At 28.0% G+C, this 58,707-nt stretch overlaps 1 protein-coding gene across 1 annotated transcript; it reads right to left on the minus strand.

The window, feature by feature from the left end:
• Positions 1 to 10,107: 10,107 nt before the first annotated feature.
• On the minus strand, positions 10,108 to 55,801 carry LOC111635056 (sodium/potassium-transporting ATPase subunit beta-like). The gene is made up of 6 exons (XM_023379907.1): positions 55,544 to 55,801; positions 36,196 to 36,336; positions 27,178 to 27,297; positions 12,367 to 12,530; positions 12,134 to 12,250; positions 10,108 to 11,925 (listed from the first exon to the last, which is right to left on the minus strand). Exons 1-6 carry the CDS (start codon positions 55,665 to 55,667, stop codon positions 11,686 to 11,688), a joined length of 906 nt encoding a protein of 301 aa, XP_023235675.1. The 5' UTR covers positions 55,668 to 55,801; the 3' UTR covers positions 10,108 to 11,685.
• Positions 55,802 to 58,707: the final 2,906 nt, after the last annotated feature.

A 58,707-nucleotide genomic window follows, 5' to 3' on the forward strand; every position in this document is an offset into this window, starting at 1 on the left:
GAAAAAAAAGAGTTAAGATAATGGAAATAGATAAAACACCAGATGAAGGAAGTAACTTGACACCCGAAAAATTATTTAAAATACAAATTTACAGTGTTCTTGACACTCTATTGTGTCAAATAGATTGGCGTTATGAAAAAATTAAAACCATCTGTGACAATTTTTGCTTTCGCTGTAGCTGGTCTTTACAATGCATGAGTTTGCTGATTTAAAAATTCGGCTGCAGATCTCGCTAATTTTTAAATATAGCAAAGATTTAAAAAGTACGAATTCACGAGTGAAATTGAAAGTTTTAATTTTGAAGTAACGACTTTTATACAAAATATAGGAACTGCATCACCGCTTAATATTCTACAGGCTCTTCATGATTTTGGTTTAATTGAGTCTTACCCAAATATCAATGTCGCTCTTCGAATATTTCAAACTCTTCCCGTTTCTATTGCTTCGTGCGAGAGGAGTTTTAGCAAGTTAAACTTAATAAAAAAATATTTAAGAACGATTATCCAATATTCCTATTATTTCAATCTAATACAACAACATCGTTAAAAATATTAATTATGATGGTGTAATTAATGAATTTGCTGAAATGAAAGCCAGAAAAATTCAATTAAAATAAATCTTATTAAAAATCCATTGTAATGTATTTGTTTTATTATTTTTCCAAAACCAAATAAATTAAGGGGCCTAAATGCAAATTCTTGCACAGGGCACAGGAATGGCGAGTTACGGCTCTGGATCTGGCATCTCCTCGTCCTTTGTCAACATCAGGCGCTGGGATACAAACCGTCATTCCTACAGATGCCTCAGAATGTTATCTTTCTGACAATATTCTCATTTTCTTTGCTTGTTTGCAGAATACTAGCATATCAACTTTCATCATCAACCACTTTTCAGATTGGATAAATTAACTTGAAAATAAAATATTTTGATATCTCAATTTTTAATATTTTTCAATTTTTATTTACAGTTTGAGTTAATTTTTTAAATGTGTCAATTTAGAAAGTGTCATATTGCTATGTATGATATATGCAAATTTTTAACATAATTTTCTCTTTTAGTATAAAGTATATCTGTTTAATAAACAGGTGCATTTGCATTTCTCTATTGTATTTCATTGCATATCTGTGACAATATTATTAGAAAAACTATAGCTTATCCTCTAATGGATTTAAGCAGGCACAGAAATTTAACTCAGATAAAGGTAAACTTTATTTTTTTCAAATAATTTATTAATTTTAGTACTACATGAAGTACGCAATTTTATTTGATTCAGTAATAATATACAGTATTTGGGACGTCATACACTTTGTATTTTTGACACATAAAATTTCTTTTTGTATTCACATTGTGTTTATATATTTTAGTAGTTTATAAGATATTCTGCACCATTAAAAGTAGAGTATGAGTGCAGAATTATTGATAACCTACTCTGACATCTTTCCTTGTTTATATGCACGTATATATATTTATACATGATTAAAATATCAAGTAACATGTTTTTTAGACTCTGTATCGTTGCTATTACTATCAATATCTAATAATACTGTTTGATCTCTTGCCAGCTTTCATTATATTTGTCAACCGCTAACTCATTATCTGCCTGTAATTACGAAAATTGACTTTTACATATTTATTAATCCGTATAATACAACTCAATAAAAACTTATAATTCTCGTAAAATATTTCTAAAATGTTAAAAGGATGAATATTTATAACAAGATTTAAAATTAGAAAAATTAACCAGATAGTTTACAAAAATTAGTTATGCAGTTCTATAAAATCTTTACAAGACTAATCGGTTACTCCGATTTCAAAAATTCTTTCACCAATATTTAGAAAGGAACCTCAGGGTGGACATAGGCTGTATATCATTCCGTTAAACATTCACATAAATTAAAATATATAATCTAGGTTAAGGCTTTTATGTCCAACAAATGGCGCTACGAGTACGACGCCCTAAGTTTGCTTTTCTGTGAGGCATTATGCTTTTCTGTGAAAATGAACTAAAGCGGATCATCTTCTATCTATCTATATAAATAAAAATGTAATGTTCGTTTGTTCCTACCGATTCCTTTGAAAATTTGACGCAACGCTGCATTCGAAATACGCACGTGTTTTTATATAATATACGTGTCGAAATTCAACCCCACTGAAGGGAGATGGTTAGGATTAAGGCTTACGGTAAAGAACTCTGCTTCTATTTATACTATTTTAGATGCGGGTTTTTGCGTTTTTGATTGCGTTTTAATAGGGTACGTCAAGAGAATGTACACTAAGAAGAAATTTTTCGAAAAATTTCCTCCCCCACGGGGGAAGCGTTATAAATTTATAATAGATACATTTTGAGCCACAACAACGCGTGGCGGGGTCTGCTAGTTATTTAAATATTTTTGAGTTAAGCCCTCTTCGTTCTTCTGAAACCTCCAGATCAATACAGAAAATGACAACTTTCTTCGTCATTAATGAAGATTTGAAATCAATAAATCTTGCCTGCGTTTCCGTTTATTGTAACAAGTTAAATACGCGTCTGATTTATCGTGGTAACCCACAGATATTGTATTTAAGTAGAGTCAATGTGGACGACAGCCATGTGGTAACAGCAGTTTTGATTAGTGGTGCCTTGACAATAATGTATCTTGGTTGCCGTCAGCCAAACCTAGATTAAGTTTATTCACTTCATGAATGTTGAAGTAATAATATTCATCTTTAATATTTTTATATGATATGAAAAAGTAGTAATGTTACGCTTTTCATCGAAATCTCAACTCACGAGGAACGATTCGTGCTTTGACCATAATACAGGGTCATCGAGAAAGAATCCCCGATTTTAAACTTGTGCGTACACGTACACACACGCACAAACGAACAGTTTAATATGTTACGAAACATTCATGAATTTCAAAATTATTACTTGAAAATAAAGCATCTGTATTCACTGCAAAACATACTGCACTTCAAATATTGTACATACTGTAGTCCAGGAGTGGCGAACCTGTGGCACGTAAGAAGAAATCATCTTGCACGTAACAGATGATAAATCGAAATATGTCTTTTTCAAATAATCCTGTTTCCAATCAGCTTTTTTACATTTATTCTAAGTAAAGCATATTCGTTTAATTTATTTAAATATCGTTATTTGAAGTTTAAAACTTAGCTTTAAAGATACTTTTGCACGCAGAAATATGCTCATTAAATGGCACGCGGGCTCAAAAAAGTTCGGCACTCCTGCTATAATCTATTCTCTTATTTTTGGTTTTATAGGATTATGTAGAATTCACACGAATAAATCTCTATTTTAATGATAGATAGTTGCTGATATATATCTTGAACGATCGTGTAATATTTTTGAATTTGATCCTTTTATCATTTAAATGTCATCTGTAATATTGATGTGGTTGCACTTGCTACATCATCATTTGAAAAATTTATTTTACTTTTCAGAACTATTTTGAACACAATTCATCACCAAAAGATCGATGACTATTCTTTCTGCTATACCTGAAATATTTTAATTTTATTCGTGTTAAGAAAAAAAATCTGCTGAACATTTGTCAGAAATTGTTTCTTGTAATTATTAATAACGGCGAGGCAGAAAACGTTTAATTGTAATTTTCTCCAATAAATTCTATAACGCTAAATTCATTTCTGTATGAACTTTATATAGCTCTAAAACTAACTTTATATATATATAAAGTTAGTTTGAAGAAATGAACAGGCTCAACTATATATATAGTTGAGCCTGTTCATTTCGAATTTCACGGGAACGAAAAAAAATTACGTTCCTACACAGTAAACAGTTTGCTTGTTAAGTTATGACAACGCAACACTTGGGCGATCTGCCTAGGGGAGATGCCTTCCGAGAGGTCTTTTTAAGGGAAACTGGTCCTATTTAGACGTTACAGACTTGGAGAAAACCCGGAAAACTCCACGTGGCCAGCCTGTCCGAGAGAGGGCGAACCCACGACCGAACTCCCAGTGTTCAGGGTACGAAGACTGCTTGGCCCCTTTTTTTTTTTTTTTTTTTTTTTTTACCGCTTGGTCACTGGTGGGCCTCACAGTAAACAGTAATAGTTTAATAGGTTTGATTGGTGGTACGGTATTTTATTAATACACTAGCGAGTACACATCTGCATAATCTATCTATCTATCTATATATATGTAACCCATTCAACGGATCTGTCCGCGTAACCGTTTGATAACGGACACTAGAGGCGCCCCTATCGTGTGTCATATTTCAAACATTCAAATTAACAATTTTAATTATTATTTAAATTAACAATATAAATTATTATTATTCATTTGGCCCATAAATTATTATTTGGTCAATATAACAATATAAATAATTCAGTATATTTGTAATAGGAATTTATTATTTCAGGGGCTTATATCTCGCGAAGGGTCGCGAATAGGGGCATGGTTCTTTTGACTTTATTGTTCGCACAGGGGCTACAGTTTGGGGGGTCGCCACCTCTTCATTTGGAGGGTAAATCTTACCATTGGGACTTTAACAGAGCTGTACCGCATATTGATAGGAACAATAAAGTCAAAGGAAGCCTCATGGAAATTTGTAAATAACGCCCACTAGGGGGCGTCCCAGGCTACTAGTGTATAAATAAAACATTTTTGATATGCTGTAATAGAAATAGTTTGATACTTGACTTTCTTCAACCAATAAGATATAAGCCAAGCCAAACTCATAGCCAATAAAAGAAAAGCAGCATTAATTGCAACTATGTACTGAAAATGCAAGAAATGTTTCTCAACTGCAATTTTGCTATCGAAATGTGGTCGCCGAACTTCGAATTTGTAATTGACACTTCAATCCATATTTATATACAAGGGCGTCGCCAGCCAATGGGCGGGGGGGCAAGATGATGTAAATTGATATCCTCTATCAATTTACATGTAGGTAAAATAAAAACGATTCAAAGTTTTTTACTATGTACCGGAGAAGAAATATCTTAATTAAAACATTTTTTTTAAACTTGCTGCACCCTCCTGTTTCCCCTTGTTTATATATATTAGGTTTTGGGAGAAAATTGAGTAAACATGAAAAAAATAATTTATTTTCGGCCAAAATTCAATATCTCGAAATTTATGCCGGAGAAAACATGTTTGAGATATAGCCTATATATCTAGTCGAACCTATGTAGAAAATATGTATTTTCAAGCAGTATTCTACAGAATAGAAATGCTCACTGATCTTATTCCAAATGCTAACGGTATCTCACGTCTAAAAAATTAGTTTTCTACAAATCCCAGCATACAATATTTTACCCAATCATATTCTAGTTAAAAATGTCATGAAGATGCTTACGTCAATATTCCCTGATTACTTGATTTTAAAGCTGGCTTTCTACCGCATAGAATCAAGATATTATCGAATTATTTTTTAAAAATGGCAATTGAATTTTGTATGATTCGAAAGTAAATTTGATACCAATATTAATGTAATGAACAATCGTAAAAATTAAGATTATATGCTTTTTTTCTGGATGTTTACAAAATAAGTACCGAAAATAAATCTCGATTCCATTTACAAGTTCCCAGCGGCAAAGCTACAGAACATTACTAATTTTAAAAATCCTTTCCGTCCTGCGGGCACTAAGACTCTTCTGCAAGTTTTTTTTAGTTCGGCCAGGCCCAAAATAGGGTCGGCCGGATGATGTGAAGGACGGGATCCGACATTTCCGGACAGACCACTCTCCGAAAGTCCTGGGTTTTCCGACCCAGTACCTTAGGCTTGTTCAAATTTGTGTGTATCTACAGGATATGCTGTGTCTCAGCCTTAACTTTATGGACCCATGAGGATCAAGGAGAAAAATAAGTGAGCTGTCTTAACGCCCAAAAGAATGTTTAATTGAAAAAAAAAATCCAACGTTAACTGTGTTTCGATTTCCACTGAAAAAAAAAATTAACTTCCATTTGAATTGACCACATCTGTCATCTAGAATTATCCACTATCCAATTAATTTACCACCATAAAATAAAATTATTATTCCCATTTTATGGAATACTGTATAGGGTTTCTTAACCATCACAGGGTCAGTCAAGCCCGCAAGACGACCAAATGGCGAGGGGGTACCGAGATATCCGGACCCACCCATGAAAACTATTGTTGCATCTGTTGAAAATCACGTTATCAGCGGGGATGAAGAAACTGAAGTGAATAAGCGCGAACCTTCCCTCCCTAGACCCCGATTCTAATCGGGGCCGAGGGAGGGGAGGATGAGTGAAGGTGGATGAATGCTGGTGCCCTCATCCACCTAGACCACGGCCATATTCTGGTCACTTATGGCGAGACTCCACTATAGTAAAAACGGCGTAAAACCCCTCGCCGTAAAAGCTTTTAATCACGTGACCCCGAGATTTTACCCTGAGCAGGTCATAAAACCAGCGTAAAAGCGAGTTGAGCAGTGTTCAACTTTCGACGCGAATACGACCGTAAAGCGGTACCTTCCACCAATCAGAAGCCAGTGAAATATAGGTCATTGTGACACGGTGCTAAAATGGCGGAAAATGAGCTTTTGTATACTCGTGGCTGCTCTAGAATAGACCTGGAAAGATTTATCGAAAACATCCGAAAGTATTCGTGTATCTACGACAAGAGGTAACCCGATTATAATAATGGATGTCAAAGGAAAATCTTTCAATTTAGAGGAGTATATAATAAAAAAGCTAAGCTTATAAGTGCTGTATATTATCTTAATAATACGATAATAAAAGTTAATATATGAAAGTAAAGATATTATTTTTACTACATTTGTAATTATAGTACAGAAAAAAACTCGTAGAATATAATCATTGTCTTTATATCGATATATCACATATACAATCGTCTTCCGTTTTTACCAATTCATGTGCGAAGAAGTATTTACTTTCAACACTTGGGGCATCACCGTCGCCGTAAAAACTTCGTTAGCTGGACCTCCACCGCAATCCAGACGCAAACAGGTCACGTGATTAAAAGCTTTTACGGCGAGAGGTCTTTTGACGACGTCACGATATTACTAGGTTGATTATATATGTTCAGGTTATATGCGCGGGCAACACGGTATAGAATTTTAACCAATGACATTGTAAAGTTTTCGAAAATGCAGAGTACATAATCATAGATCATGTGGCAAGGAAAGCACATAATTTTGACGAAGTTATGTTTTTTTGTTTTATAACGTTTTTTACAGATTGTAATGTCAATTTGTCTCTTAAATAAAAATTTTAATAACCTAAGTTAAAAAAGCATACGTACTTAGATTTTTTCGAAATATTACCATCTAATAATATCTTAAATAGTTAAATAATTAATCTTAGAAAATGTGATGTTAATGAAGATAATTAAAAAATGGAATCAGTGGAGTTTCCGAGTAGGCACTGAAAAAAAATCAAAGCATTTTCTCTCGAAATATTTTTTTCGAGATAGAGAACGTTCTCTAATACGTTTGTACAGCCCGAGTAGCATCCAAGTCGTCCATATTTGATATAACGAAATCGAGGCGAAAGACGAAAGAAAACTATCTACTCATCTCTGACAAACGAGAGAAAAAAATTGTCCAGAATCGCGTTTGGAGACGCGATGATCTCTCGAAGTAAACAAATGATTAGCCAATCAGCGACCGGCTTGTGAGAGACAATGACCAAAATACAGCCCCAGTTCTCCCAATCCAATCCCTCGCGGACATTATGAAATTAGATAATCATTATCAGTGGCGTAGCGTGGGTGTCAGCCGCCCAGGGCAAAGGAAAATTTCGCCGCCCCTTTTTTAAATTGAGATACCTAAATAACTAAAATTCAGTTTCGTCACAGAATAAGTAATGAAAAATTCCGTGCTAGTGTTGCCACCTTTTTAAAATCGCCGACCCGGACGGCAGGTGAGGTTTGTTCGAACAGAAGTTCCTGACGCATGCGTATGTCATTTTGCAATGTGAAGAATAACATGCAGTGCATGCCGGTTCAGTTAGCGATTACGGAGAATTGGGTAGGAGTAACGTAAGCAATCTAGATGACTTAGCTGTATTGGACATTGGAGGTGTATATGAATACGAATGATTCGTACAAAAAAAAAGGGTCAACAGGTTGTGTACGAAATCCCGGACTATCCGGATGACGACACTTTTCGTGCTCATTTCAATCGGTCCGGAATCGTAAATGCGACGAAAATATGTGATGAAATGGTTCAAGTTTTTACAAGATATTATTATTTATTGTGAAATTTTGCCACCCCACTACGCTACGCCACTGATCATTATTATAAAATGGAATTCAAATGCATTTCTTTTCAATTCAATTTAAAAATTAAAATAATTACAAAAAATAAAACTCTGTTCCAATCACTATGAAAAATGTTTGTGGACCGTTTTCGATCGCAATCCAACCCTAAGACCGTTTAAATAATAAAATAGTAGTTGTAAAATGGTTGTTAAAGTTTCATAATTTTAATTACAGTAATACCCCGACTTACGCGAACCCGGAGTTACGCGATTTTCAAACCTCGTCGATTCGTCTTTTGTTTGAGCGCCACGCAACCCTTGATTATTCACTCCCCCCACACTATTGTTCATCTTACATATTCGTATGTGTAGCGCGGAATCGACACATAGCTACAATTTATTGTGTTATTTATTTCTGTGTTTGTTATATCTACGGAGACTCGAGAGACACTACGAACAAACGAAGACTCGAGAGAGACACAAACGAAGTAGAATTAATTCTTCAGCATCAAACAAGAAAACAAAAACTTTATCTTTGGAATGTAAAGTTAACATTGGGTACGTTCGTAAAGTCGAACGAGTTAAACGAGAATGACGTCATCGTTATTCCTATTTCGTTAGACTTTTCGAACGATTCGTTACTAACGCGTTTAACTCGTTTGACTTTACGAACGTACCCATTATTAAAGACTTCGATACAAAAATGAAAATTTGTGAATTGGCAAAGAAGTTTGATCCACCGGAATTGTCGGTCAGAACAATTATAAAAGGCAAAGAAAAATTCTCGAAGCTGTAAAAAATGCTCAATCTTTAAATTCCAGCATCATTCGTAAACGTCACAGTATTATCGCTGAAATGGAAACAATGTTAAAATTATGGCTTAATAATCGAGTAAATGTGAAAAATTGTAAAATAATATAGGCCTAATTTGTTATACATATGTATTATCTAACACTTTAATAAACATTTTTTTCTAAATTATTGTTTTCTTTAGTCTCCGGCCCCAATTAAAAATTATTTGTATGTATTTATATGCGAAATTATACCCCGACTTACGCGCCCACCTATCGCGTAAGTTCGGGGTATTACTGTATTTCTTAAAGTGAAATCTCGTTGCGGACCAGTTTGAGCACCACCAGTCTAGACGACAGTGAGTCTTACTGCACAGTACTGTACATATTTCACAAAAATTGATTTAAACGACAATTGAATCGATTCGCCTACAAAAATTTTCGGAGGCAGACTGTCGTAATGTGCTACGTCTCATGATAAATTTTGTTTGTCATACAGCAATTGTGCTAATTAGAGGTGAAATTATTGAAATAGCTGTTACTATTCCAAATTTTTCCTTATTTTTAACCTGATTATTTAGATTTAGTTTTTTTAAAGTTATAGTTTCCATTATGAAATTTAAAATATATTTCAATGATAAAAACCAGATTCAGCAGAAAGCTATTTAAATAATTATTTTATTATAAATTCAATTTTGTTCTCATTCTCATAAAGTCCTAATTCAAATACCATTACCATGACAATGTACTGTACTCATTAAAGTACTTTTAAAAGAAACAATTCGATCTTTCTGTACCACTGTCTTACTTTCATGATTTTGATTTCAATTACACTGATTTATAAGGACACTTCCACATGTCAGAATTATATAAAATAATACTATTCTAACACTAATTGATTGAAATAATTTAATTTTCCAAATCTAACAGTCAAAATCCGTAGAAGCAAAGTCAGTAATCCTTTATGATTTAATTTGATTGTTATTACTAAAATGGAGTAATTACAAATATTTATAGTTTAAAATTCAAAAATTTGAAGAGAGTCATGAAAATTACAAAATTAATGTAATCACTTACCTAGTGATAGAAAATGCATCCTAACAACTCATACAGTACATTACTTTATTTATGGATTTGTCAAATTTCATAAAACATTTATTATAGGTAAAAATAATTTATAAACAATCAAAATTCACTTTTGTAACTGTGAAAATTAAATCTTAAAAGAAAGTAATCCATTCCATATTTTCTTTTTTATTCATACTCTCACTACAACCAACAATTGTCCAATATACTATTAAACAGTGCTTATTCCCCACATGGTGAGGACTAATGTCTTTTGGCCATGAAACAGCACTGTTATATAGCAAAGCTTTGTAATATAACATAGATCTGATGAATATTCTGATGATCTTTGAACACAAAGCTTTCCATCTAGCCCTAACTTTGTGCATAGTTTGTCCTCTAGACTATTGTTTGCCAGGCTTCTTAACAGTAGAAAGGGAAGAAAATCAAAATGGTATTTATGATAAATATATAGATCTGGCCAATTTCACCTTTTTGTAAAAGCTTGGAGATTGCAGACGTCTTGTGAAGTACTCTGCTGATTTTTATCCAAGTCCCTATAATCCGACTAATACTGTTGATTCATCTGGGGAAGCACAGTTGATTATATTTGCCTGAAAGGCATTAAAAACTAAAACTTTAACATCAAAGATTAACAGAAATTTATAATAACCACATCTTTACATTCTATTTTATCTAAAGTAAGGAATCTTTTTTTGTCTTATTTTTATATATATAATATATATTTTTATTTATATATATATATTTTTTTTATTTTATATATTTCTATATATATATATTACATGGCCCCTAAACGGATAGCCATCTCTTTACATTGGCAGGGACAATTTGGCTACAAACCTGCAGATAAAGTAACACTTTTGTATCTCTTCAGATCAGACTATAACTAATAGAAATTCTCATTTTTTCCATTAAAATCTATTATTTTGCTATTTCACAGAAATTTTACACAAAAACACTAATGGAACAACTTCTAAATATTTCAGAATATATCTGGATTTCAATTTTTGTGGCTTTAATAATAACTTTTTTGATAATACAGAACTGATTTCACAATACATTTAATCCTGAACACTATTTTTCTGGCAGATCATTATTTTGTGGAAGAATGCCCACCTGTAAAAATTGTGCTTAGAATTATCTGACCCTCTTTAAATATATTTGACTGGATTGTTTCTTGTGACTGAAGGTCAGATGATTATCGCACATCTGCTCTATCTGAGCAAATGATTAAATGCAGCACCTTTTTTGGTGATAAAATACCAGTACAGACTGGAACAATACTCCAGTTTATATCTGAGCAACAAAAATAATAATTCTTAAACATGCTAGTTTGATTTTAAGCTACTCTAAATAATCTGTACATTATATATTTGATCATTTTGATTTTAAATATATGTCCTGATTAAAAGACTTAACAGAAAACATTTATGGAAATTAGAAACATTATCCAAATTTGAAATATCTAAATATGGAAGACGACGAATTAAAGCTATTTTGTCTCCATATAAAAAATGACCATACGAGAACAAGAGAAAAAAGACAAAGGTGAAGCTGGCAAATCAACTAAGCAGATGAATGACACTGTTTATAATAAATTCTAATCCACCAATAATTCAAAATGTACACTTCCTAAACGATCTCCTCTATCATATTTGATGTTTTTAGCCCAAGCTTTACATTCAATATTCACTAAAACATTTTTTGCTATATCCTTGAAGCGAACAAAAACAAATGGAGAAAGATATTCCTTTTGATTCTTGAACGGGAAGAATTTTACTGAAATACCCTGTTGAGGTAGATACTCAACGTCACCAATGTTATCTTTGTCTGCTGCATTCTACATAAAAATAAAGTTTTATCAGTTACATGCTTTAAATTATTAAAAATTTTAAAAAATCTTAAATATTAAAAAGTTAAAAATTGCATTAATATTTATAATTTGGTATAATTTTCATAAACATGAAAATACTATAACAATGCTAATAAAATTAAAGATTATATTCAATTTAATTCATATAATGTATTTCATAATAGACATCTGTTACCTCTCCTACACAAGAAATCCATACATAATCTGGTGAATAAATCATTTTTATATCTTCAGGTATCCCAGATGGCAAGTCTGAAGCATTTTGATATGGCTCTGGAACCCAATTATAAATCTATAAAAAACATTCATTTATTAGCTGAAGGATTATTTAATTACAATTATATTTTATAATTAATAATTTATTGAAGATGGCTTTTAAGCTTTTTTTTAAGCTTTTACAAGACTAACCCTATTCAACTTAATAAGGACACATGGTGTACGAGCAGGATAGCCATAAGAACTGCTTTTGGAACACTTATCACTAATTTTGTCAATAGAGAAATAACAAGTTTTGTCATCTCCTGGTCCTTGGTCTATGCTGCAGCTGCTTACATTGCGCTGTGATTTATATGCTGTAAAATTTGGAAAATTTAGAATATATTTTAAATTTACATTCTTAGAACACCATTAAGTTAATATATTAAATACATTATTTCAAATTGTTTTTAGATTATTATTTACTCTTATATACAAATGTTTAAATATAAAAAAAAGTATTCGTTTTTAAAATTAATTGAAAAATTTACATTCAAATTTCATTGATTAACTTAAACCAGGGATGTCCAACCCACGGCCCGCATGCGGCTCAAGGCAAGTTCCAATGCGGCCCAATAAATGTGTAAACAAAACCGAAAAATAAAAAACTTTATTTATTTAATTCAAGGCATAAACTCAAAATAGAAGTTTCACAAAGTCATAAACCTTTATTCATATTTTATTTTTGAGTGGAAAGAAAATATTTTCAAATACTTGGAGACATGTGAATGAGGAAGGATTACTAAATAAAGATGGAGTTGTGACTCAAAGGATTATAGACCCAAATTTGGGGAAAGGAGAGAAAGGACAAAAGATAAAAAGTAGTGAGAAAGGTTAAATAGATCTTCTGTTATGTAAATATTAACCCTTAATTTTCCAACTTTCCTCACTTCTTTATCTTTTGTCCTTTCTCTCCCCCCCCATTTGGGTCTATAATCCTTTAAGTCACAACTCCAGCTGTATTTAGTATTCTTCCAGCATTGCAAGATTTGGCTACATTGTGCCAAATGTGGCTACATATTCTTTTTATAAATATATTAGTTGAATAAAAATGCACTTTAAAATGGTGTTTCCTTGCTTTTTATTAATTAGAGACTCAAATAAAACAAATATTTGTGTTTTTCAAATAAATTTTTGTTTGTCTCTTATAATAAATGAATTTATCTATTTCTAAGTCTCCATTTATCAGTACACCTTTATTCTCCCAGTTCATCGATTGAAAAAAACACTTTAATACATTTGTAAAAAAGTTTTGGGGAGATAGTATCACCTTTTAATATCGTTGGTATCTTGAAGCAAGCAAACTTTTGCGTTTGCCCCTTCATGCCCCTTGCCCCAAATGGAGACCATCTGACCCATCTTCAATTTGCTGACGACGTAACCATCATTATAGATAGCCCTTCAGAGCTCCAGGACATGAACTTCAGAGCTCCAGAACATTCAAGAACTTGCAAACAAAAGTAAAGAAGTTGGTTTAAAGATGAACTTGAACAAGATGAAAATTATGTACAACAGTTTCATATGTGAAAAAACACTACTAGTAGATAACATGGAATTGGAAAAGGTAGATGCTTACATTTACCTGGGACAAAGAATATCAATGGATGGCAACATCAAGGAGGAAATAAACAGATGTGTAAAACTTGGCTGGAATGCTTTTGGTAGGAATAGTATAGTCTTGAGAAATCAACAGATGCCCCTGTGCCTGAAACGCAAGGTTTCAGATCAGTGTGTCCTGCCAGTTCTCACTTATGGATCAGAAATTTGGACTCTTAGAAAATCAGAGATCCAAAGACTACAGACTACCCAAAAGGAACATGGAAAGGTGTATGCTTGGCATAACAAGGAGCGATCAGAAACATATAACATGAATCAGGAAAATGACAGGAGTTACTGATATCATCGCTAGAGTAAAATCCCTCAAGTGGCAGTGGACTGGACATATTGCAAGAAGAACTGACCATCGCTGCACCTCTGAAGTTCTTGATTCGATACCAAGAGATCGAAAATGACCAAGACAACGTCCTCACCCTCGGTGGGTTGATGAGATCAAGAGGCATCTTGGCACAACATGGAAGTGAAGTGCTGAAAACAAAAGATTGTGGAAGAGGCTTGGAGAGACCTTCATTTTGCAGTGGATTGATAATGGTTGATGATGATGATCTATTTCTACATAAAAATTGAAAGTGTCTGTAGAAGTAATTTTTTAAAATATCCATTTTCGTGATAAAGTTTTAATACTTATTATTATAATCTAGACATGTTAATCCTTAAATATACTTGTATACTGGGCCACAAGTATAGCCTATATTATATATACTTGTGGCCCAAAACGCCTTCGCTTCTTCCATTGCGGCCCAGAGAAACAAAAAGGTTGGATACACCTGACTTAAACCATTACTGACTAAGTGATGGCTGGATAGCCGAGAAGTTAAGATGGCAGTCTACCACTCTGGAGGGACTCAAGATAGAATCTAAGGGTTGAAAAACACTAATAATTTTTCAGGGGTCGTCAGTCCAGATATGTCAGACCTTGTCTCTCACTGCCTGGCCACCACATTGTGGGACTGCCAAATGCATAATAGGCTTGCTAAAAAATAGAGGCCCTCTTAGTACCCATAGGGTAGAAACAATTTAAATTTATTATACATAGATCATATGTAATTAGTAAAAAAGTTGAAACTCAATAAATTATGCAATGTATTACCGTGTTTCCCCGAAAATAAGACATCCGCAGAAAATAAGACCTAGCACAGATTTTGCTGAATTGCGAAATATAAGACCTCCCCCTGAAAGTAAGACCTAGCAAAGTTCTTTTTAGTTGTAACGGTCATCGACAAATGGTTGAAAGTGGCAGTTGGCTTTTTGAAAGTACAGCCACTGATTGGTCAGCAGACAATTACGCCACACGGCATGATTTGCATAAGACTATGGCTTGGGAATCACAGATTTGCATAACGTTACGGCTGGTGATAACTAATTGGTTGGCTGGGAATCACACTACATGACATTTGCATAGTGCTACGGTTTAGTAAGCACTAATTGGTCATCAAGTCCGATGTTGACACTATAAAAAAGGTGACAGCTCGACACACCAGATATACATCACTCTCGTCTAAGTGACTTGGGAATTTTTTTGTTCAATAATAAATGTGAATTTTTCTTCCTGGAAAAAATAAGACATTCCCTGAAAATAAGACCTAGCACATTTTTCACAGCAAAAATTAATATAAGACACTGTCTTATTTTTGGGGAAAGACGGTATTATGCATATTTTAAAGCGAAGCAAGATAGTCATTTGATAATGAAACTTGCCTTATGCTCATTATTGATATTTTATGATTAAATTACAATAATGCTACAATTAATGTTACAGTGAACACATTAATGTACTAATTTTTATTTAAAGTTCCTACAAGTTTCTATAACTAAATACTATAATGATCTATAAATAAAATAGATATTTTATTGTTAACAATCATCATTATTACATCTATATTTGCTGTAATAAATAGATATTCATGTCAATGGTCTTTGAAAACTTACTAATTTTATTCTTATCAATTAAAAATTAAACTAAAAAAACCACACAAGTTTCAACAAAACAAACAGTATATTTTAAGTAATATAATTTCTGCTATTTAAAATTTTATTCTGAATAAAAATGTAATACAATTTTAAAACAGTGGCCAGGTATGAAAAAAATATACTGGAAAATAATTTATCAAGTAAATAATTTTCTATATATAAATGCATTTTTAATTTAACACAAGTATGCTTAATTTGCATTAATTTGATTTTTATTTGCATTGAATGAAACAAACACCGTATTCAATTAAAACGCAGTAATTTAATGCTTTAACTGAAAGTATATTTGAAAATATCAAAAATTACCAGATTATAATTATAGTAGTTTTATTGGCAGTCAGTCATTTTTAATAATTAGATACAGTATCCTTCATACAACACAGCACTTCTACAACATAGTTTTGCTCTAACAGTTTGAAAATTGGAGATGTCCCCCTGTACTACATGTTTCTGGTTTCACTCTTAACATGGTTCAAGAATTTGGGAAAATCCCCCGTACAAAGATTCACAACTTTAAAGTGCAAACATCTTTATTTGATAAATTTTTTTTATTCAAGTAAGCATTCATGTTATCTAAAATTTGTCCATAGGTTTTAGAATATTAAAACTTTAAATTTGTTTTGTGTTGGGTTTAATGAAAACTGATGGAACAAGAAAGGAAAAAAAAGCACTAACTTTCCTATCAACCACAGGACATTATTGTTTTTTCAGACTAGCCTTTAAGACTGTCACTGTTGTTTTTATAGCTTAATTTTTGTTTTTACTAAAGTTTATTTAAACATTTTAAGGCAAGTGTTATTAAACTTTTTTTAACAGTAGGAAAGTAATCATTTATAAAAAAGACAAATGAAATATGATGGTATCTTGAACTGTTCCAACTCAAACAATTTGGTATTCAAACACAAATTCTAAAAAAAAAAAAAAATACGCAGTTCTTGATTGAACAAATGCAACCTGAACTAAGGATTAATGCAAAACATGGTTAGGTTCCAGAAGTTAGTAACAAAGCAAAATAGTACACTTTTGCTAAAAGGAATGTTTATTAAAACAATCAATAATTTATTTCCGATCAATAAGTAACTAACAACCACAATTAAAAGTACTGTATTACGCTTTAATATTAATTTTAAACAAGGGCGTTTTTCTTTTTACAAAGTATTATCGCTATCTGAGTGTTGCTAATATTTCTGATCAAGATCAACAAATATCTTTATTTTGTTTTATTTTAACCATAAAAATTTGTTTGACAAAATAAAAATGTTATTGATTAAAAGTGTGTATTTTAGCAGGTCCTTTTGATTGTAGATTCAACATAATGTAATGAAAAAACATATGAACATTTTTGAGTTAATTATTATAGTAATAACTAACAGTATCTTGGATAAACAAGTTATAACTTTAATAAAATGTTTTCTAAATTTTCTTAGTTTAATTATTATTTGTGTTCAATTTTTCTTTTTATTATTAAAAAAAATGTTAAAGTTTAAATCTTAGCATATTGTAACTGTAAGCAAGAGGTTTTAACTTAAGCTGTTAAGAATAAAATATGTATTAATTAAATCTTCAAAAAAAGAATTTTCATCACTACTAGAAAATTAAGACAAAAATCCATAAAATTCAATCTTCCTTTTATTCAGTTTCAGTCCCAGAAGTAACAATGGCATTAAACTTTTCTAGAGCTACTTTTATGTAAATGAAGTTTTTTAAAAATTTTTTTAAACATGTAAATCTCTTTTTATAAAAAACAAAAAGGCATGTATTTTTAAAAATATTTCTTTTTAATGGATAAATAGCCTAAAATGGAAGGTCACTGCTGTCATGTGTATTGTTCTTGGAATTTAAACTAAGTAAAAAGGAAAATGAAATTTTTATTGCTCGTCGTTATTGCTATTGCTTTTGTATTAATTTTTTTTATGCTATGTGGAATTCAATAAGAGAACTGACTGACTAAATTTTAATTTTAAAGCATTTGATCTTAATTATTTTGACATTTTTATTTGCTGTAATAATTATCACTTTGGTAATAGCAAGGTTGCAGCTGAAGTTTCCATCTCTAAAATGTGAATGTCGAGATGCTCTACATTCATGTTTAAGAGATGAAAACTTCAATCGCAACCTTGCTGATACAGTAGAGCGTCGATTATCCAAAACGTCAATTATCNATGTATAATACAATTATTCGTTATAAAAATATAAGTTTTTGCTTGCTATCAAAGTTCAAAAGTTTGAAACATCAACTTTTTGAAAGTAAGACGTTATACTTAAAAATTTCTTTAGTGTCTTTGATGTATTATTGTCAAGCTTTCAAAGATGCAACAGAACGGTTCGATAGAAAATAGAGCCGTGTAGTGGGAAAAATAAATAAAAAGAATGTCTTTCCGAGCGTATAACATTGAAGTAAGCTACTTTAAAAATTTTTCTTTCGAGCACAAACAGCATTCCATACTTAAGCTGTAATCCGATTTATATCTTTTGAAAAATCATAAGAATTAACGAAAAATTTTAAAAACCAAGACATACTTTAAAATTTAAAAATGTTATTAATTTTAAGCAAAGTTTCTTTTTAAAACAATTTTTAGATGCATTAATAAATGTACTGGTATCCCTCGTACTATATGGCATTTCTACAAATCTTCTGTAAAAATTTCTAAGTGAAAACTTAAAGAACAACAAATGCTAAGTGGTAATTTGTCAATGATAAAAATTTAGTAGAGTAAAATTATGAATGCAGTTAAACACATTTCTAAAGATACTACTGTATTAGCCTAAATATTAATCAATGTAGTCAAGATCATTTCAAAGTTAAAAAAACAATTTTTTTCAGTTGTCAACATTTTAAGGAAAAAAATGCATTTCTGGTCTGTTAACTATTTTGCATATTGCAATAGCCTTGCTAATTTCCATAAAACAATAGATAACTGATTAGTTTGTTTCACTAATGAACAATTGAAGAGCGACAAGTGAAGTATTGTTATATCAATTGAAAGTTGACAACAAAGAAAACATTGTATGTACAAAAAGAAATGAATTTTAAATTGAATATAACACAAAATTTAATTCCAGAATAGTCAATAGTTTTTTTTAGTACCAAAGAAGAGAGAATTGAGTCTCAAAGAAAGAGTGCAGATTGTACATGAGCATAAAAATGGCGATTCTCTTGATATTATTGCAAAAAAGCACCAAATATCATGAGAAGGAGTCAGAAAAGTAGTGGATAAATATTTAAATATCAATACAGTGAGAAATTTACTACAGGGACACTGCCCTAAGGTCACAACATTAAGAGAAGATGCCACGATTTGCCACCAAAAGCTTTTTTATAACAGCTACAGAAAAAAAATAAGAGCTTACTTTTGAAGCCAGTGTTTCAACTATTAAGAGAAGATTAAATAAAAAGGGTTGCCATGGAAGAGTGGCTCATAGAAAACCAATGATTTCAGCAGTGAAAAAAGATTAGCTTTTCCCAAAAATTTGTGGACAAGCCTCTAGTGTTTTGGAAGTGTGTTATTTGGAGTGATGAGTCAAAACGAGAGATGCAGGATGCTAAATGATAAAAATTTATTTGGATAAAGAAAAAAAATCAAGTATTCGATAAAAGTAAAACTGTGCGAACAATAAAACACTCAACTTACATAATGGTTTGGGGGTGTTTTTCAGGGTTTGGAATGAGCAATATTGTTCAAATTCATGAATCATGAAAGCAGTAGATTACAAACAGATACTTGAAGACAATTTAATGGCATCAACAAGGAAATTGGGGATTGAAAATGAATTTGTCTTTCAACAAGACAATGATCCCAAACATACAACATTGTTTCTCAGAAAATATTTTAATGATAATGATAAAGATCACGAATGGCTACCGCAGTCACCAGACTTAAATTTAATAGAATATCTGTGGGACAAATTAAACCACTGTATTCTTCTTAGCCATAGAAAATATTTATCAGTATACAAAGAAGAATTATTTAAGGTTTGATCAGAAATTTGGCAGAATATCATTAATAAATTGATTAACAGTATGCAAAGTCCTCTTCATGTAATTCAGGCCAAAGGTGGTCCAGTAAACTTCTGATTTGACTCTTCCTCAATGTTTTATTTTGTGTCAACTTTGAAATGGTTTTGCCATACAACACAAATTTACAATTTGTAAAACATACATAATATTTTCTTCAGAATTTTTTGTTGGATTTAATAAAAAATTAAGTCTGAAAGGTAAATTTAGATTAATTTAATTTTTACATATTGATATGATGATGATAAACTCAAAAGTTCAAAAAACAGGCTACGTCAACTCTGAAATGATCTTGACTATCTCCCCAGTTTTAAAGTGACAAAAAAATTGCCTTCAACCTATATTAGAGTCTGATTAAAATATTCTTCAATTTCAATAAATTTGTACAGACAAATTTAAACTGACACAAATTTAATGCACCGATTGTTCAATAATGCTAAATACCAGGAAAGTTATGACCTGTCATGATGAAGCTCAAACTATACTGAAATTGTTTGGCACAATTGTTTTTGAATAAGCAAATAAAGCCAATTGTTTTTATCATATACAACAGAAGTCGGTCGATTTTGGTAATATCTACAGAAATTTTATTTTGATAACTTTTTACTTCTAGGACTATTAATCAAGCAATCATAAACTTGGAGAACATTGTTGAAAATTTAGTGCAAAATTTACTCTGTTGTGAAATGTAAATTTCTTTTTTAATTATGATCATATTAAATACATAAATTTGTTTACCTAAATTAAGTATAAATAAAAACATTTTTAACATCCATTAGTAGAAATAGTTTGTCGATAGTTTCTAATGCCTGACTTTCTTTGACTGGACAATTTTTTGAAGGTTAGCAATAGCCACAAATGCATCCTGACTAATCTTCCTGAGATTCAAGGAAGTTCAATATTTCAATGGTCTTTTCCACTTCTTTTGTGGTAACAATTTTAGTTGAATCTGTCTGATCCTATTTCATTGTTGTCAGAAACTCCTCTCACTTCTTGACACTGTCAACATTACTGGGGAATGTTACAGGGAATCTGTCTTCTCTAACATTCTTTCAAGCATAGTCTATCATCCTCATAGCATCCAAAACATTGATAATGGGTATTGCCATTACTGATGGCATCTAGATGTCTTCAACCCATTTCTCTTTTGTATCCCATTTTGAAACTTCAAATGATCTGAAGTGGTTGCAGCTTGGATGTATTTGGAGACAAACATTATAATGATGTGTTTTTAAAGTAGGGAGGTTGAAATGAGTATTGCAGTCATAGATAAGAAAAATTCTTTTTTTAAACCCAGACATTTGTCAATTCTTTTCAACTAGTCACTGAAGATTTCACTTTTCATCCAAGCTTTCTGGTTTGTTTTGTATGTTATAAGAAACTTCACTTTTGAGAAACATCTGGACTTTGCAGAACAACTAATCATCATTAGTAGAAGTTTTCAATTCCAGTTTAATTGCTAAGAGTACTGTTACACCTCAGTACACACTCTTCTCCCTTAATTGTTGCTGTTCTGTTGGGTAAACACGGAGAAAAAAGGTCTGTTTCATCTGTGTTGAAGATATGAATTGGCTCAGCCTTGCATGAGAGAACAGAGCTCCTTGATCCACTATTCACAAACACTTTGAGACCTGACACATTTTGACCACAAAGTTTTCTGAAAACTATGTTGTGTCTACTTTTGAAACTCTCGAGTTATCTGTTGCTGGCTAAGTTTGCTATGGCCAAGTCCTTTTCCAGAATCCTTGGCTCTTTGTAACATCATTCTGCTAAGAGAAACTCATTGCACTAACCATTTTATTATACATTCATCTACATCTAGAAAAGAACATTTTTGAATTTTTTTTCATTTTCTTCTTGTTGTTTTAAAAGTTTCTTTACTGAATCTGTTCTTTACTATCATTGAAAAAGTACTCGACAGACTATCAAACTTGTTTACAACTGCTTTCTCATTTGAGGATTTCCATCCAAAAATTAAGATTTTCATTTTTATTCAATTGGGAGGACATTCAACTTTCTTTTCACACTAGCAATTTGCTTCTCTTAATGTAAAAAAAGAAAAAACAGTAAAAAAAATTCATTAAAATCTATTATAACATGTCACCTGAAATAATAAGGTGCAAGCCAAACTCTTAGCCAATCAGAGAAAAGCTGCATTAATAGCAACTATGCAATATATCACAAGAGATGTTTCTCAACTACAATTTATGCTATCAAAATGTAGTTGCAGAGCTTTGATTTGTAATTGATACTTCAGTCCATAATTTGATATATAAGAGGCTTTGAGAGAAAATTATTTGAGAGAAACATGGAGAATATTTTGAATTGAAACTGAAAATACAGGGAGAAAAAAAATGAGATACAGTTTAATCTATGTCAAACCTCTGTTCATAAAACAAATCCTTTGAGTACAAGTTTCTGATCAACTAGGTATGATTTAAATGAGATCTGTAAATAGTTTTTATTTTAACTAAAAATTTTTTATTTATAACCAAAATAATTTTGAAAAGAAAGGGAACTGAATGCATCTAATTTTCATAATCACAGATAAAAATGTTATAAAAATTCCAAGTACTCTTGTAAAAGAACAATAGAATTATGAAAGATTGTTGAAGAAAATTATAAAAGGTTTTAAAAAAAAATATGTTAACAACTTGGACAAAACAGAGGATAGTGTGCAATTTCAGGAGGCTGAAGAATGTGATGGAATGAAATAAACAAGAATTATGGTAATGAAAGTTCTTACAAAGATGACAGTAATGAAATATTGTTTCAATGACTTCAAATTTTTCGCATGCAAACAGAATAACAACAACATTGACTTAACTATATTCAGTTTCTAATTTTTTTTTTTCCAAATAAAATTTATTGTTTATAGATTTTCCCCAGCATCTTTTCCCACTCAAATTAAGGAATCCAAAATTGGTAATCTAATTATATTCATACCAAACAAATTCATACTTTTAAATAAATTTCATTTATTAAAATTGAAGACAGTGTCAAAACAGTAACCATTTTATTCACTTCATTATGGAATACATTTCAGAACATAGCTCTTTCCTTTTTGTCTTCATGGTTGCCAAAAATTTTTAAATTCCCTTAAAACATATATTTCATCAGTTAAAAATTATTATTTTTTTAAAAATCAGAGTGGAGACAGACATCATCTTACTTTTCCTCTATACGGCCATATTTCACACCAACCACCAGTGATGAATTCTTTTAAAATATTTTCAATTTTGTAAAATTCATCCAGATGGTAATTTTCATATTAAATCACAATAAATTTCACAAAATTAAAAAAATTCTGTTTACTAGATGATACATCAAAATTTTAAAATTTTGCACTGAAATTACTATAATTTAGTAAATATACACAATATTATAAAACTTATTTTAGTTACAACAAAGAATTGGTGGTGATTATTCTTGTAAAAGTGGTATTTTTATTTATAAAAATCCATATAGTGTTTCTAATCCAAAAATATAGAAATGTTCACAACGTTGAGATGACGCTGCACAGTCATATTGAGTATTGACTCATTTTAGGTTTAGAAGTGATAACTGAAAACTTTAGGTTAAGTTTGTTATTGCTTGTAACAAACAATTTAAATTTCCAATTTCATTTTTAATTCTTAGCATAAATTTTTCTGTCCTTATTCATGCTAGATTTATTCAATATTTCACAGCAAACATAATAAAGTAATTAAAAATTTAGAAAATTCATTTTTTGTATTCTAATCCAAAACATAGAAATGATACTTTTAGTCATTTTAATATAGTAAAAATAAAACATTATAAAATGATTTTTATAAACAAAAAGATTTTTTACTATTGTTTTATATATTAAATAAATTAATTTAAATAAAACATTTGTAAGTTAAATCTGAGATATAAGTTAACATTTAAGTTAAATCAGTCACTATCTGAATATCTGCAGGAAAATCAGTTTACAGATACAATGTTAATACATAAAGGTATCACAAACAATTAATAATTTGAGAAAATTAATTAACATTTAATTTTCTTGAAGTTGGATTAAAAAAAAAAAAAAGTGTGATTTTAACTCATTTATTCTTAAAATTTACAATTTTTTAGAATTATTATTTTAACGTATACAATAACCGATCCCATTGTTTTAATTTTTATTTTACAACTTATCACAAACAACTTGTACACCCCTTTTAAAATGAAGGGGAGGAAGTTTTCTCAAAATTCCTAAAAATTTTGATCAGTAAATTGAGCATGCTCTAATCACATTGATATTTTCAAATGGGCTTCAAAACACCCCTTTTTTCTAGTAAATTCTTTAATTAAATCAAATGAACTAATATTTTCGGTTATCTTAAATGGCCTTTTTCAGGTTAAGCATAATTGGAGTTCCAATTATGCTGAAGAGAGAAAAGTGTTTTGAAACTTATATACAGAAGTTCTTGCTTACTGAGCATAGAATTTTCAAATGTTACAAATGGTTTATATCACAATGTATAATAACAATTATTTCTAACTCCAACAGTAGCTATTTAATATATTATTATTGCATAAATATGATATCTTTACATACGTTTCAGAAATTCTTCTAAATTCTCCACCCAGTGATTAATTGTTTCTTGTTCATCTGCATTAAACCATATCAAAGTGCTATCTATGTTAGCTTCAGGTGGACGTGGACGAAAGCCTAATCCTATAATAAAAGAAATTTTGATAAATTAGCTTAAAGTTTTATTTAAAGAACTAAAATGTTAATTATACATAAAGTATTTTAAGAGATCTTTCATAATACTTTGTGATAATGAATTTCTACCGAAATCCTCATTGCATAAAATTAATTGCTTTGAATGATAGGCATTAACATTTTAAACAGATTCAACAAAATATGAAAATGTTTCAATTCTATAAACATTTCTTATAAAGTAAAATTTTTAAGTTGTGAAATAAAATTACAAAAAAGTATGTTAAAACTAGAAGGAATAAAGCAATGAAAATTTCTGCTTTAAGATTAGGAAAAAGTTATTTTTCATTCTGTTTAAATCTGAATTACATCATATTTCAAATAAAATATGGCAGCTAATTTTTCAATTGATATAAAAATTTTTTATATCAATTTTGTCATAAAATTTCATTTAAATTCATTTCAAAAATATGTACTAATTTATACTTATAGTATTATTTCATATTAATGAAATAATCAAATTTGATCTTATGTTAATTAATATTCAGAACTGGAATCTATTAAAATACAACTTTTACATGCAACTCAAGTTCTTAAATTCAAAACTAATGTTAGTGAAATTAAAAGTAAAAAGATTTTTTTAAATTGAATCATCCAAAATATAGTCTGTTTTAAAGACAGTCTAGCTTTACTAGTAATTTGTATTTATTATATTAAAATAATAAGTATCTATTATTTATTTTTATATAAATTTATAAATCTTTTAAAAATATGATTTGTAAAGACATTTTAAAATATACAAGGAAAAAAAAAAATATTTAAAATTTATCTAAATTTGTTTTCAAATATATTTTAGTAATTCCATCAATAAATGCAGTTAAACTTCTGAAGCTTTGTTCAAGATTTGCTTAATGTAAGTTTAAAATTATACAAAACTATTTAGTAACTATTTTAACTATTTTAAAACTATTTATATAAATACTTAAGTGTCTAAATGACATTTAAACATTAGTTAATTGTATTCTTGTGCTTATAAATAATACAAAGAAATAAAAAAAACATTAGATAAACACAAACATTTCTTAATTAATAGCAAATGTTTTTAAATCAACTTGATTAACACTATTTGCTATTAATTGATCAGGAATGTGTGCTTAATAAGCACACACCCCTAATCAATCTACTGCAGATGCCAACCAGATGGCTGCAAGGCTGAACAATCATGTCCAGTGTTTTATGCATGTCTCTCAACTTATTGTTAATTCAAGAGAATGCTAGCTGTTTATTTGAAGACGATAGAAAAATTTGAACCTGAATGCACAAGAGGTTTTCTGACAACAATGGTGTTTACATTTCAAGAGATCAAACTTGCACAATTTCAAACTTCAGGGCAAATATGAAGTGAAGATATTCAAGCTGNATTAAAAAAATTCTGTTTACTAGATGATACATCAAAATTTTAAAATTTTGCACTGAAATTACTATAATTTAGTAAATATACACAATATTATAAAACTTATTTTAGTTACAACAAAGAATTGGTGGTGATTATTCTTGTAAAAGTGGTATTTTTATTTATAAAAATCCATATAGTGTTTCTAATCCAAAAATATAGAAATGTTCACAACGTTGAGATGACGCTGCACAGTCATATTGAGTATTGACTCATTTTAGGTTTAGAAGTGATAACTGAAAACTTTAGGTTAAGTTTGTTATTGCTTGTAACAAACAATTTAAATTTCCAATTTCATTTTTAATTCTTAGCATAAATTTTTCTGTCCTTATTCATGCTAGATTTATTCAATATTTCACAGCAAACATAATAAAGTAATTAAAAATTTAGAAAATTCATTTTTTGTATTCTAATCCAAAACATAGAAATGATACTTTTAGTCATTTTAATATAGTAAAAATAAAACATTATAAAATGATTTTTATAAACAAAAAGATTTTTTACTATTGTTTTATATATTAAATAAATTAATTTAAATAAAACATTTGTAAGTTAAATCTGAGATATAAGTTAACATTTAAGTTAAATCAGTCACTATCTGAATATCTGCAGGAAAATCAGTTTACAGATACAATGTTAATACATAAAGGTATCACAAACAATTAATAATTTGAGAAAATTAATTAACATTTAATTTTCTTGAAGTTGGATTAAAAAAAAAAAAAAGTGTGATTTTAACTCATTTATTCTTAAAATTTACAATTTTTTAGAATTATTATTTTAACGTATACAATAACCGATCCCATTGTTTTAATTTTTATTTTACAACTTATCACAAACAACTTGTACACCCCTTTTAAAATGAAGGGGAGGAAGTTTTCTCAAAATTCCTAAAAATTTTGATCAGTAAATTGAGCATGCTCTAATCACATTGATATTTTCAAATGGGCTTCAAAACACCCCTTTTTTCTAGCAAATTCTTTAATTAAATCAAATGAACTAATATTTTCGGTTATCTTAAATGGCCTTTTTCAGGTTAAGCATAATTGGAGTTCCAATTATGCTGAAGAGAGAAAAGTGTTTTGAAACTTATATACAGAAGTTCTTGCTTACTGAGCATAGAATTTTCAAATGTTACAAATGGTTTATATCACAATGTATAATAACAATTATTTCTAACTCCAACAGTAGCTATTTAATATATTATTATTGCATAAATATGATATCTTTACATACGTTTCAGAAATTCTTCTAAATTCTCCACCCAGTGATTAATTGTTTCTTGTTCATCTGCATTAAACCATATCAAAGTGCTATCTATGTTAGCTTCAGGTGGACGTGGACGAAAGCCTAATCCTATAATAAAAGAAATTTTGATAAATTAGCTTAAAGTTTTATTTAAAGAACTCTTAAAATACTTTATGTATAATTAACATTTTAGTTCTTTCATAATACTTTGTGATAATGAATTTCTACCGAAATCCTCATTGCATAAAATACAAATGCAACCNTATGTTAAAACTAGAAGGAATAAAGCAATGAAAATTTCTGCTTTAAGATTAGGAAAAAGTTATTTTTCATTCTGTTTAAATCTGAATTACATCATATTTCAAATAAAATATGGCAGCTAATTTTTCAATTGATATAAAAATTTTTTATATCAATTTTGTCATAAAATTTCATTTAAATTCATTTCAAAAATATGTACTAATTTATACTTATAGTATTATTTCATATTAATGAAATAATCAAATTTGATCTTATGTTAATTAATATTCAGAACTGGAATCTATTAAAATAGAACTTTTACATGCAACTCAAGTTCTTAAATTCAAAACTAATGTTAGTGAAATTAAAAGTAAAAAGATTTTTTTAAATTGAATCATCCAAAATATAGTCTGTTTTAAAGACAGTCTAGCTTTACTAGTAATTTGTATTTATTATATTAAAATAATAAGTATCTATTATTTATTTTTATATAAATTTATAAATCTTTTAAAAATATGATTTGTAAAGACATTTTAAAATATAAACAAGGAAAAAAAAATATTTAAAATTTATCTAAATTTGTTTTCAAATATATTTTAGTAATTCCATCAATAAATGCAGTTAAACTTCTGAAGCTTTGTTCAAGATTTGCTTAATGTAAGTTTAAAATTATACAAAACTATTTAGTAACTATTTTAACTATTTTAAAACTATTTATATAAATACTTAAGTGTCTAAATGACATTTAAACATTAGTTAATTGTATTCTTGTGCTTATAAATAATACAAAGAAATAAAAAAAACATTAGATAAACACAAACATTTCTTAATTAATAGCAAATGTTTTTAAATCAACTTGATTAACACTATTTGCTATTAATTGATCAGGAATGTGTGCTTAATAAGCACACACCCCTAATCAATCTACTGCAGATGCCAACCAGATGACTGCAAGGCTGAACAATCATGTCCAGTGTTTTATGCATGTCTCTCAACTTATTGGTAATTCAAGAGAATGCTAGCTGTTTATTTGAAGACGATAGAAAAATTTGAACCTGAATGCACAAGAGGTTTTCTGACAACAATGGTGTTTACATTTCAAGAGATCAAACTTGCACAATTTAAAACTTCAGGGCAAATAAATATGAAGTGAAGATATTCAAGCTGTAATTGAATTAAACATGGTATTAGAAAAAAATAGGTAGTTAAAATGCTCATAGTGTTCAATTTTGATAAAAGAAGACAGTTCTGGAAGAAAAATGTCTTATAGAACATTTTCAAGAAGGAAAATAAATCTGCATCTGAACAAAGCTGAAATTATATATAATTATTATTAAACTATTTATATAAATACTTAGTGTTTAAATGATATTTAAACATTAGATAATTGTATTTTTGTGCTTATAAATGATATACAGAAATAATAAACTTACACACAAATATTTCTTGACTAAAAACATTTGCTATTAATTAACTTAAGACTAATTGCAATTAATTGATCAGGAATGTGAAATTTAATGTTTTTTTCTTTGTGGTAATGCAACTGGTAACTACAAACTTAAGCCTTTGCTTGTGTATTTTCAGAAAATCCAAAAGCTATAAAAAAGGAAAGGAATTCCTTTATTATTTAGAAATTAATAAGGTTTAGGTGACAACATACATGTTTAAAAACTATTTTTATATGGAAAATGAAAAAATACTGTACTTTTTAAAACTTGCTCTTCAAATTTTTATGAATGTTTCATAATGCTCTTACTACTATCCACACTATGTAATTTCCATGATAAAAATTAAGGTATTTTTCTCTAATATAACTTTTTGTAATCAATGGACAAATGCATTATGGATTCCTTTAAGACTTATTATCTAAAGAATAATGACTTGAGACTTATCTATTTCTCAAGCATTACTTTCATAGAGAAAAAAAACTTAGAATTTATAAAAAAAAAAAGCTTCAGAATTTAAAATGCTATCCAAAATATTCTGATGTACAATGGATTTGAAGAAAAAATTTCAATAGTGTATAGAAAAACTTTTATATAGTTTGTAAATAATTTCAGTGCTTTTTAAGGACTGGGTAGACTATGACAAACTGTAGACAGGGCAATGCAAGGAAATGATCTTGACATGACTGGTATGAGAGGGAGTATTCTTTAGAATTTAATTCAACAAACCTGATGAATTGATTGAATTAGGACAAAAGTCAGAACCTGATGTTTCACAATTTTCCAGAACATTTACAACAAAGAAAATAACTGCAGCTTTTAAGTTCATTTCAGAGGAACTGGAAATCATCTCCATATTTGAGTTAAGTTCTCAAAGTGGAAAAAGTGTTTATGACTATCATGTTATAGTAAGATTTTTGATTAAAAAAACTGCAATCTTGCTTAGTCATACATTTTGAAAAAGTGGGGAAACCAATTGTTTTCATTACAACTTTTTGTGATTGCTGGCCAATGTAAAATAATGCAATAGTTCAGTGTAACAGTTTTATTAAAAAAAAACAGAGAGAGAGGGGGCCCATACAACCCACCTAATCTAGCCTAATTATTTAAAACCAAGAAATAAATATAAACAAGCTTACTACAGAAAAGTATATACTGTAAATCCTCCAATAATGCAAACTATTTAGTTTAAACTGCTAAATAGACACTTGGTATTGTTAAATTCCTATGCACAGTTCGTGAAGCTTAAGAGTTCTGTACATGCTATAGTAATTTTTCCATGGGAACCCCAAAAAATGTTTTTACTGCAACATTGGCACAACTGAAGTATACAGTAAATAACATGCGAGTGGACACATCTTCCTGTATTTTCTGTTTCAAACTCTTCAATTTACGCAGATCAGTGAACTAGATGCTGATTGGAATGGCAACCAAGAGGTCTTGCAGCACTGCCTTCAAACTGAACACTTCAGAGAAGAAGCAGCAGCAGCAGCATGGAAATTCAAAGTACAGTACATCCAAAATGAAGAAACAAGCATGATGCTCTTAAGGCTATCAAGAATATGACTGAAGCAAAGAGGCTGGTAGAAGGAGCACAAAATGATCAGCAAAGAATTAAAAGAAAGGTTTTGCAGTGGATCTGTGAACAGTGAGAGAAAAATAATCTCATTTCCAGACAGATGGTGATGAACAAGGCAAGAGAAATCTTCACCCAGTTATATGAAAGTGATAAACAGAACATGTTCACAGCTAGCAAAGGATGGTAAAAAAAATTCATGAAACAGTAGTACTGTGCTTTTCTGTTAAATAAAAAGGAAAAGTTCTTGTGACCTGCCTGCAATTTTCATTATTTGGGAGAAAGAATGGGCAGGAGGTGGTGATGGAAAGAAGATTGAATTGCATTTCCCTTTTCTTATCGCTAGTTTGGATGTGAAACTGCGCAAGAATGGAATAGCCTGGACCCAGTGTCTAAGTATATTCTGTTCAATAGATGCCTGGGTGTCTATTAGATGATTTATGGTAATTTTGAAGAAAAGAATATGCACTACGTAACATTTAATCCCAAATTTTAATGAGAAATAATATTCATATTTGTCATTTTGGTACAGTTCTTTAGTAACTAATTCTTACATAAAGTACACAAGTATAAATGAGTGAGTAATGGATTGATCTTTGAAAGTACCTTTATAAATTATTTTATTGTCTCTCTATGTTTAAGTTACATATTGTAAATACATGGATTTTTATGAAACCTGAAGTTATGGTTATTGTGTTTAAATTCCTAGCAAATTTAAGCATAATAAGTGGAAATTTTTAATAGATATGCAATTGTGGAAATGTAGGATAAAAATAATAAAAATGAAAGTTTTTGAACTGTTTAATTTTTCCCCTACATTGTGGGTTCAGAATGCAATATTTAATGGCACAAAAAACATTGTTACAGTTTATAATGTTTGCTAATCTGTCATAGGAAATGCTTTGTTATTCCTGAACAGGTATTTTCTGTTTGGTGTTGATTTAATCACTAATATGATAATGTTTTTCACTATGGCAGTATCTTCTGTTTGACAGATTTAAGTTATTGAAGAACATACCATAACAGTGTTATGTAAGTGGAACTTTAATTGATTAAGAATTAAAAAACTTTTAAGTCTAATACTGATAAAAATTTTTTATGCTAATGATAAAATTTAATTGAAAAAAATTTGCATAATTTTATGCTAGAGAATACAAATTGCAATGTTTTATTTTAACTTATCTAAAGCATTTTTGAGGATAACTTAGAGAAATACAGTATAAAATTTTTAAAACTGATTTATATATAGTATTTCAGCTTGCAAAACTTTAGTATTGTTAATGTAACATAATGACACTACAGATAATGCAGATGTAAGCAAAACACCAGTTATTTTTCTGAATTTATTTATTTATAAAAGTCACAAATCCAATATCCAATTATGATTGATTGGATTTGTAATTTTTGTATTGTAATCTGTAGAGTTTTTAAGTGTTTAAACAGAGTTATTGTAAGATCAACAAATATAAAGTAAGTTATATTTAACATACATTAAATTTTAATGATTTGTACATAAGAATCCATAAACCTAATTGTATTTATTTACTAATATATATATTCATAAAGATATTTCTTAGATTAAATTAAACAGAAAATATTATTTCTGTTTTAATTTTTTAAAATCAATTTCTAAATTATTTTGTTAATTGCTTGAAAAATGAATTTATTAATTACATATTAAGATTAAAAATAAGTATTAATTAATTCTTCAATTGTTGTTAATATTTTTCAATAAAAGTTTAAGGAAAAAAATTTAATTTAATGTTGAACAAATAAAACGTTTAATTTTCTATGTGACAAGAAATTTATAGAAGAGGATATAATCTTGTATAGTATAAGTCTTGACTTCAAAATAGTGAGCCAAACCTAACTTATAGAGCAACCATTCTATAGTCTAGTAATATATAACTGGATAAAGATAACACGGTTGCTGTCTTGTTTCAACCGTGAGTTGCGGGTCACCATTGGCCATTGAAAAGAAAGAAAGTAGTCTGGATACTTTGAAAATCAAGAAAAGAACAAAAGAATTGCATTGCATTGGGTTCACAGACAGAAGAAAAGAAGGATTTAAATCTTATTTTGATAGTTTAATTTTTTTTTATTTTTAATAGTGTTAATAATAGAACTTATTTTTATATTCTTACATAAAATTTATAATTCTATAATCAATAACTTACAGCAGTCAATACTACTTATATGAAATAATATAGTACAAATATATTGTAAATGCAAGTATACATAAGATAGTATTGATCATAAAAACTATTGATATTTTTATTACTATAAAAATTGATTTTTATAATCATTTAAAATNTTTATATATATATTTTAATAGTTTTGCAAGATTTCTTGAAATATTTAAAAATTATCAATTTGGTGATACATCCAGTTTTATTAGAAACCATTAGCTTTTTGTATCTGTGCTTTCAGTCTGAAATTTTTTAAAATTCAAACTGAAAATGTTCTATTATGGTACTAATAAAAATATATACAATATTTCTAAACGTTTAAGGAATAAGCTTCAATGTTATTCATAAGCAATCATCATATCTGATAGATTAATTTTCAGCACCATCTGCCTATTTTTGATAGAAATTTCTCATTTTTGAAAAAGTAAATTGTTATATCACATTGCCAATCAGTGGCGTAGTGTGGGTGTCTGCCACCCGGGAGGGAGGAAAATTTCGCCGCCCCCTTATTTAGGTATCTCAATTTAAAAGACTAAAATTCAGTTTCGTCACAGAATAAGTAATGAAAAATTCCATGCTAGTGTTGCTACCTTTTTCAATTCGCCGACCCTGACGGCAGGTGAGATTTGATCGAACAGAAGTTCCTGACGCATGCGTATATCATTTTGCAATGAAGAATAATTTGCAGTGCATGCTGGTTCTAAATCAGTTACAGTTAGCGACTAGGGAAACTTGAGTTGGAGTAACGTAAATAATCTAGATGACTTAGCCCTATTGGATATTGGAGGTGTATATGTGTACGAATGAATCGTACGAGCAAAAAAAAACACTATTCCCACTATTCCATGCTCATTTCATTCGATCCGAATCGTAGGTGAACGAAAATATGAAATAAAATTGTTCAAATGCTTACAAGATATTATTATTATTTATTATCAAATTTTGCTGTCTCCTAAAAAGTGCCGCCCGGGGCGGGCCGCCCCTGCTGCCCCCTACACTACGCTACTATGCCAATTAGTTCATATTGTTTTGTTAATTACATTGCACATAAAAGAATGGTGTGTGGAAGTAATTGTATCATTATTATTAAGTGATAAATTAACTTGAGAAATGTGACCACCAGAAATATTAAAATTATCCTGTTTATTTGTTAAGAATGGAATCAGTACGGAATCACTAATAATATATATAATCCCCATTCTACATTTAAAAATATAAAACATTATCTTGAATTAATGTCAAAAACTTAAAAATAGTATAATCAAAATGAGCAATTATTTATTGTGACATCGTCACAATACAGGCTGCAATTTTTAATCATATTTTTAATTTATTTAATTTAAAATATATTCTCTTGACATCAAATTAGTAGTGGCTTGCCCCTGTACATCACTTTTTCATTAGCAATGGAGATGCACCAGTCATCTATTTAACTTCTTTCAGGGAAAAGGTTTTGAAGTGAATAACGTTACTTCCAGTTTGCATCAGAAATTTGTATATAGTTAATCAGTGCCTCCTGTCCCTAAGCCTTCTATATCTGACTTTCTCTTGACTTTCATATACCTAACTCTGTTCTCGAGATTAAGAAAGGCCAGACAGATGGACAACAGTGGGAATTTACAGGTCTACAATGTTTTCAAATTGCAGCCCAATTATAATACAAACCAAGTTATTAGAAAATTATTATAGTACATTATTCAGATGAATTTATTTGTTTGGTGTAACCTCTCAATTGGAAACAAGACAAGACAAGAGCAATAAAACTAGATTGTTCAGTTCAAAATCAGACAGTTGGTAATCCTAGCTATTACAGATAGGTTAGGTTAGTTATTTTGATCACCTGCAAATAGGAGGCAACATGCCAGCAACATTAAGGAAGCAGAGGAAGAGAGCATGTATAGTGCCCAAGCATTTTTAATTTAAGAAGCCTGTTTAGTCAATGAACATAATTAAAACTGATACAACTGGCATATAAATAAGTGAATTATCCAGCCAACTATGCAATTCTCCTTCTTGGGATTTTGCATATCAAGTATGCAGACCTGCTACAATGTAACATGAACAGGATGCTAAGTAAGATCCTGACTTTATTATGTGAATATAAAATCATACTAATTTCTTCTTATTACAGTGGTGCAATCATGCTTTGCACCTGTTAGTATACTGAATAAAATCAAAAGGGGATTGTGGTGTTTATTACTAACCAATGGTGACAGAGGAAAAATAAACAAAACCTCCCTCCCTCCCCTTTGTATACAAATTGAATCTGACTACTAAAACTTATATAATATCATCTTCAATCAAGGAGTTACTACAGTAATTTATTTTTCAATATTTTCATATGACTTAACTAGATATCTACTAATTAAATATATATTATTATCTACTGACCAAAATTATTGTTATAAGTTAAAGACTAGATATAAACTAAAATTTAAAAATATTGAAATTTTGTAAATGTTTAAAAAATACTTGACAATGATTAATTGTATTAGACAATTACACAATCTCAACTAACTATTCATTGGCTGACTTGATAACCATTCCTTTTTTTTTTGTTTTAAATAATAAAATGTATGATAAAATCTAAATGAAACAATAGTGTAACCAGAACTGATATTAGGGGTCCTGAATTAGAACATGCAAACCTACATTTACCCCTGTACAACTGTGGATGTACTCTGAATGGAGTAAACTCAGATCTTGTATATAAATATGTATATAAATGCATTTGTCACATTCAAATCCTTTTCTGTACTTATTTAATTAACTTATTTACAAAAGTTAGGAAAGCCAGGCCCCCCTGGATTGTACCTGGTTATGCTATTGAAATGGAAGCATTTGTTTAGAGAACAAAGAAAACAAGAATTGTTTTGCTAATAACTTTTATATTGTTTATTAGTAATATAAGTTATTAATAGGGAAGGGAAAAAAATCAAAAATCATTATGCTTTTCAAATAAACTTTTTCCTCATATTTTATTTCTTATTCAGCCATTGTTGGAAATAGTGAAACATTTCTTCCAATGTGTTTATGAATCTAATTAAATCTGAATATTTTTAGTAGTATTCCCAGGTAATATGCACAAACCTTCCAATTTCAACTGAAGTTTCTTAATTTTTAAATCTCTACTCCAATTTTTTGGTAAAAATTCAACAATAAATGTATTAAAGTAGTAAATAATACCACATAATATTTCAACACCATTGAATCATCAAGTTACTTTTTACACTTGACCTTTAAGTACTATTCCTTTCATTATTGTAGCTAAGCCTTTATGGCTTGTTTTCTTTATTTCCTATATTTAGCAGTATTACAATAATAATATAACAACCAATAGGACAGTTTCAACATTATCACACAATAAAAGTTTTAAGATTTTGTATTGAGGTTAAGAACAGATAGATTTTTGTCAAATCTGACTACTCAAAATTGCTCCAAATTCACAATTCAATAGTTATGGAGTAAGTTACGTTGTTTAAATAATTTTAAATTAAAACAAATTTAAAATGCTGCAAAATTAAATAAACACACAACAAAAATATATTTAGCTTACCAGGACTTGAACCAATTCTACTACTGTCTAATTGCCATCTAGGTTCACTACTGCTCAGTGTTTGATAAAATATAATGAGCATAACAGTCCAAAAGGCAGCCAAACAGGAATAAAATATTATATAGAATACTGTAATTTTCACTGTAAAAAAAAATTAAGAATTAGTATTTAAATTTAGTAATAAAATATACTAATTTTTCTTAAAATAAATGCAGAACGATTATATTGTAACAACTTATTTCTATAAAATTTTTTGCATTTTTTAAAATTAAGTAAATTTCATTGTAAAATACAAAATTTTATTATAAATGTAATTCTTATCATTGGAGATCAACAATTTAATTCTCTCTCAAAAATAATCCAAAAAATTTAAAGATAAATATTATTACATTTACAGTATATCCACAGAACATTTTTTTTAAATAAAAGATTTTCTAAAAATTTAACAGGTCAAAATATAAAGTTTTATCAAAATGCATTATTGCAATTTTTAAAATCAATTTTATTTTAATATAAACAGAATTAAGAAATCTAATGTCAATTCTTTCAATTTTTACAACAGAACTATTAAGTTGACTGAGTTAAGGTTTATCAGCATCTAAAAATGCTTTTTATGTAATTCAACATTTTTACAAGATGGTTTAGCATTTTTATCAATAGAATTACTAAAATAAATTAAATCTCAAATCACTTACTTCCCTTTATTCATAAAAATTTAATTGCACAATTCAAGTACTTTTGTTGGAATGTAAAAATTATTTGATTAAAAAAAAGTATATATAAGATTTTTAATTAAAGCTTATTCAATTTATTATTGTGCCTAAACTCATTTAAAGTATTTCAAAAAAATGTTTAATTTGCTCTAATAACTAACTGAAAAACTTCATGTGTAAAATATGAAAATTGAAAGTTTAGAAATGAAAAGTTCTTTTAAAAACAAAAATAAATAGTCATTTAAATTAGTGAAAATACAATTGTCGCTTTTACTTTCTACTTGATGAAAACTCAACATTTGAATTGTAAAAATCAAGTTTCAAAAGGAAATGTTTAATATAATTCTGATTAAAAGTCAAATATTTTAAACATTTATAATTTCATTTAATGGTCAATGACTGATAATGAAGCTTTAAGGCTGTTTCCATATTACAAAAAAAATGGAAACTAGATTCCATTCCCTTTCATTTTATGTTTAGTTTTAATATTTTGATATTGTGAAAATAAACAGAATTTATGATCACACACTTTTCTTGATATCTATATATTTTTTTTTGTTTATTTTATTATAGATGAAAGAATACATCCTGAGATCTAAAAATAATTCTAATTTTTCACTTGCACTTTTCAAATAGTCTTATTTTCCTTCCATACAAAAAGAAAATGTCACTACTATGTCATAACTGTAAATGTTTTGTTTTAGTCAAAACATGACAGACAATGCTAACAGAAAAGGAAAGTTGAAGTATTTTTTACTCTATGTTTACATCTAGATTTTGGTAGATGGAAACTTCTGAGCAGGACCACTTTTCAGTTTCTAGAGTATTTTCCAGTAATGTGGAAACCAGCCTTGGAAATTAGTATAAATTCTGATAATTTCCTGAATTTCTCGAGGCTGGGGAAATATATATTAATTTTAACACTTGAAATTAAATTGTCTCAAATAAAATTTAATCAATGTGTATGCTGGGCAATTTCATTTTTAATTCTGAATTGTTTTAAGTAAAGTGACTAGACATCCCATTGTCCTGACAGTTTTTGTCAGGATACAAATATGCAGAGCTGTAACTAGGGTATGGCCAATGTGGTCCTGGCCATAGGCTCCGATATAATAAAGGCACCAATGAGGTTCCGAAATAATATGTATTCGAAATTAATAACACAAAAAAATTTTATATTTATATAGTATTTAAATGTCATTAGATAATTTTTTTTTACAATAGCATTTTTTTAGAATAAAATTATTATTTTTTTAATAATAAAAATTAAAAAGGTGCCATTTTTATTCTTGGCCATAGGCGTCCAAAATCCTACTTATGGCTCTGCAAATATGTCCCATATTCCTGGACTTCTCAGAAAAAATATTCTGTATTTTGAATAATCCTGGAAAATTCTCTGTTATACATCCTTGCTACATAACAATGCAGGTGGTTGTCATTTGTCAGCAAACAAGAATAATAATTAATAACAAGCAGTGTATTTCAAAACCGTACAATTTTCCCATTATATTATGCTTTTAAGGCTGCCATAACAATATTATAGGCCCTGGAAAGAGCAATGTAGACTGGGGACCCTACCTACATAACCACTCACAGGAAGAAAAAAGTATTGATAAAATTAAACACACACTTATTACTATTTGCAACAAAATCAATGTTTAAACATTAAAAAGCATGCCATACAGAAAACAATCAACAGAAACATTTGAATATAATATGAGTCTTGAAAAACAAAAATTTCAATATATAAATAATGCTTAATTGGTAAAATCACACAGACAGAAATGGAACAGTATGAAATTACTATGATTTTTTTGATGCAAAATGTTTTTGCAGAGAATTGCTTTATAATTGGCTTGAAGCAAATAGTCTTCAGATGTTTTTTCCACACAAGAGTAAAAGTCAGTTCAAACATTGCACAGTTGTGCTGTGAAGTTAACTTTGTGTTTGTCTTGAAAATGAATTTTTCCTGCACAGTTGGTCACCATCATGCATATGAACATCAAGTACAATTTCAAAATTTGGAAAAAACAGATTTCAAATTGTCTAAAATTATTTTCCTGTGCAATGCAGGGAGATATCAATTTTTAATCATGTGGTCCTTATGCTCATGGAGCTGAACAACAGCCCGGAATGCCCATACATTAGGAAGGCCACCAGGCTTCTTATTTTTATCTGTGACATATGCAAGGGGTCCAATAAGAAGGATGAGCACAGACTCAGGAACAGGCTGTCCCACATTTGCCATACAAGTTTACTGAATCAGTTTACTGAAAACTGATAATCTTAAAATAAAGTGATTATTCAGAACAGCTAGAGTTACTTGAAACAAGATCATCCATTAATAAATAATACAATCAGGTCATTAATATAAATAATACAATCAAATACTACAGTTAAATGTTAGCTAAAATACAAAGAAATACTACATTTAATAAAGTTTTTTCATAGTTAATACATAATTTATTCAACTAAGATTATTATACTGCTCTTCAAAGTATGACCTCATTTTTTTAATTGAGAAAGTTAGGATTAAAACATTATACAATAGAACCCTGCAAAGAAGTTCCTGATTAAGAATTTTAACTTCAAAAGTCCCAATTTTTCCCCCTCATTAGAGATGCAAATTTTTTCATATGTTCTTAAGAAAATTTTCTGCTTAAGTAAACAGAAATCATTGTCCACAACTGGAAAATGGACTCAAGTTTTTCAACTGTAATTTATTTCCTATTTTAAAAGAATGTTGTAGCAAAAAGAATTTTTATATTAATTTTTTAAAATTTTAAAGTGTTGCAAAAATCATTTTGCACCTATATAATGTAGAAGTACAATGACTTTTTGATCAATCTGTACTTTATGAAAATGTTTGTTGCAAAATTGAAAAAATTAAATTGAGTTTAATAAAAACAAAAGAATTTTATATCAAACATTCATTCTAAAGAATATACACACTATCTAAAAATGTTTATCAAAATTATTTAAACTGACTTTAAAAAAGATAATATAATGTTTGAATCCTAATTTTTTCAAATAATTTATTGTATCAACGTGCTTTTACATTATATAGGTGTGTAATGATTTTTGAACACTATTATATTAATTTTTAAAAATTTTAAGGTTTTTATGCTAAAGCATTCTCTTAAAATAGGTACATTTATTCGTATATAAAACTGAAATAAAAGTGAGTGATTTAAGATATAACAAAGTTTTAGGTAATGAATTAAAAGTTCTACTGACAAAAATACTAATAATCAATCTTCTCAGCTGAGAATTAAAGGAAGGCGAAAATAAGTTTATAAATATCAGTAAAATTACAAAATTAGTCAATCAAATGTTAAATTATCTTCAGTAATTATTAACACAGTAATATAAGTTTATTTTACTTAAAATGTACTATCAACTGAATTAGTTGAATATTTAGAATAAAACATTCTTTTCTGAACTTGACTGCTAACATTTTCAAAAGTCTAAACACTTCATCTTATTCAAATTTATATCATTATACAAAACCTTGTGTCATTCAAAAGGGAAAAATATAACCTATACAAAACCTATGGAAACATTATTAAATTCTTTATAAATATGAGATGATAAATTTAATTTTTTTTGACGTCTATTCATCTTAATGTTTCAAGATAAGAAAGCTAGAGATCAAGTGATACATTAAAATAGCATTTTACCTAGCTGAGTATAATTGGCCTTTATTTGCTCTTTATTGTTAACATTAATTTTCACAAATGTAAAATTCAGTTTTTAGTCAAGTTAAAATATTTAAAAATCAAATCTTTCAGAGAATTTATCAATAAATTTATTGTTTAGAAATATCTCAGTTTATTTGATTACATTTTTTAAAATTGATATTAACTGTAAACCTCTAATCATTGATAATGTAATAATGCAGTTTGTAAATAAAAAATATTTTAATTTACGGTATTTAAAACTTTTTTCAAATGTTCTCATTCAACATGTATTCATAATTGTATATAAATGTTCGATTCAGATCATTACTACTTGGGAAAAGTCAAAAATTTTTAAAATGAATTTATTTACTGAAAGGGCAAAGATTTTTATACTTAAATAGTGTAAAGCCTGGTCAAAACTACTATAAAAAGCTTTATTTTAAGCAATAAAATACCAAGGAGAAAAGTATCTCAACAGGAAAAATTGAATTTGGCACAAAGCCAAGTTGTTGCAAGTAATCCAATTAAAGAAATTTAAAAATGAAGAATTTTTATAGTGAGAACAATTTTCTTTAAAAATTAGATGAAAAATTTGATTAAAAAAAAGTATATATAAGATTTTTAATTAAAGCTTATTCAATTTATTATTGTGCCTAAACTCATTTAAAGTATTTCAAAAAAATGTTTAATTTGCTCTAATAACTAACTGAAAAACTTCATGTGTAAAATATGAAAATTGAAAGTTTAGAAATGAAAAGTTCTTTTAAAAACAAAAATAAATAGTCATTTAAATTAGTGAAAATACAATTGTCGCTTTTACTTTCTACTTGATGAAAANTATGCAATAATTTACAAAATAATACAAGGCATCCCGATGAGAAATAAAACAAACGACATTTTCAATACCCTACGAAAATTTAATTGAAAATAGCAGTATGTTTTTGTTCCCAGAGACCGATTTCCCAGTAAGCTGCGGTCAATTTCCGACTGGTTCAGACATTCGTTCAACCGGTTTCTGACGTAACAATTACAGTACAGTACTTGAACTGTGCGTCGAATTACATCAGTATTTGAGTATAAAAAAATTTCATTTATGTTAACTGCATTAGAATTTTTACAAGCTTCTTAATCGATGTTAAATTATAAATATATACGATAACAAATGATCCATAGTCAAATTAAACCATATATCATCCGATATACGACATGTGTGTTTTTAAAATAACGTATTAATATATTTTTCATACCTTTTATTAATTGTAGTATAAAGTTTCAATTTATATACATTCAATTCATCATCGTTTAATTTGTTTATACTTAAAGTACATTATTAGAAAATGTCTTTGACCTATGATTTAATTTTCGAATGGGGAGAAGTACAGCACAAACACACTAGACTAAGTCGACACAAATTTTGACATCAATACGTAAATAAATCAACATGCAGTTTATAATTTAGAATCTTCTATAATAGAAATTAAACACATCTGTAAATTTTAATAACTATGTTAATATAAACGATATAAATAATTTAGCGAAAGTTTATTTAATTTTACTTGATGAGAATATTAATCAACTCCACTTATTCGACCCAATTTTGTGCGCTATATATAACGTGCAGAAGCAAAGATTTTACTATTTTCCCAAAACACATTCATTCTCAAGTACCTGTAGTTGCAAATGTTTCGTGTAGAACAAAACTCGAGAGAGAATCAAAGGCGAGATGGAATTTGTCAAAAGATCTCAAAGGGCAGTTTATATTTCTGCTCTGTTTCTTCCTGGCCTTCTGCCAAAAGAAATAAATATTAATTTTTATTTGTTCAATGTAATAGAATTGTGTAATATGCATAGAGAAAATCTTAATTCAGATAATCTTCTGTAAATTTTTCGGAAAACTGTTTTATTTACCATTAAACATTAAAACTATAATATCTCTATCATATAATTTATACAACAATAATTATTTTTAATTAAGGAATTTCATATATTTTAATTAAAAAATGCATTAAACATAGGTTTATGCATTAAAATTTATTGGCTTAAATTTTAATTCTTAGATTCATTTATATTATAATTTTAAAACAAATTTCATAATTATTATAGCATTATATCAAATCATTATATAGACCTATTATATATATTTTCTAAGGGAGTGACGAGAAACTTTCTGTATACGGGCCACTAGAGAACTTTAAGCTTCTGGCGCACATTTTTTTTCTTATGGGTTGCAGGATTTAGGCCTGTTGCGTAACATATTTGATACATATTGTACTAGCAGTTATGTGTAATGCAGTAATAATGTAGTTTATTCTCATCTTTTCACTAGTCAAATTTAGTTTGAATGTTCTTCGTCACGAATATCAGTTTCATTAAGATTGCAGAATGGAACATGACAAAAAACGAAATTACGTTGACAAAAAGACCCGGGGGGCCGCAGACTGCCCATGATTAATCTAAAGCATTCAGATGAATTATTCTATAGATATTTATACATCAAACTTAAAACTCGATAGCTTTCTAACAGATTTGTCCAAATATGATAAGATACATATAGAATATCTGTTGAATTGACTGAATGTTCGATTTTGATATCTATTGCAAATATTTATCAACAGATAAGTATCATTATTCTTAAAAAACATTATCAATAAGTATATATTAGTTTTTAATATTGACAATTTTGATAAAATCACTAATTTTACTAGTATTCACACACAATATACCCTACATATACTGTATATAATCGATATATAAAATTAAATTTCGAGTAGAATAATGGCACTATTAGTCGACCGTTTAAATCTGTTTTGGACTGATATTTTTTATTACGATGTGTAGTGACAAAGCAAAATTCATATATAAAAATAAAGTTTGTTCTCTACTTGTCATTGAAAAACAAACTTTTTATTAGAACTTTGTTTACATGAAAAAAAATCACAGGGCTGTTCACCCAAAAGTCGCGACTAGAGGGTCGCACGATTGTTTACGGCAATCGACAATTGGATTTTCTTTCATCGAGAGACTGAAAAACGTGGCAACTGAAAGTATACAGTAAGCGAGTTCAATAGGCATTTTGTAGAAAATACGCATCCAAAACACGGGCCATCATTATCGATTCCGACGGAAAAGTTCTTTACTCGGATCAGTTCTAACAGTTCCAGTTCCAGAAACTAAAATGGATTTACCACCTCCAGAACAAAGCAACTGATACCAAAACGAAATAGCTAGTGTTACCAGATCTGAAACTGTGAAAGTGACACAAACTTTTAATAATTATTCAACTCCGTACATTTTAATTAAATTTCTATCTAGTTTAAACATTTATTAAAATAAGCTTAATTAGTTGTGTAAAATTTGCTGTTTTCTTGTCTTGATATTGAAAATAATTGATTTTAGATATCGATATTCACAAGAAGCACACCCCCTAATGAAATTCCTGGATTTAATCTTTGAGTAAATATTAAAAACTATTCATATTCCTAACTTCAACGAATCAACAAAAATAATTTTTTTTAATGTTATTCAAAATACAGTTGTCCCTTGATAATCCGACAGGTATGGGACCAAAGGTGTGTCAGATTACCAAAAGTGTCCGGATTACCGAAAATAATTACATATTTCGCATTGTTTTGCTAGCAGTAACTTACAATATTCTCTACTCCAACTGTTCGAACAGAACTGCTCACATAAAACACGAAATGTGTGTCATCGTGTAAAAATTGGATGGGGAGATTCACATCACGACATGCTTCAGTGCAAGCAGACACGTAATGGGAACGGGTACCTTGACGGGAGGTGCGTCGGACTACTGAGCATGTCGGATTAAAAAACGTCGGACTATAGAGGGACAACTGTACCTGAATTATTCTCAGTAATCTAACAAAACTGTCAAATTTTTTTCAGTGAAAATTTTACACTAATCCAATAAAATATTTAAAAATTTGTTGTGTATTTGAATGACTTTCTGTAGTAATAGTTTAGTTTTAAGCTTTTTCTACGCAGATTTAAGGGCTCACTTATTGCTTTTACTTTTGTTCAAGTGACAATCTGACAAAATATAAGATTGAGTTAATTTAGAGCATCAATTATTTACTCCAGTAAAAATTAGAACAACAAAGGAAAACAGCAGCTAACATTTAGTTTCAAATGTACAATGCAAAATATCAAATATTCGTATTGATAAATGTTATCATCAAAATTTAATTTTCCAGCTTTAGCTATTGATCAATAAACATAAGCAATAACACATTCTCCAAATCTCATAACAGATAATAAAATTATTCCAAATTTTTCCATTTCCATCATATCTAAAAAATGTTAAAGCATGCCTTTGTTTATAAATAAAAGTGAGCTTAATTGAAAATCATTGTGTTCATATTTTTGTAAAAAGAATGCTTGGATCTTATCAGTTGATTTTCTTCCATTTATCTGAATTATTTGACCCTGAAAATATAAAGAATTCTAATGTAGTTTTTTGTGTATATGAAGCAAGCTTGTTTGCTAATATTAATGCATATTTTCATGTCTTTTTACATTCTTGCATAATGCTCAAAATATCCCAATTATTTAAGATGTTGTGTCTACTATTTTTTCCATATTTTGTAATAGAATAATAATAAATGATATAAAATTGAAATTTTGAATTTTATACATTTTAATAAAACTAGACTTCTTTCTATTCATTCTGTTTAAGATTTTCACATTTAATGATTTAGATATGCTATACAGCACAATTCATATTGAATATTTTAAAAATCAGGTAATAACTTTGATTCCAATTACCAAATTTAAGTTATTAAATTGATGAACTTTTCCTGTAAATAAGTTTTTTAGCCTTTGTACATCATTTAATATAGCTTTGTGATAATTTTTCTATCATATATGCATTTAGTAAACTCATGTTTGTAATGACATTTTTTTAAGCTAAGCTACTTCTAACGAAAGAAAACTTAAACCATAATAAGTAATGGCAAGATTAATGTTCAGCATCAAATTGCTTGATAAGAAAAATAGAAATGAAAAATAAAAAAAATAGCAAAAAATTGATAAGATTATTGTCAAAATGAATTTGATAAAATAAAAAAAGTGACTAATAAAATGACTATGAAGGACAAGATCCAAGACCAGAGAAAGTGAATGGATGTTTTCTGGAGTTACTTTGAATAAATTCAGTTTTTGTTTTAAAGATTATACAGACATCTATTTAATGTCAGTAATTTGTTCCTGAAAATCAAATTGAGTGAAAATGCCAAATTGAAAGTCTATTTTCCATTACTTGAAACCTGAAGGCAACGAACAGTGTAGAACAGACAACTGTAACTGATCGTCTATGTTGCTTATCACATGCAATGATACCGTCATTCAATGCTATCAAATTTGCAACATGTTCTTGATAACCACACTTTTTAAGTGTCCCCACAAGCAAATATTATACAGATTAAAATCTGGAGAACAAGATAAAAAGCAAGGGAAGGCAAGGCATAACTGATCAATCATTGAGATGTTGCAGAAACCATCTTGTAAGTAAGTGTTGAAGGTATCATAACTTGCATCATGAAGATGGAGGAGTATGAGTGTTAAGCATCTCTTGGTATTTCTAGGCCATCAGAGTTTATCACAAGACTATCAGGCCCAGCTTCTTTGAAGAATGTCCAAGGATATAGTGTAAAATTAGTCTGGTATGGATTCACAGCCATATATGGAAGTGAATTCATACCAAACTAACAGATTTTCAGCAGATTGCACAGGGGACAGATTCCACTACACTGCACTTGTCTAAGCAGTGTAGTGGAATCTGTCCACTAAAACAGTGTTTCTTAACAGGAGGGCCACGGCTCCCTGGGGGTCCATAAGAAGTTTGCCGGGGGCTGCCAAATTATGCAAAATTTCCTTCAGAATATAAAAGAAAATTGACGTATAACCGAATATTGTATTGAAAAGTGAAATAAGAAAGAAAGTTATCGTATTTAGTTTATTTATTTATTTTCTCCTACATACAACTTTGTTAGTACAGAAGAAATAAATGCAAAATATGCTACTTACACCGCACTATTTACTTCTTTTATTTAAAAAAGTAATTCTAAGAAACTATTAAAACTATTAATGCTTGGAATTTTGCAAACAAATTTGTGCAGAAAATCCTCCCGTTTTCAGCAGCAATGCAAAATTTCCTGCCTTTCGCAAGTACGTATTTTCAAATATTTTTCATTTTTTCTATGAATTTTTAAATGTTTCTTATTTTATTTTTTATTAACAATTAATGAGCTTTTATGTTTAATTGTGAAGTTTGAATGTTATTTAAATAACTTTATTTTATTATCTATGTTTTATATTTATTATATTAAAAAATAAAGCAATAATAAAAAAAAATCAATTTATTTAGATAATTTAACAAATATAAAATATTAAAAAATGGGGGTCACAAAAAATTATGAAATATTTGATGGGTTGAGAGTATAAAAAGGTTAAGAACCACTGCACTAGAAAAAAGGGGAGGATTTTTTATGGTCCAAATGAGATAGTTACAAGTGTTTATTGCTCCACTGACATGAAAATGTGCCTTCTCTTCAGGATCTTCTATGGCAACAATAGGTCTTCCATTCTGGCAAGGAAGAGCAATACAAAACAAAAGTCAGTTGTGACTGATTTTATATGGATCACAACACACCAACTTTCTCAGTATCTTCCACACTGTCATGGGATACACTCAGCTTTTATGCTGCACTTGCACTACTAAAATCTGCATATTATCCATTGACTGTTCAACAATTGTGGTAACACCAACAACCTGCAAAATAATGGGTTTACACTTTCAATCCAGGTTGAACTTCCAGATGTCCACTTTTCTCAAATTAAGTGATTATTCTCAAAGCTTATAGTGTCAATGATTCTTGGAATAAGTGCTTATATAACAGTTAAAGTACAGTTGCAGTATTATTTTCATAACACAGCTTCACAAGAAATATAGTGCCATCTTGCTGGAATGCACAACTGATAAAAATGATTTTCAACAATTGTGGTCACTTTAGTATCCAGAACTAGGCTATAACATGTTTGCTTATGCAAGGAAAATTTTTTGTTGTTTAGTATATATTTTTGAGTTTTGGTACTAAATACTTTTTACAGAAATGTCTTCTGCATGTCTTGAAATATCATAACACCAGATTTGGTTGCATTTAGATGGCTCTTTAGCACTATCCAGTGTTAAGTTAGAGATACTTTACATTTCAGTAACTTATACTAGGTATTTGTAAGTAAGTTTTTTTTATATAAATGTTGCCTGAAAAACAGTGATATATAATTTTTAAAGTTTTGATATTAAGAATCAAGAGAATTTACTAGGAAAATAAAAACCAAAGTGCAATTCTGCATGATATCTGCATATACTTTTAAATTATAATATATTTTATACATTTATCAACATCAAGGAATATACAGAGAAAAGATTATATCTTTATATCATTGCAATTTCAGATAGAGACTTTTTTATACAACTCTGAGAAAAGGATGTTATGGAAAAAGAGTATCATTCATTTACCATCATATTAATGCTAAAATTTGTTGTTTCAGTGACAAAATGAATGAATTTATTCTTTTTGTAATGGATTATTGTTAATCTACATCAAATTTGTTAAAAATAAACAAATCTAATGGCTTAAGTGGGCCATTGAAAGACAACAGGTTTGTTTTGTATTGAAATTAATTCCAATATAGACAATTAACATTTTCTTCCCAAATATTAAATTCCCTATTATCACAAAATGTACAGAAAGATTTTTTCAAAGTTCACAATTTTTTTTTATCAATAATATTCTTCAGTATTATCAATAGCATTCTCTAAACTGAATAATAATCAAAACAAATCAAAATCACTGATTCAATCAATTTCATTGATTTAATACATGAATACACAAGTGAAAAGCTTTCTAGATAAACCTTCATATAATAGCTTATTTTTTATAGAAAAGTCTTTCTATAGAAAAAATTATATAATTCTGTTTAACAACAATAATATTCAGTACTTGTCTTATGTTTTTATTGGTATTTAATTTAGATTTAAAATTTCTTAAATTACATATATCTGTATATAATATCTATAATTTCTATTTACTGTTTCATCCTTGTAAATAAGACTAAAAAAAGTATTGTATTTGAAATCCAGAAAAAATGTTTATTATACAATCTGAATTTTTCATGTAAAAAAGTTAACAGAATACAAACAAACTAAATTCTAAGCTTTTAATTTTGTATTCTTATTTTAGAAAAACTACAGATCTTGGAAAAACATCTGAAATTTTCTGCATTTGATCTTTAAGCAGCCTTACTAAAGAATTTCTTAGAGATGGTTATAAAAATGATTACCAATATCAAATTTATTAAAAATATTTGTTATGTAGTTAAAAAGTAAAACTATATTGAATGATTTTTATATCTCAATGTTATCATATAATTTTGAGATTTTTCTTTTTATACTGGAAACATTAATGTTTTCTCATTTTGGAAAAATATATATATATGCTATCAAAAGCTACTTAGAAAAGTAATTTTTGAGACTATTATTTTGTTCCTTGTATCTATAGAAAAGACTAATATTCAAAAATAATAAGTTATAAAATATAAACAAATTTTAAATATTTAAATTTGTATTGAGTTTAAAATATTATATATGCACTTAAATAGGCTAATTTAAAAGAACAACTTAATATGATTTAAATGACAAGTTAGATGAAAATTAAATGTTACAAAACATTTCATTGTAAATGACAACTTTCATAATATATAAAGCACTTTCCTAGTTCTCTCCACTTACAGCAATGCCATAGCTTATACAAAATTATGATTCTTGCCAATGTTGAAGCTAAAAATATCATTTAAAAAAAGAACAAGTTTGTAGGCCATGGAAGTACCTGTACAGGAAGGCTTTACAGTAACAAGAATACAATTGAACTTTAATGAGGAAACTCTATTCAGTCCTGAGTTTAGAGAGTATTCAACTGTAATATAAATGCAAGCCTATATTTTTTAAAATGATGTTCAAGGACATTTATAAAATTTATAAATATCTATTAAGCTTCAGATAAAGTATAAAACTACAATATTTCATGTTATTTTACTTTTAATTAAAACATTACATTATCTTAAAGTTTATTTAATAATTCTTAAAATAAATTTAGAAAAAAGAATTCATTGAAAAAAGTTTAAATATATTTTAATATATTATATTACAAGTTAAAATAAATTATTATTGAATCAATAACAGAATTAAATAGTAAAATGATATGTAAAGATTAATGTAAATCATAAAATTGAATATATATTCACATTAAAAAAAACCTGTTAATTGGAAATAAAGAATTAAATTCCCACATTTCTGAAATTATTAAATACACAAATGGATGATATAGTTTGAAGAAAAGCTACTTGATCCTATTTGTTGTTATACAGTAATATTTAGGACAAATAGCAAATTCAAAATTCTAGTAGTTCACGTAAAACTTTGATATATTAATTTCAAATTAAACCTATTGAGGCTAGGAAATTTAAACTTTTATAAAATAATTTATGACATCATATCTATTACTTATTTCAGAATGTTTTCAGAAACATTAAGGCAATTGTTTTTTAATTTTTATATAAAAATTAATTCTATATTTTAATAGAATTTAATATTCTAAATCAAAATATAAAATTTATTTTCAAAACTAAATACATTTTTGTTCATTTAGCCTTGAAGGACTATTCATAATATTTAATCTGAAAATTATTTTTTGAATGTTTTAATTAAATCTATTGTGGCATTAGTTTATGAAGTAGCCAAATATTCTAAAACTCTAAATTACTTGTTTTTAAAGTTTGCCCAATAACTTTTTTTTGTAGATTTAAATCTGAATAAGCACTGTAATAAGCATTGCGTGCATTATTATTCATTTAATAATTTGTTCCAGATAGTAATTTTAATATTTATTTACAGCTGAGGCCAAAAATTTGGAATAGATGCATATAAAATTTTGCATTTTATCAATATGTACACATTAATTTTTCATTACATATACTACAGCAGTGCTAGTTAAAAAAATTCTCTACAACTGTTATGGTAAACAAAAACATGAATAGAATTTTCTACTTGTTTATTTCAATAGAAATTAAGTCGAAAAATTGAACAATGATTTAAATAAATTAAGATTACACATGCATTTTTTTTTTTTTTTATCAAACTAGGTATTTTAAATTGTACTATGTTTCTAGTAATTTTAATAATCAATACAGAAATTAATATGTGTAGTTTAAGTCCCATGCTTATAATTACTTTTTTGCCAAATGAAAAAATTATCCTTAAATCTAAAAATAACTGGTTTTTAGAAGTAAACAAAAATAAAAAGTCAATTACAAGTAAGCAAATTTTCTAAACATACCTGCAGAATTAGATTTAAAATTTTGATCTACATACATTTCTTATAATCAACATTGCAGTGAATTAATACAGAAATATATATGGTTATTAATATAGTAATAACCATTTTTATTCTAATAAATTGGATCTTAAATATCAAATATAATTTGCAGATCTTTAAATTGAACTTATAGCCTAATATTTAAAATACTTTTTTATTGTATATTTCTTAGAAGAGCTAATATTTTAAAATTTACAGAATTACATAAACTTACATATTAAAAACAATATATGACTAAGGTTTTATGACCAAAATATTAGTTAAGTTATTTTAGTAACTATAGAAAGCTTAAAAAAGTTCAAAACTTTAATATTAAAAAACTCAAACATTTTCAATAAACCAAGATGAAATTTCACTTTGTATTAAATTTTTTTAAAATTAAGAAGTTATATTGAAAAAAGAAAACAACTGAATGCCAACTATAAAAATTAACAATCAAGTTAGAANTTATATTGAAAAAAGAAAACAACTGAATGCTGCTGACTATAAAAATTAACAATCAAGTTAGAAACAAACTAACTTTATTAGTAATTAATATTTGATAACAAATAAGTGTCTAAAAATTAGGTTAATTAAGTATTTCAATAAAAAATATTAACTGAAATATGCTAAAGGCATTTACAAGAAAATATTAATATTCATTAAACTTTAATGCAATTATCATTTGAAATAATGTAGATGTTTTCTTTACTACATCCTTGGTTAAATTATCATCAACTGTACAGGAATAAAATAAGATTATACTCATTTTATGATAGGTAGTGAAGTGAAACTTCTTATAATCAGCCTGAAGAGTCTCAAGAAGGTCAAAGCATTTTTAACCAATCTTTACTTAATAAAAATTATTCTTTAGCATAATACTGTAGTTACATTTTAATATTTTATTTCAAATTAAAATACTTTAATCTGATTTTCAAACTAGTTGGTCTAAATGGATTTTTAATTCTTTTGGATTTTACAATTATATCAAATTAAATTACCTTAAAAATAGTTAACACACTGCTGCAAAATGTCATATTTCATTATATATTAATATGCTGATTAAATATATATTTTAAAAATCATATTTATTAGAAAAGTTTAAATGATTAATTTTAACTTATTTATGCTATTTCATAAAAATTAGCATAAAGCAAAAAAGTAAGGAATTAGAAAAAGCAGTTATAAAAACTAGTTTTAGTATTAACTTATTCAAATTAAGAAAAAAGATGTTGCTTTATTTAATATCATAAAATTGTCTATAATATTCATATTGGCTATAACATATTTAACATTTAAAATTATTTAAAATATTAAACTCAAAATTTGAAAAAGGATGCACAGAGGGGAAAAAAACCATTACAGAATTTGACCTTTTACCCAATATATAGCATCTATGATTAATTAATTTAATTTTATATGCATTTTTTTTTCTTTAAATCTACATTTGAGTTTTCAATTGCTTTATTGAGATGAATTATATAATTAACTTTTATAAAAATAAATGAAAAGATATGCATTCATACTGTAATTAGTATGTTACAAGAGTTTGTTTTAAAACTAATGAAATGACAAAAAAACTCAATTCTTAAATAATAGTTTGCATAATAAAAAATCCACTAACATTTTTTTCAAATTCTTACCTCAAAAGTATACATTAAAAAGCTTAATAAAGAATCCTTGAAAGCATTTATCATAAATAATACTTTAATATTATAAAATGGATTTCCTTCCAAATGATAATTATTCAGATTTTGAAATTGATTTTTATCTTTTATGTAAAAATATGCTTCCTTATAAAAGTATAATATATTTTTAACATCACATTGATTTCACTACATTTTCACAAAATTACAGAAAGCTCTATGAAAAGTTAATTATATATATATATATAAATACCTAAATATCTTATTAAATTAGCATATCAGATTTCCATATCCAAAAATTTTATCATTGTAATACATTTTTGTAAAATGAAATTAAAATATTCCATAATGCTAATTATAATTTAATTATAATTCAGTAAATCTACATTGTCCAATCCATATTTAGTTTCATTAATGGTAAATTAACAATGATCATTAAAGACCGGTTAATCCATTACTAACTTTCTTCATGAATAAATTATTTGAATAAAATTCAATATAAATATCAGAATATAAAATACATATATAGTACACCAGTTATATTAATCCTGTTCCATTTTGTTGTTAGTGATTTTGATAAACTAATCCTGAGAACTTAATATAAATATTAAGAGATTACTAGACAAGATCTAAATATATTCCATATAGATAAATATAAAGTTTAACTATAGTTAGATATCACTACTTCAAGATGTTTGCTTTAAGTTAACAGTGGATAACACTTTGGGGAAATGCTTTTTGCAAACTATTACTCATATATGCATCATTATCACGCATGCATTAGATTAAAATCTATATATATATAATTGAATTATAAAATATTTTCAAATTTAATACAGATGTACTGTACTGTACAATATGAAAATTATTAAATATAAAAATGTTAATTTTAAAAGTGCAAATAAACAAGTTTCATTATATAAAGAATATTACAAAGCAATTTTATATATAAAGATTATTATAAAGCAATTTTTATAACAAAATTAGAAACCTAACTAAAATATTTTAACAATGATAAAATTAATTATTGCTAATTTTCAATTATTTATCTACTGTTCTATATTTGTATTTCAAGAGGAAGTCATGAAGTTTTTTGATCTAGTATTAATCAGTATGGAGGATGTATAAATTAGTCATTTAAACTAATTCATAGACTACTAATGCTATAAAATAATCTGTACTCTGAAACTGAGCCAAAAAAATTCAGTTTACAACATATGTTGACTTCCAAAACTGAAAAGGTTGAATTATTCAATGTCTTTAGTCTGTTTCCTCTATTATAACAATTTTCTTCATACTGATCAGCAAGAACCAATATACTTATATTTTCACATCAATAAAATTTTAATTAGAATAAGATAGACCATTTCTGTATAATTTTTCATTTACTATATTTAAAACATTAAAATATCCTTCAAAACATAAAATAGTTATATATACTAAACAGTGTGGTCTGATAAAGTATTCATCCACCAAGAGAATACAAATTTGAAGTAAATGCATTTTATTAAAATGAAATCTTGTTTAAATTAATTTTTCAAATAGAGATTACAAAATTAAAAATTATTAGTCCAATATTTTAGCCCATTAGATAAATTAACATATGTAAGAATTTTCATAAAAGCATTTGTTAACATCCTTGAGTTTTGATGTGGGACTAATCAACAATTAGTATTAACAAGCATGAAAAACAGTTTATATTTGCAATATTTCCCCAATCATCATTAAAATATTTATACAAAAAAAATAATTTCCCTCTCCAATTAGAATTACATAACTAATTTTCAGTTTAAAACTTAAAATAAAAATTTAGAGTTTTTATATAAATATTTATCTTGGAGGGAAAAAAATAAAATAAAATTTAAAACAATAGTCATAAATAAGATTTTAGGTAATTTATTCTTTCCATAATTATTATATATTATAAAAATTCATTCAATTTAAGTTATATATGGTTAAACAATGAAAACATAAGAGATTTATCAGTTTCCTAATTCACAAAAATACTAAAAAAAAACAATATAAATCAAGTCGAATAAAGACTAATCTCCAGTCAAGAAATCTTTAAATTTCTTATCAGATAACTTAAACAAGATTAAAATGTCAGCAGAAATCTGATATTTGTCCTATTTACTTCCAGTTCTTTTTTCTTAATTAATGAGGAAATGCTTAATTCCTCAATCGGACTTATTCATTTTATAATTTAAACAAAATTTTAAAAATTTACTTTTTAAATTATTAAAATTATAAAAGTTTAATTCAATTTCATTATTTAAAATTAATAAATTCTACGAAATTACATTAAAAAAAAAAAAAGGAAATGCGGGGGTAGAGAAAGGAAAATAAATTGCTTAATTTCATTTAAAAACTGGGCTTATGAAATGCATTTTATTATATGGATCTTATTGTATAAATGGTTACATTTTTAATCATTTGTTTAGTTTATTATAAATAATAATAAGGATATTTTCGATCGCAAGCAGTTTAGATCAAAGTTCATTTTGTGCATTAGAATCCATTAACTTTCTGAATTCATTCGGCATTCGAGTAGCTCGTCGAATAGAAATTTAGAAAAGGAAAAAAACTTGCGGAAATCTACAAAAATTTGCAACACACAAATGTTTTAAATTAATCATTTCGAGTTAAGATTAAAGAGATGGTCGGATTTATCCCGTATCCGAGCAAAATACCTGTAATTACGTTTAATAATTAATTTTTTTAAACGTAAGTAGCACATTTGCATGAAACGAATCCACCCAATTTGTTCGATAGAACAGATGCGGATGTCGGTAGCTTCTCCGAAGCAGATATTGACGCCCATTCATTAAATATGGAAAGAATCAATAGGTAAAAAAATAAGAAAAAAAGGGGAAACTTACACCAACTCATTCCAGTTCTCCCTAGGCATTCTTTCGTATCGGAATTCCATAAAAATTGTTTACAACCTTGCCATTTTGTCAAATTAGGTTGTGGCTTACTAAACGGTCCTTTATCATCCGCCATCGTTGATCTTCTTCGAAGAAAAGCGAAGAGATAGAGAGAGAACAGAAGATCAATTCGTCGCCTACTTTCCGACTCAAGATCGACCAAGAAGGAAGGTGCCCGGATGAGAGAATGGTCGAGCCTGCGCAGTAAGTAGCTGGAATCGCCAGACGGCGCTATCGTATCTCCCGCATCCGGGATCGGGATGCGGAGTCTTATTTACTTCATATGTTTTCGGGAGAGAAACAAGAGTATTGCCTTCTTTTCTCACTGTTGGCATTTAAATAAAAAAAAAATTAATTTTTCTTTGCCTAAACGGATTCTGTGAAATATCCTTTACGGTAATTTTCTAATAAGGTGTTAATTCGTATTTCTATTTTTGCATTAAGTTCTTTATGAAAATGTAGAATTGAATGGTATTATTGTAATTTTGACGAGGATAAAATTACCTTTTTGAATAATTGTAAAATTATTTAATGGATTGATTTCTCCATTAAAAATATTTACTATTTTCCGCATAAAAAATTTTTAGTAAACAAATACTATTAATAATTTTTTTTTTATTCTTGTAAGACTTAAATACTTAAATTTTATATTCTGTACTAAAAGTTATCGTTTGTATTATGATGTAGCAGTTATTGTATTTCCTTATATTCAGATTTTATTATGATTTTTCGAATTAAAATGTTTTCCTCAATTGTTGAAATGTTTCATTAATTTACTTATTTTTCAATAGTAAATAACAAAATATACAAATATAAAAATCAGGTTGACAAAATATTTTGCAATATTACTTGTAAAACATATTGAAATTTATGTAAAATATATCTAATATTTTATTTTTAATAAAAACATACGATTTCGTAAAATAAAATTCAATAAAAAAAATTCATATTCCGCAACGAATGGATAAAAACGGACCATTTAAATGTCTATTATGAAATACAAATTATAGAGAATATGATGATAATATGGTATTATTACTGAACATCAGAAAATATATCCTTGGAATCAAAATTGCAATAAAAATGTTAAATATTAGCAAACACCTTGAGTATGTGAAGCAATATTTTAAGCAATGTAAAAATTTAAGCTCTTTAAATACTTTAAATATTTTCCTTAATAATTTCTTAGTTTAAATTTTTAAGCTCGGGAAGTATTTTAAGATAAGTCGTACAAAAACAACAAAGACAATAACATTTTGAAGGAGATAACAAGTTAAGGAAAATGTCGGTTACTTGTATTTCAAAATAACTTGGAAACATGTCCTAATTTAATTTATAATTTCTTTGGATGTTAAAAGATAATAATAAATGCAAAAATCGCTATTGAGATTAATATTTTATTGTGAAAAATAATTTTAATATCATAACTCAATATTTTACAAGGAACTTTATTATTATACAAGTAAGCCCCTACAGCACACAGTAATACATTTTCCTAGAACGACTTTTGGCAATATTCCAACTTGTCCGCCTCGGGCAGCCTGTTGCTTATGATGCTTCTGCAACTTTTAAGAACTTACCACTTTACCGGTAATTTAAGTATAAGCATAAATTGATTTTTTTTCTCTCACGTGAAAATTTTTTCGATATCTGTTTCAAAAGTAGATAGGCTATCTACAAAATTTTCGATTTTTTTACATTAAATATTAAACTGAATACTGTGAATTATTTAATTTACTGTTTTTCCGATGGCGTAATTGAATATGTCACGCCCTTTTATAGTCCGTCATCAAGGTAAACTGACGGACCTCATTAATGTAATATCAACTGGTTCAGAAACGTGCCATTCATAATATATAATCTGTCCAATTTCTAAGTCACATTAGAATTTATGCCAAAGAATTGGATATATTTAGTGCAATTTTTTAATAAGCAAAGGAAAAAAAAATTTAATAAATAATTTAAATGCCAAAAATTAGCCTATTTTGGTTAGAAAATAAAATGTTATTCATTATTTCTTTATAAATAATATGTAAATTCGTGTTTTTTAACGTCATTAATTTTGTACATTTCATCGTTGTGTAAGTGTAATGACGTCATTTAACGATATATTATCTAAACTGTTGTTGACGAAGCACGTCATTCGTGCTAGTTTACATCTATATTATATAATTCTCATTTAAGTTTAGTGTAAAGTGTGGAAACCATTTTTAAAAGCATACAAAGAAAACTTTTAAAACAATTTAGGGTAAAAGAATCTGAAGACTTCTAGACGTGATGTCTAGAAGCCTTCACAATGACGTAATTTACAAGAAACGTCATAGGACGTCATTCCAAAGTTTATATTTTAAGCTTTTGGATGGTTTTCATTTCACAAAATCAGAATCGAGATGAAATGAACGTTTCTTATTTATTTATTTCACTGTTGCTGCCGGTATTTAACTAAAGCTGTTTAACGATGACACAGCAATTACTAGATAATAGTTTTTAATTCAGAGTTTTTTGCTTCTTTTAGAATAAATCCTTTTAAATGTGATGACTTAAAACGGCCTAACACGTCTTGCTTGTATTCACTCACTGCTAGAGATGCCACTTTCCGACTTCAATAAATCCGAACACTAATCCTAATATTAGAAGAAAAGTCACAAAATAAAATGCTATTATTCATATAATTATTGGTAATATCAGTTGTTTGATAACGGATTTTAATTAACCAATTATACAGACCATTTTCTCGTGAACTACTATCAAATGTAATTAAAATAGTAACGGGCTTTGAGTAACCAATTATACGGGTCATTTCGTCGTGTAAACAACCATTCGGCGGCGCCCGCAGGCTATAAAAAAGGGGGGACACAAGCTATTAAAAAATAGGCATCGTACGTACAGTACATTACATAAAATTTACAGTATATATATATATATATACTGTAAATTTGTCGTCGGGTTGCCCTTTTCTTAATCCCCAAAGAAGCTCTAAGGTTCCATTATATATATATATATATATATATATATATATATAAATCTATTAAAATTTTTAAAAATATAGGAAAGGTTCCGTTCATAAATTCGAACGCCGAGAAATATAAATTCGGAACGCCGAATAACTGGAAAAA

The sequence above is a fragment of the Centruroides sculpturatus genome, unplaced genomic scaffold (genome assembly GCF_000671375.1).
Source record: "Centruroides sculpturatus isolate CEXI.00-Female unplaced genomic scaffold, Cexi_2.0 scaffold795, whole genome shotgun sequence".
Taxonomy (NCBI): Eukaryota; Metazoa; Arthropoda; class Arachnida; order Scorpiones; family Buthidae; genus Centruroides; species Centruroides sculpturatus.

Excerpts from the sequence above, each read along its gene's own strand:
- LOC111635056 (XM_023379907.1), bottom strand. The coding sequence starts at position 55,667 with ATGGCGGATGATAAAGGACCGTTTAGTAAGCCACAACCTAATTTGACA. Across the intron at positions 12,251-12,366 it reads TCCTTATTAAGTTGAATAGG|ATTTATAATTGGGTTCCAGA; the intron begins GTTAGTCTTGTA and ends TGTTTTTTATAG. Across the intron at positions 11,926-12,133 it reads GGATTTCTTGTGTAGGAGAG|AATGCAGCAGACAAAGATAA; the intron begins GTAACAGATGTC and ends ATTTTTATGTAG.